The sequence below is a fragment of the Agelaius phoeniceus genome, chromosome 4, assembly GCF_051311805.1.
Source record: "Agelaius phoeniceus isolate bAgePho1 chromosome 4, bAgePho1.hap1, whole genome shotgun sequence".
Lineage (NCBI taxonomy): Eukaryota > Metazoa > Chordata > Aves > Passeriformes > Icteridae > Agelaius > Agelaius phoeniceus.
In genome coordinates this window covers 33412713-33479251 of record NC_135268.1, presented here as the reverse complement: position 1 = coordinate 33479251, position 66539 = coordinate 33412713, and the positions used below count along the sequence as shown (strand labels likewise).

Genomic DNA, 66539 nt, shown 5'->3' with positions numbered 1-66539 from the left:
ATTACACCAGTTTTTGTTTGAAGGACTTTGAGCAGTTGAGAGTGAGTATTTGGAATTACTTGAGTAACTGTAGTTTTCTGTGCCAGAAAAATTCAACACGACAATCCACACTTTGGTGAAATGCAAGTTTTAGTTTTTGATTTCAGTCACAATCACTCCAGAAATATAGAATCAAAACTACATTTCCCCCTCAACTAAAATCTCAGAAATTGTATCTGATCTAGCACAAGCTCCTATAGAAAAGTAATAAAAAATTGCATAAATAGGAGCCTTACAGAAGGTTATCTTAACCCCATTCATCACTGCAGTGAATATTGTTAATGCCAATTATTGAGAGACCACAACAAAACAGCCTTAGATACACAGCTGAGGACTCCATTATAAACTCAGTAAGGTCCCCTCAATTACTAATATCCCAAAGTAGCAGGAATCTGTTCAGATAAGAATTCTCAGTAAAGCACTGTAGAATTGCTATTTAGATCTCTAACCAGAAAATAAGTGTAATGTCCAGAAATTCCTTGAAAAGTGATTCCTGTACAGAGAACAAGAAGCATTGCTTTTTGAAACCTCTCTGCTGCAAACATGTCTTTATGTACTATCATTATTCACAGACTTTACTGGCAAATCTAGAAAAAACAAGATATATTTAATATTGAAGTACTAACACGTTTGCATAGAGAGTTATAAAGAGTAAGTTATCCACAATAATCTGATTTTCTTTCATGATTTCTTCATTACTTGAAGCATCACATATCCTAACTCTTAAAAAAAATCAACCAACCAAAAGCCACAACAAAAAAAAAGCCAAGACAAAGTTTGATTGAATATTGATACACCCTGCATTGTGCCTCTGGTTAACTGTTACCAGAGTTTATTTTTATTTCTGTAATTTTTATGTGTTAATGAAATCTCATACCTCCTCCTTAAAAGGATCTACCTCAAACTCAGAATGATCAGTGCAACTTCACTATACTCTGTGTGTGGAGAGAGTTTATAAGAACATCATGGAGAATTGTATAAACAAGTAGAAAGATTTGCACAAAGTCACTGGATGTGTCTCATCCTAAAGGAAAACAAACAAAAATCCCTAAGATGTTCCATGGGAGCAAGACGGGTTCACATGTGTACCATTATTTAATATTTTATATAATGAAAGAGATGAACATATTGAGAGCAATCTGGCAAGGTTTGTGAAGTAGCTTCAAAGATGTTCAACATGGTGTTGACATCTAGGACAAATTCTGGTGTTATAGTGAACAGAAGACTTCAAAACAGATTATAGATTGTTACTATAGATTGTTGCAAAATTCCCCAAATCTCTATGTGACACTGACGCATATTAATAAGCGTATAAGGAAGGGTTATTCTTTTATTCCAGTTGATACTGGTGGGATCTCACTGGTCCAAAAGACTGGGTGTGTTTGAAACATGTTCTCAAAGGAAATGGCCAATAGAGAGTCCAGAAGAAAAAGAGTGAGAATGATGACAGGTTTATAATGTAAGAAGTCAGCTTATTTTCTTTGGAAAAAAAGACGACAGATTCTTGGAAAAGAAGTATTTAGATGAGAGAAGAAGCATTTGCTGTTAGCTCTTCAGAAATGAAAAGCAGAAAAGGTCAAAATATTAGAGCTGTTAGTGTTCCCAGATCCCAAACAGCAGTGTGGGTAGAGAAGAATCAGCAGCCAGCACCATCCCAAAGGTAAGCATCAGAAAATAATGCCTGATGCCTACTCCACAGCAACACTCAGTATGAACAGACTGGAGCAGATTTTTAGTTGGTGGTTTGGTTTTTTCTACTTTTATAGCAACTGGAGCTGAGACTGTCAGGCAGACACTGCATCCAATGCTGTCAGAGAGGAGGAGCCAGCATTCCACAGATGCCTGCATGGCTCAGGGGCAGGTCCAGCAGCTGCCAGAATTCAGCCAACACAAGGCCTGAGCTACACTTTCATCCTGTTTCTTTCCAGGCTTACAGAGACATTATACTGCTGTAATTTGCTCTTAAAATCTCAAACTGCATGTAACTAATGTCACACCATATCCATACAGAATGCCTCTGCAGAACTCCAAGATGCACCTTCAATTGTGGTGCCAGGAAATTCTGAATCTCAAGATCTCCTCTCAGAGGTGGGAGAAGTGGCTGGAGGAGAGAAAGAGGCAAAAGATTTAGCAACTGATAAGCTCATTTCCGGATACTTGACCCAATTTCTGTTCATTTATTATCTCTTGTGAGGATTGAAAATTTGTCTCCATGAATTCCTTTCAGATTACAGTTCTTTTTTTGCTCCAGGTAACAAAACTTCCCTAGAGTCACTAAGAAGAGCTAAATTAAGATGAAGGCCCAACTATGTCAGTTGCCTTATAAAAGGCCAAGAAAATTCAGTATCATTTCCATGAATGGAGAGTTGTTAATTATGGATTCAGGTCAGTACAGCCAGTTTTTCTTCTTTTTATATCAAGACTTATAAGAATTCTGTCTCCTATTAGGCTGAATAAAAACACAAGTACACAAAGCTGGATTTTGTTTCTGCTAGAACTCCAGATCTCATTTGAAGCAGTCTAGATTCAGTTTACAAGCGGCAGCTCTGACAATTATGAGAGCTAGTTGTTTCTACTACAAATGCTTTGTGGCATTCTTTTCAGAATTATTCTTAAGAAAAGTATTTGCAACATACTTTGGCTTCTTAAAAGAGATGACCAAGCAATTCTTTACATTCAGTTTAAGTTCTCTTCTCCACCAGGCATCCTCTGAGATATCTAGTTTTTTCCCAGGATCACAATTTAGGAGAAAGCTGGATTGCCCTTGTTCAGTTACAGCCTTACAAAAGCAAAGTGCCTTGAAACAACATCTGTTTTTTCCTTACTCAGCTTCTAGAGAGCTGCTCTGTCCCCTCCCCAACCCCTCTCAGGTCCGACCCCTTGCTCAGAGTAACAAGTCTGGTTTAGGATTGCTCCTTCTTTGCCATCCACTTCTCAGTTCACACACCCTACCAAAAATTCACTTACATCATGAACACAAAACAAAAATATTAACCAGAAACTCCATCTGTCTTTCAATCAAATAGTTTTTAAAGCAATGCCAGTTGTAAGTGGGAAGGGCTGCTGCTATGACACCTGTCAGGAGGGATCCACAGTTTGTTTTTATGATAGGACAGAAAAGAAAGTGGTATCATTCAGCATAGAAAAAATGAAGGCCAAGGGACTAAACTTAATTCCTCTAGGTATAGCTGCCAGAGTAAACACTAATGAAGGGAAAGAGCTATAAAACAGGATTGCCTTGAGAATAAATGAACAAATTTTCTACCATGATGGGAAAAAGGAGTGTATTGTATTTGCAGGGAATGCCCCGATGAAGGCAGGAATAATGGATCTGACTCCATGTTCTCAGAAGGCTAATTTATTACTTTATAATATTATATTAAAGAATACTATACTATACTAACTAAAGAATACAGAAAGGATACTTACTCTAAATGCTAAATGATAATAATGCTAAATGCTGAAAAGATAATAATGAAAACTTGTGACCCTTTCCAGAGTCTTGACACAGCTTAGCTCTGATTGGCCAGATTGTCAAAACAACTCACACCAGAATCCAATGAAACAATCACCTGTTGGTAAACAATCTCCAAACACATTCCACGTGAGCAAAATAGAGGAGAAGCAAATAAGATAAGAATTTTTTTCCTTTTCTCTGAGGCTTCTCAGCTTCCCAGGAGAAAAATCCTGGGTGAAGGGATTTTTCAGAGAATGTGAATGCCACAGGAGTGGAACCCTCTATCTTTTAGAAATGGCAGCGGTGAGAAAACTAATTATGGTCAAGATGTAAAATGTACTTGTTACTTCTCTGGATGTACTAATATGGCATTATTGCATGTGACAAGAAGGCAGTGGAAAATGCCTGTCCAAACCTACAAAGCTGCTTTATTGCTAACAGTGTTCAAAAGAGAAATGGAATCTGTTGGGAAGTGCATCCCGCAAACCATACCCAAAAAGTAGTCGATGCACTAAAAATGGGGACAAACTCTCTGCATCTCTGACAAACTGGATCAAAGTTATTTTATCCATCATAAACCTCAGCAGCACATTTGAATTCTTGCACCAAAAAGATTGTGCCCTTTGATCTAAAGAAATTAGTAATTTATGTGTATGTGGATATTTGTAACATTATCCTCACAATAAAATTTAGAAATATTATGCATGTCTCCAAAGCAAGAAGTAGCATTTGCTGGTTTAAAATGAAAGATATTTGGATAGTCTTCATAAGATTGCTATGCATCTTAAATGGAGATTGTTCTTCATTTAAGACCTTCATAAGGTCTTCTTAAAATTCAAGGACATGGCTCTTTCAGTGTGATTTAAACAGACACTTTTCATTGAAGAAATCCTAGAGACTGTATTTGTACTGCTTCAAAAATCTCATGGTCCTCATTGTAGAACCCTTGCCTCAAACTTCTTGACCAACTTATTTGAAGTCAGTTCCCTAAAACTGATTTTACTCGCCCATAGGACAATGAAGGGAATCATCTCCACGATTTCTTATCTGTACAGAAACAAAGTTGTCTGATAAACTTTCACAGCCAGAATAGGTATAAGCATATTCATAGCAAGATGTCCTTAAAACTGATGGCAAGAGGAGAAGATGCTATTCTACATAAGAAAGGTACAAGAAGGACACACATATATATATATATATATGCACACACACATATACATATTTAAGAATATCATGAACAAACCATCATTTCACGGGTGCTAGATTAAGTTAACAAAGAAAAATTGACACTATTACAGTTTATACATTTTCTGCCGTGTGGATAAGTAAAGAAGACTATCATCTCCAGCTCTGCCAATATGAAACATTTTAAATGCGTTTTAATTTTTAACAGGAATAAATTACTGAGAAGTGCCCATATCTGCTCTGAAAGCAGAACATATGCCTTAGGAGGATGAATAACATCTGATGAAAACACCAGCCAAAGTAAGCCACAGAACTTCAAAGCTTAAAATGGTTTTAATATGTTAAATAAAAGAAACAGCTACACAGTGTAGAGAGAAAATAACTTTTGGTTAGCGTAGATAATTTCCTTGGGAGCCAGGATTGGCCTCAGTGCTGTTGTTACATTACACAGCATGTATGTATTTTAATTAACTCTGGCTCTGATACATCTAAAATGTAGGACAGATCATTTAATGTATCCACAGAACACGATGCCCTGGGAGATATAACCCTTCACAAAATTAACCAAATTGTGCCCAACCGTGAAAAAGGTCATTTAAGCAATAGATGTGTTTCAATCACAAAGTGCACTATGTGAAAAATGTTCTGTTTGAATGCCTTCATTGCCAACCAAAGAGAAGTGAGCAGCCAAAGCCCCATTCCCTTTCTGCTTTGGGACTGCCTTGGATGGCAGGAACACCCTTAGCTTGTCTGTAGGGAGCAAGGGAATGAAAGCAGGCTACAACCTGGAGCAGGAACATGCCTTACAAAACTCCAAAACATTGGAGTGTACAATCAGAACATGATTTAGAAGGTGTTTCATTGAAATTGTATTTACCACCAAGGCAATCTCTTCCAATCACTTAATTGTAGATTATAAAGTGATAGAAGTTAGGACAAATTTACACTTCTGCAAACCAGCTTCTACAAATTTGTATGCATTTTTGGGCATGGAGTCATGAAGACAGAGAGCAACACAAAACAAATTAGCAGAAAGAAAATAGTTAGAAAACAAGATGAAAAAATAATAATAATCTCCAGACTTTCAGTACTAAAAGCACTAATTGCAAATCAGGAGGCTTGACTCTAACCTATATACTGATCCCCTGACTCCAGTACTAAGACAAGCTTAAGCAACTACAGTGAACTACTGAAAGGGAAATGAGAGACTATATATCAGGAATTTTATAACCTTGAAAAACTCTTCATTTGCCCCTTGCCACTAAGTTAAAGGTGAAATATTCTATTTTAAATGTTTCTAGCTGATACATTTCAGTGTTCAGATGCTCCCTTCAGAAATAGGGATTTCTGAGCAAGTTTTGAAAGCCACACCTTTTAATGTCTTGAGAAAAACCCAGAAAAACCTGCTATGGAGAAAACCAAGATTTTTTGAAAACCAATTTCTGTGCGCAATGATCCAGTTATTTTTCCTTGCTTGGTGAGATGATTAGGAAAGGCATGGTATAACACCCTTTGAATACACTCTACCATGAACTTCCTGAGTGTCTTTTCCTACAGAACCCAGGCTCACAGCTTGGCTCATAGCTCTGAAGAGAATTCAGCTGGTGCCTGCCTGTTGCTGGGCGTGCATGGGAATGTGCTTTCCAACAGCAGAGCAGTTCCTTGCCTGCTGCACTTATTCACTAAAAAGCTGAATACTGGTCACAGTCCTTCATCACTTCTGAACTGATTTTTCCTTGCATCCATTGACAATTCCCCTTAAGCAGGAGGTAATGTTTTATTTAAAATAATATCCTTCCTTGTGTTAAAAATAAATCACAATAGCTAGTGATTTGAAAAACACAGAAATATTTGCTTTATCCCCAGGCATCTGACATTTTTAGCTCTTATTACTTAGATATTCTTCACATCCTTATTTTTCTGCAAGTGATTAACCTTTCAGAGCTCTAGAGAATAAATTGTTTGCTTCTGCTTAGAAGGAAGAGAATAAATAAAAAATAACCTAAGAAAATCTATTTCTCATTGCTTTATTCCTTTTTTCTTGCCTTATTTCTCGAGAGATGAATATTTGCAATATTGTCAAACTTTCAGACTATTTTTTTTTCAAACTGTTTTGCCATAGCTGCTCAAAAGCATATTTGTTTGCAGATCTATGCCCAAATCACATGCAGCAAAGCAATACTGTTTTAATTGAGGACCAAAACATTTTCTATAGATTTCCCCTTCCCTGCATCACAAAACCTTTCTGTGGAAGCATTCAACAGTTCTTGATTTGTGGAATGCTAACTAATGAAGTTTTAAGTAAAGGACAGCAAATTTAAGCCTACTGTCAAGCAGTTACCTTTCAAATTTGTCTTTGAAGAAGTCTGTAGACTGAAAGCTTTCCTCCACATCATATTGTGATTTCAGATCACAAAACAATATTTTTTTTTCCTCCTAAAATTAATTCTTTATAGACTGGCAGGTGGAAACCAGGAGATTTTTATTCTGTTTGCTGAGTTTTTCCATGGTTTAGAAGACTACTAAAGAAGGTGGCATTCAGCACGGTCAGTGCTATGCCTTGGTCTTTCAGTGTTGCCTTGTGGAGACCCTCTGAAGTGACTGTATCACAGAATTGTAGCTGTCCTCACTTTCAGAGCAGCCTTTCTGAAGCTTGTCACTGAATGAAGTAACTGCAATGGGATCAGAGCAGCCTTAAGCCAGCCTTCATACCAAAGAAATGAAAATAAAATCTGTAATTTCTCTCCTGTGTGAACCTGGCTGGAGGCTATTTATCTACCAAAAATGAAAATTCATTTGCAAAGAATAAAACTAAGTAGTCCCATAAAAAAACCCAAACATCATGCTATTTTCTAGGTACTGCAAGGCTTCCTTCAGGAGATATGGATTTTACTGTTGTGTTTGCAAAAAATAATTTGTCCTCTGCAACCAAGCCCTTGAAATCAATAATGCTGCATGACTTTTTGTTGACATCAACAGAATTTGGGAATCAAAGCCCAGCACAATTTATTTTACAATTCTGATCAAATTAAAAAGCAATTAAAAAACTTTGCAGAAGGATTTCCTCTAATTTTGATGCCTTCTCCTCCTTTACTCATTTAGGCATAACATGTCCTAAGAATTTCAGTCTAAGACAATAACTGTGTTTTCCTTTCATTACATGGTACATATCAAAAGTTGTTTAAAGAAGTCTTAGAAAGCACATTCTGGAAAACTCTGGCCCAACAGGAACCAAAGCTTACTCTCAACCCACCCATGAATTTTAGATTTCATACTATGGGGTGAGCTGGACTAGTCCAGCACCGTTGCAAATAATGAAGACATCAGAATGATAGAATATCCTGAGTTTTGAGGGACTCACACAAGGATCACTAAGTCCAGCTCCTGGTCCTGAACAGGACAGCCCCAAAACCAGACTATGTGCTGAGAGTGTTGTCTAAACACATCTGGAACTCTGCCAGGCTGGTGCTGGGACCGCTTCCCTGGGGAGCTGTTCCAGTGTTCAACCAACCCCTGGGTGAGGAACCTTTTCCTGATATCCCACCTAAACCTCCCCTGACACAGCTTCAGGTCACTCCCTTGGGTCCTGTCACTGGTGACCACAGAGAGAGATCAGTGCCTGCCCCTCCTAAGGAAGCTGTAACTGCAGTGAGGTCTCCCCTCAGTCGCCTCCAGGCTGAACAGCTCAAGTGACCTCAGCCACTCCTCATATGGCTTCTCCTCAAGGCCCTTCACTATGGAGCCCTGAGGAACCTCACTGGTGTGTTTTTTTTCCCATTACATCTTTCTCAGGATTTAAATTCAGCAGAATCATAAAAATCAAGATTTAGAGTAGCTTTATATTTAATGATTATTAGCTGAATTCTCTTTAACTAGAATATAGGTGGTTTTTCATTTGTTTTGTTTCTGGTCTTAAGGAAACATTATACCTGTCTAATAGCACTTCATTTCCCAACTTAAGTAGCTTTCATACTAAAGGCACTCTCAGCTTGTATCCTGAAATATCTGATTTTTTCTTGAAGGAACAGTAGAAAGCCAACAACGGCATTAAAATTTTTTTTGTTTATTGTAGGTGAGCATGAAACAGTTTTCAAATTCTTGGCACTATGTATGTAAAACATAGGAGATTTCTAGCTAAATTTTAGGCATGATGTTACAACTGAAATACCTCAGTCTTCCAATTCAGCAAAAGCAACAGTACACTACAACCCAAATCATTGATATGATACGCTAAATAATACCAATCATTAGGTGGCTCATGAAACCTCCAAGAGCTGAAGCTGAACAACCTGTTTGAAGGGGCATTTGTGAAGAACAACCTAAGTACAGCACCAGTCTACAAAAAATGTCTTGGCAGGGCACAGGTGAGGAGAAGAAGCCTCATATCTGTCAGGTGCTTATTTATAGCTCTTGCCCTAATTGTCACTACATATGACAATGATGAGAATCTAATTAACTGTTTTCCAGCTGACAATGGAGACAAAGTTTTTCTTTCCATATGTTAAAGAAACAGCTGTGTTGAGAAATAATCCATTTAAATAAGCCCATGTCTCCTCAGAATGAACATATCTTCTACCATCTTACATTTGTAATACAATGCCTATTAAAGGAAAACTTCCACACAGAAAAATTTTGCAATAGACTATTTATATTAAAAAATGCTTAGCTATTACTTCACTTTGCTTGTTAGGTTTTCTTATTCATAGTATCTTGCAGTGATCATAATTCAACAGCAATTACATCATACCCTCTTGCTATGGAAAATGTTATGAGGTTATTTCACTAAAATGCAGAGCAGTTTAAAGCTGACTTTTTATAAAGGAGGAGGTCACCAACCTCAAAGTTGAAAATTCGTGTTATTGAGTTAAAAGCGTCAGAGAAAATCATTACTGGAAAAAAATGGTAGAGGGAAGAAAAGTACTTTGTAAGTGACATTTTAAAAGAGTGACATGGTCTTAACCAACTTCAGAGTTCAGAAATTGCTTCTTTTAAAAATAATATACTGACAGCATCTCTTTAAAATAGTTGAGAGATCATAAGAAGCAAGAAAAGAGCAAGCATTAGTAGAAATGTCCCTGTTTAAAGCAAATTAATTTAGGTAATGGGTCTATCTGTAATGGACACCAAATTGAATGTACTTTGCTAAGGGGAATTGAATAGAGATATCTACCTTGAAATTTTCAAAGTTCCTTGGAAAGGTTGCTGTGCAAATTTTCAAAAAAAATCAGAGTTTGTAGCTCTGAAAGAGAAAATGCATCCCAAGGAAAAGCAGCACACATTATCCTACCTGTGTGTCCTGCCCCTCTGCTAGTAGTTAGATCTTTGGCCTGTAGCCCCACTGCCCAGGTAAACTGGGCACTTGTGGCACTTGGTGGTAATTACTACCACCAATTAGTGCTATTACTACCACCAGGTAGTGGTAATTACTACCCAGGGCCTTGCCAGCTGGGTGTGAGCTGTAACCAGTGGCTCAGTGCAGCTGATGCAGAGCAGCTGTCAAGTAAAAATAACGCTCAGCAACACTGATCTGAAACAAACCCAGGCATCTGGAGGTTCAGGATTGTGGACCCCAAACTATATCCTTTTAATGTAGTTTTGATTAAAATTCCTACTTTTCAAATGTTATATGTTCATTTTACCTTTTCTTGAAAAGTAATGTCTCAGTACTTAATGCTTGAGCTATGCTGAAATGCATAGGATGTGTGACTAAATGCATTTGAAGGTTAATTAACTTTCTCTGAGGAATCAAATTGTGATTTAACAGTCTGCAACATTATCTTTAGTACAGTGATAAGGATTTTCAAAGCCAACTTTCTTTCAAAGGACCAAGAAAAAGAAGCATTCCTTCTGTCCTTATCCTTCTGTTGATAAAATGTCTTTCACAGGCATCTCCTTTAGAGAAACAAATTTGTCTTCAAAAACATAAATATCAACAAAACCAATGATAATAATGTTGGAAGGGAACTATCACAAAAAAAAATAAAATTGTAAGCTAAGCTGAGGATAGCAAATAGAAATAGAAAAAATCTATGGGGAAACATGCCTCTTCTTAAATTGCTCATGATGGAACGTATTGTTCTGCACACAGGTTTTTAAGGTTGAGAAATAGTGGTCATTTGTATTCTTAAATGTTTTCAATTCAGTTGTGCTTTACCATGCCAGCAGAGTCAGGTATGGAAGAAGCAAAACATTCTTGGTATAAATGAGGGTGTATTAAAAAGATCACACTGTACCAATGTGGTAAATTAGTTATGTGAGCTCTACTGAGAAAAATGCAGTTTTACTGGTACAGCTTCTCAATTTTAAGGATTTCTGCTGATATAATTCAATTTAGCAAGCACCATAACATTTTGAACCCCACAGTAGTCTAATGCTGCTGTATTGACTTAGCTGTCAGTAAAGGAGAAACTATTAAACTGATGCAGGTTGCAGTGGCTTGGACAAGCACCTCTGCCAACATTTGCTTTTTTCCTCTATTTTGCATTAAAAAAATATCTGTGAATGGACCCATTATAATTCTGAGTTTTGAATTTCCCTCGTATTCTGGAAAAGTAATCCAAAATTGTTGTTTGGTATGCATTTTGTTTTTGGTTCTTGCTTTCTGTATTCCTTTGCACAATTAAATTAAAACGTTCATGAAATACTTATTTCTTCAATTTAATTTTAAACAAATAAAGGAAAGAGGAAACAGAAACTAATGCAATGTGAATAATTGGGATCAAGAACAAGTCACTTTCCCTAGTAAACCACAACAAAACGATGTCACTGTGGTAACCACAGAGAAACATTGAAACCAACCATCAGGAAACACAGGGCCCACTGAGGCTTGACCCTTTCTCAATGGGATTCTCTGAGAAATGTTCAGAGCTGCCCATTCCAGACCAGTCTCTCTGTCCCCTTCCACAGAAATAACCTTATCCTAATTAAATAATGTGAGACCTGCAAAGTCAGGCTTCGATATGTTTCTTTTGCATTTTTCTGGTTTGTTTTTAATTCCCTTGCATAGATTACTGCAGAGAGTGAACATAAAAGGTTTTGGAGGCCCCAGATCTCTCACACAGGAATGTCTGGTAGCACCGGGTGGTACAAAGGCTGGCCAGGGCTTACCTTGGTATTTCAACACCTGCATCCAGAACTCTGCATATGGTTTCCCATGAACTCGAACTTATTTCTCTCATTTTGAAAACATCTAAGATATTTCAGCAGATCAGCCCTACAAGCAAAGTGTGTCAATGGCTTCATTTTTTCCTTGTTGTCAAACACTCCTGTACATGTGCACTGTTCTATTACGTTTTGGCCAAACTGAGCAAATCCAAATTCTGCATTCATGACAGTCCCATGCTCTCATTTTCCTGGTGACTGCAGCAGAAAGCTCACTGAGGAGCATTTAGGGTAATCTAGGTTGGATCTAGAGGGTTAAAAATATGTGTAACATAAGGAAATTGCATAAGGAATTTAGTTTACAAGAGGAAAGTAGGAGAATGGTTTGAGAAGAATGGAGGATTTATGACAAGAAAGAAACTAGAAACAGGGTTGGTCAAGTTGCCAAAACATTTCATTTTAATTTGAGAAGAAAAAAAATCCATGAACATGCAGATTTTCCTACACCTGCCAAAATGCAGAAGTAGTCTGCTAATGTTATTAACTATTTCTGAATTTAATGCTAACACGTTTTTGTTAATTCCCATTTCTAACAACTGAAAAGATTATCACAAATAAAATAATCTGCTGTTACAAAGATATGTGGTAATCCTCCTTCTCTCTGAGAAGGCCTTAGTTTTCAAGATCAATGAACTGATAATTGAAGAACATTGGAGCATAAATTCAATTTAACTCACCTGTTTGTTTAGGATCTTCATGTCAGCCCTCTCTTATATTTAGATTTATTCAGCTTGTTTAGCACTTTATGCCCACATTAAAGGTCTCTGTTCAGTATCTCTGGTTTTGTTCCTCTTCTCCTCTATGGTCCCAAGATGTCTGCTAGAGAGAACCAGAGCTCCTGGTCCTGTTTTGTTTATTCATAGTGCATTAACTTATAGAAATAAATTAGTAATGAATAGACTCATAATCAACATACAGAATTTATACAAAGTTTTCTCTGAAAAAGCTACAATCTCTATCTTTAGACTCAAGCATTAGATTTTCACAGAACTGCAGTAAAATCTTTATTATCTCTTGCAAGTTTACCTTCCCAGCAGGCTACACTTTTTGGTACACTGATTAAATAAAGTATTTTTCTGTCTCACAGAGTGAAATGAAATACTGTGTCCTTTAGTCTAGTAAGTTAAACAAACATTTTATTTAAACCACCAATTCTACCAGCAGCATTTGAAACTAAATCATACATGCTTCCTAACTGCAACATATTTATAAAAATAGTGGAAAATCTCCTCTTTTTTATGCTTGAAAGGGTAGGATGGGTCTACTCGGTCTCCTAAAAATGCACCACGTGGCTACATAGTGGAAAAAGAGATCCCCAAAGGCAGCAATATAGGAATTACCTACTAATTTAAGAATTACCTACTATGGCAATTTGGGCTCCATTCCCCATCATTTCAGTATGAGGTTCTTTGTGGATGGATACATTGAAGAGGGTGAAAGAATAATTATTTTGAGAGGACTGACTTTCACTTCCTGCACATAAAATTTGTAGTTATTTAGAGAGAACAACTCTTAGTAGCTAGAATATTCACCCAGTGAAATAACATTTACAGGCCTAGGTTTTGCCAGTAGAAATAAGCAAGTCAGTAACATGCTGAAGAAAGAAAGTTTTCCAGAAAGGGTGAAATAACTACTGAGAGGGTTTCCCCCATTGCTGGCTCCTGCCAGATGAACCTCAGGGCCCCCTTACAAACCCTGCCCCAGAGATGGAAGAGCTCAGAGCCCATCACACTGCTCTTTGTACATCCTAATGCAGCATCACAAATAACCTTGTCTGCAAATCAGTTTGTGTGACACAATATGGAATTTAAACAGATGGGAATCAGACTTGAAATTTACAATTAAAAACTTAGGCTTGAACTATTTTGTGAACTATTCGTTTTGTAAAGATTTTTTTTCTTTATTATAGCTGCCCTATTTTTTTCATTAGAAATTATTTTAGAGACCTGGCAAAAATAAATAGAAATACATTTGTGTAACACCAGTTTATGAATTTCTTAATATAACTTCAACTTAGCATATAACAGTTTTATCAGAATATCTTTCTATAGAAGACTAAAATCTAAGAAATTCCATCTATGAGAAAGGGAGTTTTAGAAAACTCTCAAAACCAATTAAGAAAATTCTACTGTAGTTAGTCTACTGTAGAGGCAGGAAAAAGAATTTTTTGTTTTTTACGGAAGTAAAAAAATCTAATCTAGTAATAGTTATACCATCTTCCATCTTAAGAAATCTCTATTTTTTATCTTTTTCAGTTTTCCGGTGATCCAAGGTACATCCAGAACAATATTGCAAAACAGGTGCAAACATGTTGGGAGACAGACACATATAATGGTCTGGGAGAACAAGATTATTGGTTCATTACTTACCTAGCATAATGGAGACAAAATTATTTCCCAGTTACCTTCCTGATGATATTAAGCATTTTTTTTTTCTTAATAAATTCAATTGCATATGCATATGAGCATTTCTAATTATTCATGTATTCACATAAATGCCTCCAAACCTCAGCTCCCTGTGTTTGTACTGAAGTAACCTTAAAGTTTCAAGTTTCAAATTGTAATTATCTCAGCAGTTCTACTCACTGCAAGGCACACTTTAACAATATGGAGCCTTCCCAGAAGTAACTGATTCAGAGCTTGTAATGAATCACTCTGTAGATCAACAAACAAATATTGTTCAGATGTTAATTTCCTTGAGCACAAGGTGTAGCAGAATCCCAGTTTGTGAGCTGAACTCAAACAGCCCCAAACAAAAATTCATGGATACAATTTCTGAAATAAATGTCTAAATAAAGTGCAGTTGTGAAATGGATGCATTGTGACAGGTGCTAGGGTAGAATGCTAAAGCTTATGCAGCTGGAAGACCTTAGAGTATATTCAAAGGACTATGCAGCAATGATGCCTGTGAATTAATTTTTAATTTGAAGCCAAAGGTAATAATAATAATAATAATATCTAGCTACATAAATAACTTTGGCCATTTAAGCCCAGCAATCAAACATTGTTAAATGTCACGTCAGAAAAGAATGGGATGTGCCAGGAATTCCTTCTTTGTTTTGGGTATAAGTAATCCTCCCCTCATCATTTCACCTTAATAAATAACCTGTACAAAAGATTTTGGAATTATTCAGCACTTCAAAATAAACACTTTGAAATTATGAAATTGCATAAAAGCAATAAAATACCTGGCTGCCTGGATTTCTGTGTCACTTTATCTTTATGGCCCACAGGTAAGGTAGATTTGCATTAATATAAAAATATTAGAGTTCTATTGTGAGTTCTATTTATCTCAGAGGAGTTGTGACTGTTTAGTTTAGAGGGGTGGTAAAATTAAAAATATTATATTAGATGTTGAATAAGACTAAAATGTGCACAAAGAGCATATCTTTAATTAATCGTTGTCATTGTGTATTGCAGATGATGTCTTATTTACTTTGTATTGGTAGTTTTAGTGACAGCAAAATCACTGAATGTCTTCAGTGTGCCCTCATTATCATGTTTAAGGACATGATGCTCAGCCATCAACAGAGAGAAGATCCTTTTAAAGGTGTATTCAATATCACTAAGTTGTCCTCCCTTTTCTTTTACTTGAATATTACCACTTTTACCATTATTTGCTAATACATAGTGTTATACACCTAGAGCTGAATTTTGAAGTTGTTGTTTAGATTTAAAGACTTGATTTTATTAATTAAATAAGAGAGGGATTAGATAAGAAGTCTGATTCTTAGAGGACTTGTCCCTGATTTGCAGAAATTTAGAATTTTTAATCTATATATGTAATTCTACACTTTTTTCAAGCCTTATAGCACAGCTATTCTATACCACAGTCAAAAATTCAATCATTCCTTTAAAAAGAAAAGAGTGAGACATATAATGTACTTTTCTTTGTAATAATCATTAGATAAATTATTCTAAGTAAATAATATTATGGATACTGATCTTTATTCTCTTACCATAAAGACACAAGTATTTATATATTTTGCAATAAAGGAACTTTTCATGTAAGAGACATCTGAAAAGTATAAGGCAATAAGAAACTTTGGAATTTTGAGTGCTTATATGTCTTCTATGATAGTCTAAAAATGGAACTTGATGTACTGTGTAATTGAGAAAATGAGGTAGGGCCAGAGGTAAAATGAAATCTGAAGGAGTGCCACCTAACAGGATGATTTATTTGAAGTCTTTGAAAGAGACTATGACCATTCATTTTATATCCCTTCATTTAATTGATTTAAACCATGAGAGGAGAGGGAAGTCACTTCTTCTCAAAGATTGCACCCCAAATTGCTTTGGCCTCTGAGCCTGCAACATTTAAAATTTCCCTAGGAAATGTCTCCTTTCTCTTGAATCAAATAAGAAGGCTTATTTCACACATTTCCCTCTTTGTTAAGACTTGCATTATGAGCTTTCATCTTTAAAATGCTGTTTCCTCAACAGATGGTTTTTCAATGCTTTCCTAACAAACAATTAGTTAGAAGCTCAACAAACAACACTGTGTTTTAAAAACCCTATTTGCACCTAAGTCAAATAGGTTCTTTGCACCTAGTCAAACCCCACACACTTCTCCAGTGCATTTTTTTGTCCTCCTAAATGCCTACATCTTCTTAAATTATCTTAATCCAAACTCCATGCCTAGAAACAAAACCAAGCAAACAAAAAGATTAGCTCATGAGATAAGTCAATTTTGGGCAAAGATGAATGCAGGAGAAAATCAGAAATAGGGATGTTTAAGGCAGACTCTCAGCAAGAATGCTGTTGTTCTGATAATTGCTCATGTTCCATTCATGAGAATCTGCTGAAGTCAATGTTTTTCACTGTAAGAGCACTTTTAATTTACACATATTTAAAATTCATGTTTTATATGGAACTAAACAATTTGAAAGCTATTGAACTGGAAAATCCTGCAGAGGAGCACACCTGGGAGTCTATGACTTGAAAAAGTTTAGAAGCAAGAGCCAGCAGCTTAACGTATACATTTCTTGAGATGTTTTGGGGTGAGAAAGGGCACATTAAAACTTAATAGTTAGACATCTTTCTTCTGATGGTATTTTGCATTTTAGCTCATATTTTACCTGGGAATGCATTTTCTTTTGCAGGTGCCTCTCTTTTCTAAAGAAAAAAAATGTAAACAGTGTTCTCTTACATGTGCTAGCTTTCATTTGTTTCAGTTTCTTAGTTAGCCAATAGCAGCAACAACAATAATTTTTTCTATTGATTTTGAGTATATTCTGTCTAAAAAATTTTTTCCTTTTCTTTCCTTCTTCTTCCCCTTGTGTTTCCTAGAAGGAAAATCAATCAAAATCTTAAGATACACTCTCAGTTCTGCCCAGGCAGAAGGGATAAACACATTACCAAGCCAACACTGTGGATCTCCTAGACTCCAAGGTGAATGGCAATTAACAGTTCTTCAGAGTTCTTCTTTTTCCCCCACAAAGTCTTGTCAAGATTTACCTGAAGTACCTCATGGTATATTGCTCAGCTTTCATAATGTCAGACCTATTCCTGTGTGTTCTGACACTTGACCCTTTTGCACTGCTGTGAACCAGTTCTCCTTCAGGAAAAACCTCCCAGAAGCAGAATTACCAGCCAGTGGTGGGAGTCCTACATACCTAAAATAACAAATACATATTATTTATAAATCTGCAATAATATGGAAATATTGTACTCGTCTACAGCCTTTGTTATGCTTTGATGTAAGAATAATATTTGAATCCTCTGTGCTACAGTAACATTTTTTCTCCTATCACCATGACACTTTCCTAGTTGCAGCAGTATTTTGGAATAAGTTAGGCACAAAAATGTTTTATCTCAATAAACTGTTTTTTCTTTTGGAGATATAATGAAAATAACTCTCTATATTTGCATTGAAGTTTAGGCATTTTAGGCGTTTCACGAAATCTTTGTAGCACATGAGTTTCCTCCCTACTTCTTCCTTCATTTTGATTCTTTGCTGTAAGGAGATATGCAAAAAAACCCAAAACAAAACCAGAAAACAAACAAACAAACAAAACCAAACCAACCCCCCACCCCCCAAAAAAAACCCCTAAAAAAAACCCCAAAACCCACATAAGTAACTTAAATTGGAGATTCCTTTATGGGTTAGAAGAGGTTTTATTCATACACACACCCCCACCTCCCCACGATATCAAATACCAAAAACCTCCAACCCAAACCCTTATTACTGTTTTCAAATGGAAGTTTCATAGCATGTTTGTATTTCTTTCCCAATATTTTTCAGATGTCACGAACCCATTACAGCTCAGGGATGCCTTGATTCAATCTGACTGAAAAGCAAAACCATCCATGAACAACACTCCTTTCTCTATTTGTTTGGCTTGCTTATTGATCACACTGCTGAAGAGGAGAAAGTTAAGATTAAACAGGTCTTCTGGTGGGGTACACAAAACTCTTCTGCAGAAACATTTTAAAAAGGCATTCCTACATACATTGCTTTGGACAGTGCTCAAAGTTTTCCTCTTCCTAGCACTGAACAGACCAAGCATAACTTCCTTAGGCTGGTTTTCCATCTTACTAGCAAAGCCAGAATAATTTTTCTTCCTTAGTGTGATAAGGACACCCAGGATGTCAATCTGCAATGTTTGTTTGCCATAAAACATCTTTGATTTTTGCTTTTGTTTTTGAGAAAATTGCATTAGAAATCTCTGCTTAAGAGAACTGACAGTCTTGGATTTGTAATGCTGCTATGCATATTTTCACTGCTGTGAATTTTAATGTAGCAAAATAAGTTCATCTTCTTTATATATACATATTTATGCTTCAAGTCTACATAAATATCTATATTTTTTTCTGAGATTTTATTCCATAAAAAGATTTTCCATAGATAAATAAAAATAGGAAATGTAAAAAAATGCAAAAAATACCAAACCAGAAAAACCCATGCTGATGTTTTGAATCATTCTTTTTAAACAATTTGACAGCTCACCTCAGGTGCTGACAATCTCTCTGAATCTTCAGTATTTGAAATTGATAGGAAAATTTTTATACTAAAAATATAGAGTAAGTGTTGCAGGAGATAATCACATTTACTTGATCTTGCAAAATGTAGAAGTATAGAAGAATTAAAGGGGAGTATAAAAAAGCAATGATGATGACATTGCTATGTAATCAATAGGTTTTTTTCCTATCTATGTTTAGAAGGGAAAAACTGGTTTATTCTGATACCTGCTGCAATATGATAAAAAAAAAATCTCTTTAATATTTACCCCAGAAACAGGCAGTGATTCTAGGACTAGCTCAGATTTTCTCTCTTCTGTACAAGTCATTGCTGCATAAGGGTGTGGTTACAGAGAGAGACAGATCAACCACCCTTTCTGCCCTGCAGCTGCTCGTGTTTACAGACACCAGTGTGGTCAAAATAAGAACATTTTACTGAAATGTTCAAAGCATCCCGGCTACTAAGAGATATTTTTTATCACTTCATGACCAAAGCACATTGTTACTCCTTAAAATTACCTTGCCCTTGCTTCTTGCCAGTGAAGATGCGTTTGAGAATATCCTTTCTTAAGAAATTATTTTTTTTCTCCTTGCACTTCATTTCTGAAGGAACAGGTTGTGCACACACATTTTGTCCACCTGACTCACTCTCCTGTCAAGACTGGCACATCTTAGCTACCTCTACTAAATTCCACCCACTGCTGAGCTCGTTACACAGCTCATCCAGAGCCTCTTGTGAAACTTGTCCAGCTGAAGGACATGGTCTCAAATCTCATTTTAAAGTGGAAGACAAGATAATGGAAAATAAAATAATCCCTTCAAACTGGCATCAATATGGTATACAGATGCATACTTCCTGTTTCCAGGCAGTGGCTCTGGGCCTAGGCTTAAATTTTTAAAAAATATGAAAACCAGCTGAGTTTACATCACAAAACCAGCAGAAATATTGTCCTCCCTGAAGCTATTTTATTTAGAATGATCATGTTAGGAGAACTGAGACACTGTCTTATCAATAAAATGACAGCATGATGCTCAGTTCAAGACTATTTGTTAAGAACTATACTTTAAATTGAAAGATTATTTTCCTGGTACTAGAACATTTATTTCCCTTATGAAACTGACAGAAATATGACCTAATTATGCATTCATATTTTTAGTTACATACAAGGACACTTTTTCTATATTAATTTGTTTCTAATAGTCATTTAAGAAGCCACAAGAGGACTAAACCACTATTTCTCTTTTCTATTATGTCCTTTCTCTAATAGGTTCAAATATTATTAGCCAGCTTTACTGCCTACAGGCTTCAAAATGAAGACAGAATGGAAACTTTTGCCAAGTCATGTTTATTTTGAGAACACACACACAGAGAAATAATGAGATTATTACTCAAGTAACTAGGAAAATAAGTTATACTGCTGACACATTGCAATGGTTGGGGAGAAATACTGAAAGCATTCCCTGATAAAATTGTACAAAGACTGCTCTTTTTAGCCTCCTTTACTTCACTGCGTAAGGCTGGAAGAGACAGATTCCAAGTTTTTATCTGAGCAAAGTTATGCTAAAACATTCCACAGTCCCTAAATTAGAAGCATAATCAGTTCAATATGCCAGAGAGTTGCTGAAAGTCCCTTTAATTCAGATAATCAGAAACTGTTATTGTAACTTCATTGCTTCTTAATTTTATTACTGCAGTGGAAAGACAATCAGCTTCATCTTGGTTTGATCTGTCATCTGTACTTCTTGAATTTCTGCCACATCTTAATTAAAAGCTCATTGTCCTTCTAGTGGAAGTCCTACATCAATGTTCTGCTTATATTTCTCATCACATTCATTTCTACTAGCTTGTTCCTTCTGCTTTTCTCAATTATCTCTCTTTAATATTTTCTGTTTTACTATCTTCTGGAGTTTTGCCTTTTGACTTCCTTGTGCTTGTCATCACAATTAGCACAAACCACGGTGACAAATTTGGACAGAAGTTGAAGAAAAAATACAATCACCCCTAATCAAAAGTAGTCCCCCACCTGTACCAATGATCACACGTTGAGTCCATGGAGAAATTTCTTTGCTGGGCAGTGAGCAACAGGACAGAAGCCACAGCAGATAGAAACCAAACTAACAGTGTAATCTTTCACAGAGCTGCTAGTGTGAATGATACCTGCCAGAAACAGCCTCTGCTTTGTGCAAACTCTGCATTAGAAGGAATATTTCAAAGTTTTTACCGAAGTTCTGAATTTTAATCTAATGGTCTTGGTCAACGTAAAGAGACTTAAATGATAAAATTTAGGTTCTAATTTAAGCATTGGATGTCAGTATTACCCAAAACATTTGCACTGTTTGGGAACATCCCAATAAATGAGAGTTGTTGAAAAATTACACTGAAAAGGGCTTATGTGCCTAACCTTGCCATGGAATTTATATCACCACCTTAATGAAATTATATTGTATGTTCTCTATATGTAGTAGAATAGCTGAAGTCTGCAAATATTGGACTTTGAATGATTATGTCTGGAACCAAAAGGTTTCTCTCATGAAACAGCTCTTTCTGGAAATCAGGTGGCTTAAAGGCTTGAGTCAGAGGTTCCATTCAGATCAGCTGTAGTGACTGATAGTCAGAAATGGCCTTATCTTTCACTAATTGCCTCAGAACCCATTTTTAATACTAATGGGTACTAAATCCTCTGAGAATAACTTTCAAAACACTGATTATGATTTCTTTGAAAAAGTCACTCTTGTCTTCCAAACCTCATTTCTAGTAACTTTATTGTGTGTTCAGTTTTTCTTGCATAACCCACAGTGATTAATCCATCCCTATTAACATGTTTCTTCTTGTTAATGTATGGACATGTTGTTGTCACATTTTGATAATGTTATCACATCCAGGCTGGGTCTTGTGCTACTTAAAGTAGGAATTATTCTGTAAAAGGGAAGATCTATTGTTTCTGCATGACTTTTAAAAATCCATTAAACATGTATTTCAGTGATCAGTGAATTGAAACTATACACTGGCATAGTGATATTTCCCCACTTACTGTTTAATAATTTCAAACATGCTAGCATTTTTCAGCTGCTGTTAATCACTGAATTGACATTTTCAGGTACTTAGTTGCAAAAACTCCCAGATCTTTTTTGAACTAAAAGGACCTAATTTAGAGTGTATCTCTACATGTCTACACACATATATTGATATTTACACTTTTAGGTATTTGTAGATATATATAACTTGGTCACTTGAATCTGTGATATTCCTTGAAATGTTTTGATGGTAGCCCTAAAACTTGATATTCTGACTAATTTTCCATCAGCAAGTTGCCATTAATGTGAAAGCTAAGGTTTCTAGCAACAGATACATAGACATAACTAATGTAAGACAGAGTGGAACAGTTTTACTGAGGTGCTTAATTCTTTTAAATTTTCAGAAGTAATTTCATGGCATGGCAGCTCTTTGGGCCTTCTAGCCACTCAGAAATCCATTTTCTGGAGTCTAACCATGCTCTTTTGGATCTTCCTCATGAAAGAAATGCAAGAGATCTCCAAATCTTGGTCAGGGCATATTTCACGGAGGCCCAGCAAACAAGATAATTCCTTGTGTTTTAAGTTGCAGTTATCACAATGACACTTTATGAAGACTTAAAACTGAAAGAGACTATGAAACTTTGCATATCTCATCCTTAAACAGCCCCAGCCATCAACAGCAGACAATATTTAAGATGCAATGTGCAAGGCATAGCTAATAAATAACATATAATATTAAAAGATCATATTAAAAACTGTGCTTAGAACAGCCAGGATTCTGAATTTCTAGTAAAATCAAGATGTTATCTGTAAAGGCATGGAAATGATACCAAATAGGACAAGCAGCAAATAAATTTGCAAGCCTTGCAGGGCATGGTAAATTTACAGATGTTTGCAAAGTTCTTAGCTTCAGGTAAAAAAAATTAAGCTGAATCTTCTCACTGAAGTAAAACAAAGAGGAAAGCAAAAGGGTTTTGGAAAGAGCAGTTCTGTCACAACAAACAGATAAAAAGTGGCAGGGACATGCTCTTAATGTGCTAGGTTAAAGTGCTGTTTCCCCCCCAGAATTTCCTCAGGAGACCTTGTCACAGTGAAGAAAGTTAATGTAGCTGGTTTTTTGCCAAGAAGTTCACAACCTCCCTCACAATCCTATCCATTGGCTTCCCTGCAAGGTGTCTGTTAGTAGCAAACAGCTGGGTAGTGGCATAATCTTTAATCAACTTGACCCAAATAAAGAGAACAATGAGTGAAATCCAGATTCAATAGCAGAAGTTTATTAATTGGATCAGTCTAACTGGATTATTGCTATTTCCTGTAAAAAAAAGGGAAATGCTGGGGACATGACAATTACCAAATAAAAGTATGAAAAGGTGTGATCTGCTAAAGAATAGCATGGCATGATATCACCAACCCCTTACAGAAATATGTCTACATAGTTCAGCTTTTCCTCCTTTCTGTGAAATTCGCTATTGCTTTATTGAATCGACTGTTGCCCACTAAGTTAAGAAAAAGAATCTATCTGCCTCTGAACTATAATCAATGTAACCAAGGAAGAAAAAAGGACAAGTATTTGCATTTTACTTCAATGTCTGCAAAGTTAGAAGAGCATAAGTAGAATGTGGTGACCAGCCTCTCGAAAGTCAAGGAAACACAATGTATGTTACAACTCACAAGCTGCAAGTGCTTAACCTATTTATAATAAATATCTCGTTGTTCACATAACGTAATGTGTTATGCTGCCAAATTCTAGAAACATCCAAACAAGGCTATTTTTTAATCACATAAAGCTTTGGTTAGATAGAAATGCTAGTTTTTGGATTTATGCACTAAATTTCAACTACTTGAAAATGCTAGACACAAACATCTGAAGCAGAAATTGATGATGAGGTCATGCATGCTCACTGCAAGTACATCTGGAAGTAAGACAAGCCAACAGTCTAAACCATTTCCTTTGAACTTGACAAGCACAGAATGCTTCAAGGAACACAAGCCATGAGATGCTTTTATACAAGTTCCAATCTTTCGATTGCACACAAAATCAACTGGAAAATAACCTGCAGAGTCAGAGCACCACCTGATGTGAAATATTGCCATCCAGTTAAGGAATAGATCAGCCCTTCTCTCGAGATGGATCTGCAAAGAGCCTGTGGCTTTTGTATTATCAGGGCTCTTCCTTGGCTGGGATCAAAGCTCAGGTGTACAAATACAGGTGGGGAACAGTTATCATTCTGCAACTCCTGAACAAATGCTCCTCTCCCCAGCCTCTATCCACAAACAGCAACATTTTTATTCTGATCCCTGAATGGTGTCCATGAACAATATCCTTTGAGGCTTGCCTACAGGCTCAGTGAGACTAGCTCAGAGACCTGTGACAGATTCCCTCACTGCAGCAAACCAAGGGGCACAGAAAAACTGCTGCCACAAGCTCTCTCATTTTATTAAGTAGTAAGATGAAAAATCTCATCCTCTGTACCTCTTCCCTGCTTTGGCCCTGGAAGATGTGTGGTTTGTTTCCCAGTTCTGCAGGAAATGTTTTTAGAAGATCTACAACATGAAAAATGCTAAGACATGGGTAATAACTTTATTATCTCTAGGTATGGTTTATGTCAGTACCAGTGAATTGGTACCTATATGAATACCAAAACCTGAGGTCATGCCAAATTACTTGCCCAAGGACTGCCTGAATCACTGATAGCAGCAGGACTAATGCAGGTCCTGTTTCCTTTATTTCCTCTCTCAGGTTAGACTTTCAAACAGGCCCTTCAGAGCAGCAAGTGACACAAGAACTGTTTGGTATTTACATTAAAAATTAAATATATTTTAGATTTTAAAAAATATTTTATGGTAAGCATGAAGAATGTAAGAATCACCACTTCAGCAATTAAAATAATATACTCCAAAGTCACTATCTATCAGCATTACATATAGCTAAAGGAAAGTATAATCCACTAGTAACTCAGTAATTATGGAATAGGGCATTAAACATCAGTTTTATATTTGAAAACATGGCCAAAATGAAAAGAAAAAAACCAGTAATTGTTAGCATGCATCATCTTAATTTTCATTTTATTTTTAGGCCAGCTGCAAGAAAGCTCAAGGATCAGGTCAGACAGTTGAAATAATATTTAATCAACCTTGAATATCAGTTGAAAAGGAAAATTTTGATGCAAAGAAAATATAAAATGTATCTAGGATTAAAAAAGCACCAGTTTTCATTGTTTACACTTGAAGACAGGAGCAATTGAATTTAAATTATTTTTCCACTTACAATAATTTTTACTAAGAATATGAGGGAATTAAACTCTGGAAGGGCAGTGAGCCTCAAAATATCCATTGATAATTAACATAGGTAAAGGACTAAAGAGGTAAAAAGAAATCTAAAAAAAGATGACACCAAGTTCCCCAGTTCACAAGACTGCACAAAAATCTTCAAAAACTCCCAGTTTCCCTATATTTTACAGGCTACTTTGCCTCTAAGTATTACCAGAGAAAAATTCTTAAAGCAAGCTCAAATATATTCTTAAAAGTTGCTGAACAGGCATAAACAAATATTTGAAAGCTTAGTTTTCTCCAAGAGATGTGATTCTTCCAATTATACAAAAACAAGTTGATATAAACAGAACCAGGATAATTTATATTAGCTGTAGATTTTTCTCTTACTAAACTCAGTTACTTCCAGACCATTTTGTACAAATAACTCTGTAAACATGCTGTTAATCCAGCATCCTCACATGAAAGAAGTAACAGTGTTATTTCTAAATGGAAATGTCAAGACCAAGAAAAATCTCAGAAATGAGTGGAATATTTATACAACATATTCCAAGTGAACATCACAAAAATTATTTTGGAATGCCACAGGGGACTTTTCACAGAAAAGTGCTGGAAGAGGTGGGATTTTTTATCTTGCAGTCAACAAGTCAAATCGAATAGGATAGCTTCTAAAAAAATTTTTAATAAAGGTCATACTTCAGCTGTCATAAGGAAGATTTTTAATTAACATCCTAGCAGTCAGCAATTAAGCCTGCACATCTGATAGCTTTACAACATAGACTGGAGAACTGCATCAGACTACAAACATTTATTTACATGGCAATTGCTATGGACAGGAGCTCAGGTGGTTTTTTTTTTTGTTGTTGTTTTTTTTCTGTGTTTGTTTCCCTTCCCCCCAGAAAAATCAATGATCTTGTACAAAATTTAGGAAATGCAAAGGTGCTCCTGCCCTGGAAGATTTAACTGTTTCCTGTAATCATATCCAGTAGATGAATGCTGTGCCTGTATTCGAAGTTAATTTAACAGCATCCCGCAAGAGAGACAACAGAGGCTGTAAGATCATCTATCCCAGGGCATGTATACAGGATGGGGGAAAGCAGAAAGGGTGGAAGTTCTGTCTCTCATCATCATGGAAATCATGGCAGCCACAGGAGCATGTATCTTCTCCATAGCTGAAATAGGTCTACATCTATTTGTGAAGACAACCCCCCTAGTTACTAGTTTGGTTGGGATTTTTTCCTGTAGTAAATATAATATCCCAAGCCTTTAAAGTCATAGCTGTTATGGAGATGATGAACAGAATGTACAGTTTGTAACATTTCCTGTACAGCTCAGCATGGAATACTGCATCCAAGTTTCTTTTCTTCATCTAAAAGTGACATTTCCTTACCTAAAGTGATCATAATTCTAGACACCACGAAGCCCTTGAGTTCCAAAACTCTGACAGCACGCCTGCATCTGTGTTGCTCCTGAGGTGGAGCAGGCATAGTCTTGTTGGAAGCATGGTTGGAAAACCAGCACCCTCTGGCCATCCTCCATGCAGGGGCACTGGAACAGCCCAGAGCAGCTGCCCGAAGCAGGAGGGACATTTCCAGCAGAGTTCACTGCTGAGAGCATGGCTTCCCCTGGCCAGGAGAGGGTCTGTGCAGGGCAGGCACCTGCCCCTCTGCTGTCACCTGCTTGCCCAAGGCCTTTGCACCTCCCAGGGAGCAGGACTACGGCATTAGTAATTTACTGTACATAAACTAGTGAAGTGTATGCACCTCACCGCCATATTAAAGCCTATCTGTAAATCTGAGGAGCCTGAGGAAATTGTGTTTTGGTTTTTCCAATTCTTTGTCTATCAGCAACTTTCTGGCATGGAATAACTTCTGGAATATTTAAGAAGGGAATCCTTAAGACTGTGAATTTTAAGAAATTAAACAGAACCAAGGAAATTAATAAATGTCCTGTTTAATTCAAGTTATTTCAAAACCACAGTGAATATATTACTTTACCTTGTTTGAGTCAATAGAGTAATGGCTAGGTAAGTAACAGTCAAAGCCTGTCAAGGAGAAATTGTGCCTGACCTGGGTACTGGACAGAAAAAAAATACCAATTTTCAGTTTAATATCAGGTATTAGGGTAGAAAACATCATGTACCTTGACTTTTCTACCTGATATTATGTAAAAGCTCTGAGAATGCAGTCCAAACAAAAGCACTGCAAGACATAGGAAAATTGTACTCAAAGGTTAATCAATTGTTCCCTGAAGAGTAAAAAGAAGTATTAGATACCAAAATATAAGTAAAGGCCAGTAACATGCAGCATTTTCATTAATTATTTATAGTAATTAGAGAGTACATTTATTATATTTGCAGATGACATCTGGCTGAAAAATGCTGCCACCTTGTTGGAGGACAAGTTTAACATACAGACCAAAATTAGAGAAATGCCTTAAAGGGGAAAAAACTGTCAGACAGCAAGTTCTGACACCTAGGTAGGAATAAACAACAGAAAATGGGAGAAAGCAGGTTGAGTAACAGTTCTAAAAATCAAATCTGGTGCAGAGCAGACAAAGAATGTTGGGAGAAAGGAGAAATTATGACTGCAATCTAAACATGTTAACAATATCAAGCCATGATGGCAAAAAACACCCATAGTCTTACTGCTGCTCTTCCTAGTTTTTGACTACAAGACTCTAGCCTGCCATGTTTTGGTATTCTATACAGACCCAGTCCATTTAGTGAGAGATCAGCATGGAGAAAGCTTCAGGGAAACCTCACAGCAGCCTTCCAGAAGTTTAAGGTGCTGTATAAAAGGAGAGAGAGGGACTTTTTATACAGGCAGACAGTGACAAGACAAGAGGCAATGGTTTTACACTGAAAGAGGTTAGGTTTATATTAGATGTTAGCATGAAATTCTTTACTCAGATGGTGGTGAAAGACTTGAACAGGCTTTCCAGAGAAGCTGCTCATGTCTTATCTCTGGAAGTGTTCAAGGTCTGGTTGGATGGGGCTCTCAGCAACCTGGTCTAGTGAACTGCATCCCTGTCCTTAGCAGAGGGGTTGGACCTAGATGATTTTGAAGTCCCTTCCAGCCAAACCATTCTATTATCAGGAAAGATACAGAGAAATTGCAAGCAAGTTACAAGCAAGAGAAGACTGAAGGAGCTGGGGTTGTCCAATGTATTGAAGAAAAGGCTAAGGGGAGATTCAAATAACATGCTCTGCATACATGAAGGTTAGCTGCCACAAGTAAGAAAATAAACAGTTGTCCCTGTTAGTGGTGGTTATGGAAAACATGAAACAAAAGTAGTTTATTTTGCAGCACCCTTTTTACTCAATTTCCTTCACAAATCTGAAGTGACTGGAAGATAATACTTTCATGTAAACTAATGAATGTAAAGAATAATGATTCTAAATAAAAGAAAAGCTTTATTATCTTCATGTGTATCAGTTTCATAAGGAATATTTCAAGATGTATCTCATATTTAAGTAAGAAAAATGTTTCAATAAAACAAATCAGCTTGCAAACACATACAGACAGTATTATAAACTAACATTAAAATCACTATGCACTATCACAACAATTTATCCAAAATTTATGATGACATGAAGTTTAGCACCTGAATGAAAAAAATCAAAAAATTACTAACAATAAAATCATTTAGCTGTGATTAATCAAAGTCCTTTGATTTTCTTACTATTCCAAGAAAAACAGGAACAAATGTTTCCAGATTTTCTTTCATGCCAAATGTTTTCATTTTCCACTTGGCTGAAGTAAGTTACTGTAAATGTTGGACATACATTTTGAAAATTATTATGTATTGTGATCTACCAACATGATCTTTCTATTTGTGTTAAATGCTAGCACCATCTACTGGTCCAGAAGGTCTTTTCAAACTTTAGAAAAAGCTGTGGAAAGTGATCCAGCCAAAATGATGCAAAACGATACTGACAGTAGCATGTAGTTTTTCAGTCCCTGCACAGGCAAAAGAAGAGAAAAAGGAAAATATCTTGTCATTGATACCACTTGAAAAAAAAAAGTAAAACAAAGTACTAAGTTTCATTTAGGTGGAAATTATATGAAAAGAATGAAAGGCTTAGAGAGTTATAAAAGATTTGGGTAATGAACATTATGATCTTCTACATTGGTAGAACACTAATCTGCAGTGGGAGACAGAACTTTTAGTTCTAGATCCAAGTTAGGCACCTATGGATCCTGGATAGATTGGCAAAAAGAATCTGGTGTTACACTGCTATCATTCAGTGCTTCAGATTCCACTAGAAAACTAAGTTCTGCTCTATATGTTAAAATCCAGTAAATTAGCTTGCTGTAGACAACCACTGCTGGATCAATTTAGAATCTTTACATTACACTAATTACGAAGGTCATTACAACAATAACATTTCTAATAATAATAACAACAACATAATAATAATTGTAATTACAATAGCTGTTGCATTTTTACATCCTTTGTAAACCTGACCCTAAAAATGTATCTACTTGCTGATGCGTTATTGGGACAACTGCTCACTCCCCTGCTCCACTGAAAGAACTGGCTCAAATGCAAACTGTCTTCAGGCAGTGCCTAGCATCCTGCCTCCTGGCTACAGTCTTCATTTACATCCACTGCCCCTCATACAGCCATGGAACTAAAATCCTCATTCCTATTAAAAATTGTTCACAGTTCTTCAGGTTTCTTGGAAAACTTAATATGGCACGATATCACTTTCAGTTTAATAATGCAGTACTCTTAAGGAGGAGGAATCTGAGATACAGCTGTATACCAAGTCATGCTGTCTCTACAGATAGAGGCAAGCAAGAGTTATTAGGTGAGAGACCTAATTTCATTACCTTGATTTCCTTAAATACAAGGACTCCCCACATTGCAGCAACAAGGCCAGGACCCTAAAGAATAAGATTAATATGTACATTGCAGCACTTCATTGAAATTTACTCTGTCTCATTACTATTCTCAGGGTGATTGAATTTTGTCTGCATAACACATTTAAGTCTTTCCATTCTGTATAAATAAAGCACTCATGTCAAAAGCATAAACATCACTGAAATATTTACTAAGTAAGATACAATAAAATCTTCAGGAAGGGCTAAAGAGTCAAGAAATTGTTTTTTTTTTTTTTTTTTCAGTAGGCACAACTTCTTTCTACATTACACTGCAGAGTCTGCTCCAGCTGTTACATGTTCTTTCAGTGGACTCCAAATAACATGCCTTACTTTAGTCCAAATTAAGAGTCCACAATGTTTCCTAACATTTCCTTTATTAGCATGACTAACTACTGGACAAAGTTTGATTTTATCACTCAGTAGGTTATCAAGCAACAAACATAGATGTATTTCCTGTATAGCTGGCATCTGGACAAAGCACAAAGCCAGCCAGGGAGACAGCTCAGGGAAACTCCTGATTTTCTGTGATGTTGTTGTAGCCAGGTTTCCTGGCTAACAGCAAACACTGATACACAACAGCAACTTCCAGGCACTCTTGGTAATAGAGTTTTTCCCCTGAGGGACAAAGGATCAGAATTTTCATCTCTCATGAGAAAATATCTGAGCATGAAGCAAAAACTGGCTCTGTTAATGCTTTGCATTAGAGCTGTTCTGAGAAACTTGACAGATGTTTGGCCAGTGACCTTCCTCTCTTCATCCTCAATGTAGCTGATGGGACACAGAAGCAGCAAGCAGTGTCTCATGCTGAATATATGTGTGGGTGCTGTTTCCTAGTGACTTTGCCAACTATTATTTGAGGGGTTATTTCACTTTATAGATAATAAGCGCTGTGAGAGGAATGCACTTTGAAAAAAATGGAACAAAGTGTTAAAGGGATGTGATGAATACCTCTCTAAAAATTTTCTCCAGAGTGAAGTAATGCAGCAGTTCTGAACATGTGGTCCAGATAGGCAGTTTCTCATCAGTGCTTCCTTTTATTTTTCATTTTGTGATTTTACATCCTTGTCCTTCAGGCATACTGATAACTAAATTACTAAAACTGCTTCCCATTAATCCTTCAATTTCTAATTAGAATGATCCCAAGGTTTTTTTTTCTTTGCACACTGCGGAGTGTATTTTGACTTACTGCATCTTAAGGCAAAGCTTAATCCCTATTAAAGCTGTTTCATTAGTTTGCTCCCAAAATACAGCTGTTAGGCAAAACTTTGGCCTTAATATTTATTAACTCCCATTTGCCACCTTTGTATTACCAACTAGGGCAGTGTCAAAAGAGTAAGTGCAAAGTTTACTTTTACCTAGTAATTGGAATTTATGCTTTAAAGGTACATCATGAACAGGAATAAAACAGAGACAGAACAGGCCAAACTATTTTCCACACATTTGCATAAGAACATTATTTTCAATAGTACATAATCTGTTCTGTTTGTTCACGAACTGTAAAAAGAAAAAATTACTTAAGCAAGCAAAACAACTACTAGGGGATAAAATTCACAAATTCAAAAACATCCAGACCAAAATGTACTTCCTGGGACGAAAGCATAAAAATTCTTCTTAAAATCACTTCAATTAATTAATATTGATATAATTCTGTTTACAAAGCTTTGGCTTTTACATAACCTGAAGACTCACACTCTCAATTCATCTAGTTTTTCTTATGCTTGACATTGACCAAGGTGGTGCTTGTCACAGTCATTCATGTTCCTAAAAATCCAAAGACTAGTGCAGACAAGCAGAGTAGGCACTGCATAATTTTGACTAAGAATGCTCTAGACCCATCATAATTTCAACGGAAAGCCAAAGACAGAAGGGTAAAAAAACCCATTCACTTTTAATTCTAGTTAGAGGTTTTATTTTTTATATACTTACTGCAGTAATTATTGGAAAGCTGACGACAGCACTGAGATAGTGATTGGCCAGGAACCAGCAGCAATTGGCTATTGCCCAAAGCACACCAGAAACAAACCCTAGAAAAATAAATCCCAATCAAAAACATGCATAGCAAGGTATGGGCTGCAGTTTGTGGAAGTTTCATACTTGCAGCATAATAAAGCAATTGTATAGAAGTAGTTTAGTACATTAACTACTTTAACAAGCTGGCTCTGCCAAACTAAACCAAAGCTCGAAGGATAAAAATCAGCTACTCAAACTGAAGTAGCAAATCAATTTATTATTTTCTGGGCAATGTGGTCTCCATTCTGGCAATCAGTTTTTGAAAATCTGCAATGTCACTTTGTTCTCTTTTCAGATTAGAACAAAAGTTACGCTGTCTCCTACCCTTAATTAAGTAACCTAATAGTGCTCTTTCAAAAGAGACAAGAAGTCAAATGAAGATACTTGAAACATGAACATAATTTGAACTAATCACTGCAAATTGGTCCAAAAAAGTAGCTGAAGTGAAATGCTGATTTAAAAACAGTCATACCTGGCAATATGGCTTGGGGATAAACGTAAGGTTTATTCTTCCTGACTGCACAATAGATCAAAAAGTAGATGGTACTTGTTAGAAATATTCCACTGAAGTGCGCAAAAACGTAATCTAAATCTGGAAGAGAAATTACAAAATGTTAGTAAAAACACCAGTTATTAATTTTAACAAAATTATATTCACCAATAACATTTATATAGACAAAAATGCATAAAGGTGCTACTCCTAAGAATTCAAATTCAAATCTCATTGTGCTGAACACAGCTGCCAGTCTGTGGATGCATACAATCAGTGACACCTATTAAACATGAACTAAATGCTGAGTTGACTTATTACAGGCTTCTAAACATTTCTATGAGCTGTTATTTTCAGAACTCTATTACATATTCCTGAATAAACTTAATACAACCTTGAGAAAATCCACAGGTGAGGCTACAAAACTGGGTAGGGTATTCTACATAATTGTAGATGGTCAAGAGAAGTTGTAATTATGTTCCTGTATCCTTGTTTTGTTCTATACGTTTAAAGGCAAGACTGTATAGACTATGTAAGCTATATATAGCTCAGTTTTGTCCTTTTTTAATCTTGAAGGATGTATCATAATTTTGATCACTATAATTATGAACAATAAATCCTTTATGGATTTTGTACATGCTAAGAGCGCATTTCCAACTTGGTGAAGCAGAAGCACGTAGCAAGGTGATCCTTGTCTCCTTGGAGCTATAAATTCTCAACAGGAAAGGCAGTTATGGTAATGACAACATCTGTTTTGCCTGGCTGGGGAATACATACATTGCAGTATTCAAGAGAAATTGTATATGACAATGGTGACGTTATGTGTTCTCAGCAGTACTTTGCTCTTAAGGTGCTTCAGGCATTACCTGATAAGAGTATAACCTTAAGGAAAATGTTTCTGGGGGAATGTTGTTTGAAAATGGCAATTAGGCTTATGTTAAACGGTTTCAATTTAAAAACCAACATGGTTTTAATTACTTATGTTGTTACATGTCTGCTCTCCTCATCTGTTCTGATCAATCTTCTCTTCCTTTATTGCTGTTGGCAACTGGCAAGCTCCTGTCCTCATTCTCCACTCATACAAACTCTGTATTTTGAGAATGCTAGTATCTAATGCCTTCAGAAACATACCTGTGAGTTAAGTATGGTAGTCTTTGGGCTGCTTCCCAGTGTTTTTTATGGTGTAATTAACCTCTGAGTAAAAGGGAGTGCTAGGGCTATGATTATGACAACATCTAAAGTAGTGCAGAATGGATAAATTGTCATGGTATATTTTCAGGCATATCAAAAACTTCACCCTATGCCTTCAAAAAAGGAGGAGAACACAATGATGAAATGAAGTAGAAGTGATCTATAAGCCTTTACCAAACTGACTTGCTCCTGTGTATACAGTTTCATTTCTTCTTCCATGGTCCTTGATGTAAAGTACTGGTACAAAACTGGAACCATAGAGTATTCCAGCCACTACAGCCAGGCTACAGCCTCTTTAAAAGAACAAAAATAGGAGAAAAATAGCCTTGCATGAGTTAAGGAAGTAGACAACATGTGTAAGTCCAGTAGTGCACATAAAAACTGTGCATCATAGAAAAATTGCTAGCCATAAAAATAAAACATCTTAGCACATTTTTCTTTTCTGGTCGAGAGGTGGTTCATGTAGTTTCCTCCTACTTTGTAGCCAAACAACACAAACAATGCCTGCTGCAAAAGCCAGCAATCTAGATTAACGACACAGGAAATTAAATAACTAGGATTTCCTAAAAGCAGAGCTAGGGGACAACAAACAAAAATTCAGTTGAAAATGCTCCCACCCTCACCTTTGTTGTTGCCATCTATATACTCTTTATAATTTTCCAGGTTCATTGACTCTTCAGTTTGCTTCTCCATCTCCAGATTGCTGTACTCTTGGCAGTCTCCACTCCCCACACAAGGCTTCTTGTTGGCTTGCTTCCACTTTGAAGCACTTTTACTGTGTCCTTACCATGCTGCCATGCCTTCTCCAGCTGTGTTCACTTGGAAACCACACCTGGAAGCATGTCATTAGCACAGGCTTCTTCTATGCTAGAGTGCTAATCAACTAGGTCCTAAAACCCAGCTCTGTAATTACTGAGTTGATATTGTTATTTCCTTTGCCAAATGATATTTTTCACAGTAGTACCTAATACCTGATTGGTAAGGTTAGACACACTCAACAGTGCCAATGGAATAATCTAAATAGTTGTGCAACTATTCATATACAGATTTGCACACTACACTTGTATGTAAAAACCTGTCATTTATTGTGTGACTTTGCTAGGAAATCACAAATTCTGCTCTTACACTGTATTTAACTACTTTCTCTGGCTACTTTCTATGCATCAGCAAAAGAACTGTGAGCAACTTACGTGAGTCTCCTTTTAGCTGGAGAAAGCTTGCTCACCCATGAGTCCTCAGTGGTCTCTTCAGAAACATTTATAGACTGCAAAAAACCAATGCAAATTTAGTTTATTTTGATTTCTTAAAACGTGCAATTTTTTAAGAGTCTTCTGTGATTCAGTCTGGTGGACCTGAACATCTAGTGAGCACTGAGCACAGCTAGAAAACTCTCAGGGCTCTCTGTTCAGGCAGCCACTGAGCACTGACCTCCAGCAGGAAGGTACATTAATAGAAGGAGCCTGTAGTTCTCCAGCTCTCCTTGCATACTCTGGGCTCCCTAAGGAGCAGACAGCCAGTCTGGTACCCCTCACTGGCCTCCAGCCTGTGCCACAGCTGATGACAGTCAGCAACTCTTGGCAGCCTCCTGGCTCTGCAACAGGGCAAAAACCCGGCCTTTCACCTAAGCACCCTCACAGCTTTACAGCTAATGTTTGAATGAAATTGCTTCCTCTTTTCATGTAAGAAAGTAATACACTCTTCTATATAATCTCCATCATAATGAAGAAGGACTTTCTAAGCCATCTAAAGCTGACAAACAAGAAAGAACAATTGGGAATATTTTTCTTGCTAATATCAAAAATGATGTCCAAGATCCCCAGATTAAGATACAATCAGTACATATTTGTATTGTTTTATGTAGTCTATCAAATCCTAGCAAACTTGACTAACAAACATTTTTTGTTTTAAAATGGATCTGTATTTTCACTGCTGTAAAATAACTGTAGAGTACTTACACTTTCTCTCAGTAAAGGTGTGCTTTCTAATGAAGTTGAAGAACTCTGGACTTCAGTTTTTATAAAAAGAAATATGACAGCACTCAGAAGAGAAAAATACACCAATAAATACCATGTCAGTTATAAGAACATTTAGTGTCCAGAGACAAAAGCTTTATTTTGAGGCATATTCCTTTGTTTTCATTATTACCCTAGAGTCACTGCAGTATATTTAAAAACGCAATTCCTTTAAAGTCATAACTTACTATGATTATATATACATAAAATATGTAAATGTAATAATTTTGAGTTATTAATTTTACTTAGCTAAAAGATAATCTAAGTGAAAGTAAGTAAATCAATTTTTGTTCACTTTATAGATCTTTCTTCTTATGTAATATTATTGAAACATCATCTTTTAACAGTATGTAGTTACAACCATATTAACAACAGATGCTTTAGCTAACAGTGCTCTTTTGTACCATACCCCACACAAATGGAATACATGGTTGAAAATTCTATATGGAACAGCTTAAACCTGCATAGAATTGCCTCTACATTCATGAAAAAATACTAATGTTTAGTCTTCCATCATATGTGAGGAATGGGATACTGCTGCTACAGGGCCTTGTGAGCATACAGAAGGAAAAGGGATATTGCTCAGTGCATTAAGTGAATAAAATGGAGAAAAAAGGGTAATATTACTACTCTTAACCTTGCCTCCAGGAGACCAGGTAAATACCTGCAATCAGAACTGCAAGGATCTGTTCTTTACTTTTATGAAAAAACATTTTAATGCCCTAGGAATTTCTTCTCCTAGCTGTAAACGGAATATTTTCATTTGAAGAACGATTCATTTCTTACTGATGGAATAAGCATAGTTATACAAGGATGTCAGTTTCCTCCAGAGGAAACAAAGATTTCACTCAGGAAGCTAAAATGAAAAGCCTGTTTCTGGGCTCCACAGAGCAACATGCACAGGCTTTGTGCAGTTTGCCAGGGAAACATGTCTGCTCACAATCCCTCTCCCTGCTGGTCACTCCTCCATGATATCTCAGAAACAGGAAGCAGGTGGTGATCTGCATGAATCCATCAGGCAGGAATAGCAGTACTGCTGCTATTTTCTCAGTACCTCCCAAAATCACGTGCCACATATAAGAGGAATGGATACAAAGCTGCAGACTCTTAGAAAAGAAGGAAAGTGGAAGCCAAAATCATGAATCTAAGGCAGAAGCTCTGTCCTACCAGTCAGAAATGGCTTATTTTCATGTTCTTAACACCCTCCTTTTTTGAAAGGCATTCTGTTAATCTTCTGCCAGCATGCTTCCAGTAAGCCTTTGGATTTAGGGCCATCTTCCCAGCCACCCAGCTGGAAAGCAAGAACACTGCTACATAACAAAGATCCTCTTTCCTCTGTGTTTGGACCAAAACAATACGCATTCACACAAAGAGCAAACAAGCAAAAGAGAGAATAAAGTCCTTCCAAAGATCCTGAAGGAAGACAATCTGTGGGATTTGGAAGTGTGGCTTAAGACTTACATGACACAGAGCTATTACAGAGAGGAAAACATGCAAAGCCTCTGGCCTTCCATGGACCTTAAACTACCTGGGAAGGGGTTCTGTGGCATATTCTATTGTTATGAGATTAAGATTTGTACCCCTGACTGAGTGAAGTGAGATCAGAAATCTAAGGTTTTCTCAACAAGATTCTTTTAGTCAGTCTGTCCTCCGACAGGATCTGGGGAAGTCAACCATTAGAATAAGCTAGGAAGAGAGGCAATCCATGCAACTCTGCTTTGCCTTGAACATGCCTACCAGCAAAAAAAATATATTTTTGTGTTAATGGATAACCATTTCACCCCTGTGCTGGATAACATGTCTGTTTCTACATGAACACTGACCAACTAGGTATGGATAGCTCACAAATTTGGAAGTATATGAATTTGCCAAAGATTATTCAATATATTTGTTCCCTTGTTAAAGCATCCTGGTGGTTGGTTATTAAATATGTATTCTACATAACAGATATTAATTATAAGAATCAATTTCTACCTTATAAGTGAAAGTCCAGCTCCAATATAGTTTAAGATTGGTCTTGATACCTCTTCTGGATCAATTCCAAACCAACCAAACCTGGAACATTTAACCAGTTTCACTTAGATGCATGGGCTCTACACAAATAGCTAAATTATAACCTAGTCCTTGAAGTCTTGACTCATGTAAATAAATCTGCCTAAGCAAGTATTTTTAGTATTAGATCAGTGCTTCAGTTGGCTTGCAAAAAACAATGTCTACTTTACAAAAACAACCTTTAATTTAACATGCATTTTTAAAAGATATATATTTAAGAACTGAAGTTATTTTATCAGACCAGATTGCAGAAGAAAAAATACAAATACGTACTAGTTTTACATAAAGAAATTCATTATTTATTGACTCAATCACATCACTGGGCATTTTTCTTTCTATTAAAACAGAGGAAATACAAAAAGCTAAAACAGTTAACGACTACTTTCCACTAAGAAGGAAAAAGTTTAAATATATAGGATAGTGGTAGACTTGGCAGCGCTACATTAATGGTGGAGTTGATCTTAAAGGTCTTTTCCAACCTGAATGGCTATGATTCTACAGGTGAGTTTTCACTTATAAATGCAGACTTGGCAACATTAATGATGTTATTAATTAATTGACTTAAGATTTAAAACATACATACCTTGAACTTGCCCAGCCTGTCAGCAAATTAAAAGAAGCCCATATCAAGAGACCAAGAGCCAAGCCAATAGTTTTAACAATAGGGACAACTGTAACATTGCCTGAAATACAAAAACCAAAACTGAAATCAGTAAAAAATAGAATGTGATATTCTATATGTTCGCTTTCGGTTCTGTGCTTGGTTGGAAGGCAAAGAAATTTAGGAAGCTACAAGGCAGTATGAAACAATGTTTTCAAAAATAAATAAACTGAACATAGACTTTTCCCCCATATAGTTTTAAATGTTATTTTTGGTGTGAATTTGCCTCTTATAAAATAAGCATAGTAAAACAGTATTTACTATAGGGGTACAGTTCCATTAACAGTGAGGCTTTAAAGAACTGAGTAACTATTAAATAACTAATATCTTATATATGGAAAAGTTTCAAGAATTGGAATCTCTTTATCCTCACCTGTAGCCCACACAAAACCTCCAACCATAGCCAGGGGCCAAAACCGGGGGCAATTCTGGATCAAATTGACCACCAAAGAAACTATCCATATGGAGGCACAGAGAATCCACTGGAAAAACATGCCTGTGGAAAAATCAAGTGCACACAATAGGGAATTTGTAGAATACTGCATGTGTGAATATCTTAACAGTTTATGTTTATCTTTGATACACTAGTAGATAAAAAAAACCCCAAGAAGATGGCCACTGCCTTTGTGAATGCTGGGAACCTTGTTATAATTTATTCAAGGGATGTATTTTTAGGGTGGGTTTTAATTTGGTTAACCTTTTCCTTATCATGAATTCTTCCTACAGAATTGCAAAAGACACTTTGCTGGCCAAAGTTCACACAAGCCCTAATTCTTAAACACATGAAAATTTTGATGGACTTTTGACAAAGGCGATATTCAGTTGCTGTAAACTTCTCCCACCACTCCAGTAGCTGCTAACACAGAGGACTGCACAGGATGAGACTTTTTCAAAGCTCAAGCTCTTCTGGTAATCCCAGACACTGAGGATGGTCAGTAACAGATCTCTTCTACCTCTTGAAGGGTATATTCTTGAAAGGTAGTATTCAATTAGGCAGACCAGTTTAACTTTATGCCCAAGCTTGTCTTGTTAGGGTCATATTTGGCATAAAGAGCAGAGGCTATATCCAGCCTGCAATGCAGGTACCATATTACAATAACAAAATGGCAAATTTACTCATTTACAGATCTGATAATTGGTTATGCTTCATGTAAACGTGAAAATTTCCTCTGAACAAGTCAGCAAATAAAATAACTAAAATTTCAGGTTTTGTTTTTATGTTAGGTGCACAATTGAAAGGTAATGCTCCAAAGTCCAATAACTTTTACCTCATGTATAAATAACACTTTATCTATCTGATAATCCCCACAAGGGTAGAACAAAGAACATTGCACCTTCCATTGTGAATTCTCATGAAATGTACATCATCACTGTCAAAGTGTACAACTTATGAAAAGGCCCTTCTCAAGATGTGCCACATCCTGAAGCAGTATTTCTGTTTTATACCCTAGCAACAGCATACAAAATTGAACATACTCTCTGGATTAAGGCTGTGATGATGGCCTCTAGTAATTTGCTGGTAAAATATTATTCTTTTAAGCAAAAATAGCCAAAGAAAATAATATAATTAAGTTTACCATCACCAGTATCAAATTTCTTGACAGGCACAAAGTTTGTCCCAAACAGAAGGACAGCTACTGTGGAAGAGGTAAAGCCAATAGCTAGATCTGTTCCATTGCTGATGTTAGCAGCACTGCAAGCTTTCCCAATATTCATCTTTGTTCTGAAGGTGTTTCTTTTTGTGGAGTCGTTTTGCTGCAGGTCCAGGCAGAATCTGGAATCAAAGAGTGGAATTAAGTACGTCGACTATTAATTAATACCAACCTGGTTTAGAAATCTGAAACTTAAAGGACTCTACTTATCAATCTCTCAAAGCTGCTATGAACTGCAAAGAGGTTAATGCAGAAAAGGTTCATGTAGAACCCCATGAAAACCAGACAAAAAAACATTAAAAAAATGACTTAAGAACAGTTAAACAAAGAAACCCCCAATATTGTATGCTTTATCTGAAGACAAGAATGTAGAGGTGCACTCAAAGGTTATGAATCTGTGAGGGCTATGGGAAGCACTGATGCTTTAGTGAGATGCTATCAGAATATTCCTTATTCACATAGTCAAAGGGGGAGGTCACAATGGGGTGCATCAAAAATGGGGTTAGACAAAATCTCAACTGGCAGAAGCATTTACAGCAGACCCATTGTCAAGAAGTCAGGAACAGGTGCAGAGATTCTATAGGTGCCACAGTGAGATCAGTATGGAATCATAAGGGAACCACAGGGATTGCTCTAGCTAATACTAAATATGAATAAAGGTTCATTTTTCTGTGGGGAAGCAAAGGGAGAAGCTGCCTCTAAAATTTCCTCATTCATTCCACATAAGTTTAGTAAGAAAGGCAAAGATTGTTTTAATCCCAGAATATCTCTGACTTTTTTTAAAGTGAGTCATCTTGAGGTTACACTCAACAGATGAGCCCACACATGCACTTTTGATATGGAGTATCACTTTGACAGAAAAGGTGTCTCTGAGGACAACCATAAGAATGTCAACTTTGTGTACCTAACTTTGCAAAACTTGGGACACTTTGCTCCAAATCTGGCTAAATTTCACACCCAACTTTCAACTCCATTTCAAATCCTTCAAGAGAAAGCTTAAACATGGCCTGAAGGAACCTGCTCTAACTTTGATAACAGCACTGCTTTAAGCAGGGAATTGAACCAATGACCTACAGAGACCCCTTCCATGCTAAATAATTCTAATATTGTATGATCAAATGTCAAGAGCAAATAATAAATTGTTACACAACATTCAGCCAACTATATTTTTTTTCTACATGCTTTCCGCATCAGAGAGCTCCTGGGAGTTCACTAGAAGCCTCTTCTCTTCAATCCTATGTTATTGCCAGATGGACTTGCATATGTCCCTCCAAAGACTTAAGAGGTAACAAATGCCAAAACCAGAACAAATGCCAAATGCTGAAGCTGCTATGCTCTTAAAGCATAATGATTGTATCTGAAACTCAAGCAAAGGTAGCTGCAATTGATACTGTTATTGAAGGCTTTTTTTTCAATAAGTTGTCCTTCCTGAAAGGCACTTCAGGATTCCCAGCAGCAGAAAAAATACAATTTTGCTGTTAGATGTTGAAATATTGTTGGCACACACTGCTCTTTTCCTAAGTTCACTGGTTCACCCCACTGGAGTGCTGTGCTCTGCATTTCCACAATTCCCTTAGAAATATGGCACTCACAACAAACCACGATGCTCACTCACTGGAACAGCAATGCATCACTGTGATCTCTGCAGAGGGACAAAATCAAGAGGCCCTGTCTTTGAGAGCCTTCATCTCAATGGTGAACCAAATTGTTGCTAAGATTCTAAAGAACCTCTTTGCTAATTAAGTGGGGTTTTCTAAATGCTGCGTGTCGTACTGACTGTTCATTTGCATATTTCTCCTACTATCCATTCACCATCAAGGGTGGATACCTTCACCCTCAACTTAGGGCACTCCTATGGGTTCCAAGTTGGCTCAGATCAACGTGCCAAAGCGACACCATAACCCTTACTCTAGCAATGTATCTTCGCTTCCCTGGGGTGAACTCTTTTAAAAGACGTTCTTCGGGCACTGTTTTCTCTAAGTGCTATCACGGAACAAGGAAAACGATCAGCTGAGAGCTCCACCCGGGCCGCTGGGGCTTCACTGACGCCACCGCGCCAGGTTTGCGGCGAGGCAGGCCCGGGCTGCAGGCGGGGCCCGGCCCAGCCCTCGGCCCCGCACCCCAAGAGGATACCCGAGACCCCGCTCCAAGCGGACGCCTTCCTTCCTTCCTTCCCCCAGCGCCCTGTGCTCAGCTCCGCGGCGGGTTTTAGGGCACTCCGCTCCGGGGCGGAAGGCGGCCGGGACGGGCCCATACCGACAGATCCCCGGTCCCGTCCCTCCGTGCGGCCTCGGCTCCGCCGCCCCTCCGCGCCCACGCCCGCCGGGACTCGCGCAGCGCCGCTCACCGCGGCCGCCCGCCCGCGCCGGTACCGCCCCGCGCCTCGGCCCCGCCCGCCTCCATCCGCTTCTGCCCACTGGGCTCTCCTTCCCCGTCCGGGAGCGGGGCGGAGGCGAGCCGGGGATGGTTTTCCACTGCCTTTGTCTCGCCGCTATGGCGGCTTCCCATCTGTCGGGGAAGAATCGCTAAGAGAAAATTTAAATTAATGCACTCATGTCGTGATAAAAGCGCCTTTGGTCTTCCCGGCCGTAAGCGCGCGGATGAGACAGTCCCTCCCGAGTGGGAAGTGCAGCTTGTGGACTCCACAGGCCGGTGGTGCTGTGACCGTAACTGAAGAGTCACAGAATCAATCAGGTTGGGAAAGGCCTCTGGAGATCATCGAGTCCAACCTGTGACCCACGACCACCATGCCAGCTAGACCCTGGAGTGCACTAAGTGCCACATCCTGTCTTAAACACCTCCAGTACCTCCCTGCGTTCATTCCAGTGTTCAGTCACGTGTGTCACATCCAGTCTTCAACACATCCAGGGATGGTGACTCCACCACCTCCCTAGGCGCAAATCCCTATATTGCAATGTTTTCTGTGAAGAAATTCTTCCTTATGTCCGGCCTAAACCTCCCCAAGCTGAGCTTGAGGCTATGCCCACTCATCCTGTTGCTGGTTGCCTGGGAGAAGAGGCCAACCCCCACCAGGCTATAGTATCCATTCAAGTGGTTGTAGAGAGCAGTAAGGTCTCTCCTGAGCCTTCTCTTCTCCAGGCTAAACACCCCCTGTTCCCTCAGCTGCTCCTCACGGGACGTGTGTTCCAGAAGAGGCACCCGAGTTTTGGCAGCATTTGCCCAGGAACACAGACGTGGTTCCAGGATGGGACTGCTCGCAGAGGGGACAGCTCGGCCTCCCCGCAGCTCCTCTCGCTTCTGAGGTCTCCCTGGCTGCTGGAGGCTGCAGGCACCTGCAGAGGGGACAGGCATCTTGGGAGAGGCAGGGACATTTTGAGGCCATGCAACAGCTGCTGGCCCTGTGGTGTTGTCATTATAGTTCAAGAGGTCTATTGCCATTACATTGCAAGGGTTCCATATTGCTAGAGTTTCATACCTCCTTGATGTTTCTTGTAGGCAGCTCCTCTAGGCACTGACTCTGCCTTATCCTCACAGCAGCCAACTAACTCCAGTTCCCCTCAACCAACCAATCCACTCTTTTATAACACTCTTCTTATTGGCTACAGCTGTGCCTGTTAAAATCGGGCCTGCTCCTAATCTTTAATAATCAACCCAGCTGCAACTCTTTAGGGGGTAAGATTACTTTCCATACTACCTTTTATTTTCTTATATTGTATCTCCCTACACTGTGGTGTGCAGCAACGCAAGGAAACCACCAAGCCTGGTCAGGGCATCCAGGTTTTTATTTTTCTTAAGCACAAAAATTACCAGCTGTTGGTCTGGAAGCCCCTGTGTTGTTTGGCAAGCAAAATCAAGTAGGAAAAAAATCTTTTACATGATGTCAAGAAGAGTCTTTGCAGATTTCCCTGTAAGGATTTGATCCGGACCAGTTAAAGCACAGACTATTAGTCAGCATGTTTAGTCACAAAGCAAACATTTCTCTCTGCACTCTTGAAGTACAGTTTCCAGATGGCAGCCCAAATTGATCTCCTTACAAACACAGCACGAGCCTTCTAAAGTAATGATTCATATTCTGCAAATCAAATCTGCATTATCCATAATAAGGGCTTACTTTGTTTCTCTGGAGAATAAGTTGTCAGTCGTATGGATTCAGTAAAGCTAGGAATAAACCACTTATCAATCATTTTAACATAAATGTCTGTTCATGTGTGATTTAGAGATGAATAGCAGAACATCTCTATGGAAACAATATGGCTATAGTGCATCTAAGAGAAATAATATCATAACCACAACAGTAGCATGCAGAAAAAAGAATTCTAAGGGCAGTGCAAGTATATGTGTTGTGTTATTTTATTCTGAAAAGAACTGATGGGAAAAATGTTAACCTATTCCATTGAAGTGCCTGCACATGGAAAGCAAGAGCACACACATCAAGGAGCTTAGTCTGTAGCCACATCCTTTCAGGTGCCCAGGGATAAAGTCAACATGAAGGACCTTGTGACTGCTGGGAATTGGCACACTCCACCTGTCTCTGCAAATTGGCCAGAGGCCTCCTGCTTGGAGCAGTGCAGGCCACCAGCTGCTTCAGATTCTGCAGCTTGTCCACCACCAGCAGAAAACCTCTTCAAATGCAGGTGGAGGTGGAGGTGAATTTCAAAGTTAAACAAAAAACAAAACAAAACAAAACAAAGAGGGGAAAAAATGAAGAAAATAATTGCAAACAGTTAATCCAGCTATTCATTCACATGAAAAAAGTATACCTAGGTCTGTGAAGGACTAGAAAATACTTCTTTAATTCCCCTCTTCCATTCTTTGCTATTTTCCTATATTAGTTTTTATATGTTTTTATTCCTTACCTTAGGAAGATACAACACTGACCATGAAATATATGAAGAAATTACATGTAAAACTGAATTTAGTGGATGCAGATGGCAATATCACAGTTATAGTTTAGAGCAAGGAGCAAATACAAAATCTGACAGATACTACAGGCTTAGCTGTAGGTAGCAAAGTGAAATAATGCAGGCCAGAATTTGGTCAGACAGCAACTGCTGTTCTGAAAGTTTGTCTTAAATATTTTATCACCACAGAGGAAGTACTGTTTCAGCTTGGTAGTGCTCTTTAGTGCTTTGCTGTAGCTTTGGGTTAGAATGATTCCAGAGAGAAGAATAGTACCCACTTGAACAAAAACCATTTTCTTTGTTTCTTGTGAAACACGATGAAATGTTTTTTTTCCAGACAACTCCATAGTTTTTTTTCCAAACAACTTAGCCTTCCTTATTTTATAGTATCTGCTAGGGCACTGGAGCTGTACACCACAGGGGCTGAAAAAAAAAATCACTTGATATTTTGCCTTTTAAGGATCCAAAATTAGAGGCAAACATTTGTTAAACTAACAAGGTACTGTGTTCTATCTAGTTTATTTTCTACCACCATCCATTCCAAAGAACATACCAGTACCTGAGTTCTGTCTTCTGAACATGATAAATAAAGGAACTACCATTGCTATTATCACATAGAAAGCCTCAAAAAACCCCAGCAGTCAACACTGTACATCAGTATGTACACCACATTATGATTTCAAGGCTACAAATGAAATAAGAAGTGAAGAATGACCCTCCATATCCTTTTATAATTTCCTTCAGATAATATTTAAAGACTAGCAGTAGAAAGAATACTTAGATTACAGAGAATTTCAGAGAATTGTTACAGCAGAGGAGTGCTGTTAGTGACTGGAATGTAGAGTGCTTTGGTGCTGCTTGGTTGTAATAGACAGGTGCTGTGTACTTGCAGGAACTGGGTATTTGAAAACAACTGTTGCAGTGTGATGCATTTCCAACTCAAGCAACTTGTCTGAAGATTTTGGAATAAATTCTCGTTATTTGGGGTATGTCCCATCAGTCAAATTTGAACCAAAACAAGAAAGAAGAACTGAAGTGGATGAAGAGATTTGTTACAATCTCAATTCCTCCAAAAACTCAGATTTGGAAAAAATAGGTCACAGGGAGGCTCTTTTACTGTTAATGGGCATGGATACTGCAGTTTTAACTTGACAGTACATATTTAGACAAAAAGTAAGGATAAATGATAAATGATGGCTTGTGAAAAAAAAATACACTCAAAAATTTTTATAAATTAATATTGGACCAACATGAAACATAAACTAATTTCTTAACTATTCTTTAGTAGTAGCTATGGAGAAGAGAATATCTCAATTCTTTGAATTACAGTGAACATATACATTTTATTATTTTATACTTAGACTGGAAAAGGAGTCAGATGTCAGAAGTTTGCCCTTAACTTCTGTCTGCCCCAACTTTTCCAGCTGTACAGGGACTCTGCTATGCCTTGCTCCAGAAAGCGCAAATAGGAGACACTCCTGAGCTGTTTAGTAGCAGATTAAGAGCATTTTAAAAGTGGCTGTTTTTTCACTTCTCACCACATCAATATATGATCTTCTAAAGTTCTAAAATCCAGGGAGTGGGTGGTATTTCACACTCAAAAAAACCCCAAAAAAATAAATGCAGTTAAGGGAGTTTCTTTAGTACATTTGCATGCAGTGCACTAGAGGGCTCTCAGGAGTTAGAAATAGATGGAATGCACTTTTGAAAGGCACATACTTCACAGGACTTTTCATTACAGAATTTAAAATAGAAGTTGCTGTGGTTTTGTGTGTGGGGTTGTTTGGTTTGGTTTGGTTTTTTTTTTTTTATAACATGAGGTTCATGTAAGTTTACAGCCGTTTATATGCAACCATTTCTCAGTAAAGTTAGCTTCTCAACAGTTCCTAGCTTGCAATGAAATACCTAAATGTGAACCATACTTAAAAGTGAAATATGTTCTAGATGCCAGCTTTTACTCAGTTACTTTTATTAACCTAAGGAGTTTACCAGAACAAAGGATGTGTGAAGCTGAATAGGTAAGAAATTTTATTTTTATAGCAATCTGTATGTAATGTGCACCTATTCTTTGTTTCTTGGAAAGGATATATAAGCCACTGTCATTTTATTTTTAAAACTTTAGCTAGATTCTTTTTTTGGCTTCAGAAGAGTGAAGAGAATTAACCATCTTTCAATTTTAATGTGTATTTATGAATTATGGGAACTATATTCATAGTCAGCTAGGGAAATTTGGCACTGCTAATACATTTTTATATCAGTGAATATGTGCATATTTAACTACTAGTGACTGGTTCATATTTGGATCATTTACAGCATTTCCATAACATGAGGTTTAGTGAAGACTTTGTCTTGTAAGAAAAAGATAATGATCTGGATATGACAAGCATTTCTTCTAATGCTGAACTACATCTAGCTAGATTGAAAATTGAGCCTGTATTTAATGGTTTTGGTGTTTGATTTATACTGTAATGAGAAAGTAAAAGATTTATCCTGACAAATTTCTACATGCATACTGTCTCATCTAGAACTTCTTTTCTCTGAAAAATATATAGCCACAGATGCTATGTGTGAGTAATGAAAGGAAATGCTACTATTTTCTTTTTGCAGTTTGCAGAGAAGATACATAGATCTTTTAGACTACAAGTCAGTAAACTTTGCTTACGCAGCTGGCTCCATTCATTCTCTGAAGCCAATCACTTCCTCTGTGGTGGCTGATAAGAATTTACAGTTTGAGAAGGTGGAGTGTCAGCATCCTTAGTGCTGACCACTTTCCCAGGCATATCAGTAGCCTCTGTCCATCACCCATGCTGGAAGCTACTTGGAAAAGGAGAAATAGAAATTGGGGAAGAGAAATAATGCATCATCATCCTGGCTGGGATGTACAGAAGACTTTATGCTGTTTTCATCATGTGGATTCACTAGAGAAATGACCCCTTTTGATCAGCCAAGTAAAATCAAAAACTTGTTTATTTGCTGCCTGTGGCACTCACGGCTGCTGAGGCTCTGGACTTGCAGGCGCCCGAGGACAAGGAGGAATCTGCTCGTGGGCACTGCCTGTGTGATCTACCTGGGATTCCTTGTCAGCCAAGTGGGTCATGTTTTACCGCAGCACAAAGGAGGACATCAAAAGATCAGTTCCAGGAGTCTCCAAGATGCAGCTCAAACTCCTTTTCTGGGCATCCCACTGGATGGCACCCTGTCACCACCCAATTTCCAGGAACCCCAGCTTGGTAGCAATGGGACCTTGCTGCCACCCAATGTAGTTTATATCACCCTGCGGTCCAAGCGCAGCAAGCCCGCCAACATCAGAGGCACAGTGAAGCCAAAACGCAGGAAGAAAAATGCAATCCCTTTGTCCTATGGGCAGCACTTTCCAAAAGCCACTTTTATGGGCTGGGAAGAGGCCCTTGCCCAACAGCCAGGGCGGGCCACACGTGCCACCGGCACCAAGGGAGCAGCGATCCCTCTGGAGGCAAGAAAGTACCAACTGGATGAACACGGGCATAAAGGAATGGCTATCAGGGAGAGAGGTCACCAGAGACCTGGGAAGATTTCTGGAGCTGTAAAGGCACAGCTCCAGCCTGAGGAAAGCAATATCAGGATTTATAGTGAGAGCCCTCCCTCATGGATGAGCAAAGATGACATCCTAAACATGCGCATGCTGGCAGACTCTCCCATAGAGAGCATTCAAGAAGTTCCTTCACAAAAAGCAGTCCTGGCAGTATTTGCAAGAGGTCCCAGCACTACAGGAACTGCTTGTAATCAGGGACACTGTGGAATTGTCAAAAGACCTCTGGACATGAGTGAGGTATTTGCCTTTCATTTGGACAGGATCTTGGGGCTAAACAGGAGCTTACCTTCTGTAAGCAGGAGATCAGAGTTCTTCCAAGGTAACACATTTGTGTGGTTTTCAGCATCTGCAGGTGGGGTGCAGAGGTTTCCTTCTTGCTTGGTGTTAGCCATGGGGCAGCAGCAGCCACCCCCTTTAACTCCTGTGAGCCTGAGCACTAACCCCATTGTTACAGGGAAATAAAGCCAGTGTATGGGTGTAACTTCTGCAGTGCAGTTATTCTGTCCAGAGGATGAATTCCCCAAAGTTTGCTTCAAATATGATAGAGTTGCTGAGGGCAGCAAGAGTTTCCTAACACGAGTCTGGAACAAGAAAAAAGAGAAGGAGCAATCAGTAGATTGCATGACATTGTACAGACTGCCTGAAGTGAAACTGGTGAGATTCCAGAATCTCTGTGATTCAATGGGTATTTCTTATTTTTAAAAATATACTTCTCATCTTTTAGAATAGACTTTAATAAAATACTGTTGGAACTTTTCACAAAAGTTCATCTCTCAGGTGGTAGGAATGGGGTCAGATAATCTACGCAGAGATGTAGGGAACCTGCCTGCAGAAGCTTGAATCTTCTTTCATGGCACTAATCCTCTTGGGAACTGAAAATTTTTAAAAAGTGGTTCCCTTTCTTCAGTTAAAACCCAAACAAACTACATTTCAGTGAATTCGGCTGTACCTTTTGAGGTTCAGTGCCCACATATATACAGATATATATTATCTAAAGAAACACACATAGTAAATACCTGAATATGCCTATTACATGATTAGTATAGAGTTTCCAATTAAAAAGTTGATTTTTAGCCTTTAGTGAAATTAAAGGTAGAATTCAGACATGTAATGTGAGCTAGAAGTCTGCTTTAAAATTGCTACCTTCTTAAATATGTCTTCAGCATAAGCCCTATTTTTGTACGCTCACAAATCCAAAAGGACTATATTGCATTTTGGTGAATCATTGCAAAAGTAGCTAGCTATGTTTTTGCTGTTCATTTCTTGCTTTGAAATCAGCTTATACTAAATAGTTTTAGATCAGTCTGCATTTCTTAAAAAGAAAAGTAATGCTAGAAAGATTTTTTAAAATCTGTCAGCAGGAAGACAACCTCGTGATTTCCAGTGTCTTCCTTCTTTGTAAACCTTCCCTTTGGCAGCCTGTACAACAATGGGAATGAAGCTCTAGGAACAACAGTTTGGAGGCTTCTGAATATTATTCATACTTGCAGAGCATGGAAGATACATTATGCCCATTTTATTTTTAGGAACAAGATCTATTGCTATAGAGCTGTCATAAGGCATTAAGGCAGTTCGGATGGGGGAACTCTGCACAGTGTGGCTGCAGAGATGACAGACTGCAAACCTCAGAAAACTGCTATTAGGCTAATTGTGCATTGTGCTGCTCAGTGTCTGTCACCTTACAGTATGTTTTGGACTGTCTGGGACAGAGTGTGTCATTCTGCTCTCTAATTTTCTTTTCCTCATAACTGGCTAAGTTCCTATTGCAAGAGGAGTGTTGCTAGGTGATGAGAAGAGAAATAACTCTATTTTGGTCTCACTTCATTTTTTCCAGCTAAAGGCTGAACAGAGCATTTGGAACAGTGACTGTACCTTGTCTCTCATGATTTCTTTAGCCTGGAAATATGCTGGAACTCAGATGCCTTATAACTACTTAAGCTCTTTACTATTTATGTGCTTGTGTCTGGCATAATGTGAAAATATTTGTGGTAGGAAAATGAGCAAAAATATAATTCCTAAAAATAATATTAGTGATTAGGTCACTGAAATGACCTAGATATGTTAAGATAGGTGAGCACTGTAAAGTTTTTTACAGAGTGGCTTGTGTGAATCAATTATTCACATGGGAAAGCAAGCAATGCAGGATTAGAGACTGCATGTGTGTATGAATATACACTATTTCTATACACATTTCTCTCTCCCTGACACATCCCTTTAGCTTGCCTCAGTTGTGATGTGATCCAACAAGACATGTTTGATGTAGCATTAAAATCTTAAAAAATGGGCTTTTCAAAACTGTCATTCATTTTGTCAAAAGCAGTTTCAAAGAACTGCTTAGTAAATCCCTGTACAGTTTCTATTTCCCTTATTCCCACAGATCTGACACTGACTTTTTTTAAAGTCTAGCAAAATACTGTATTTAAGTTCCCTGTCTGCTGCCCTCACCTTCCCTTGTTAACTGTAAACCCTTTTAAGTGTTAACTGAATTTTTTTGCGGCTTGTCTAATTTTTCCACCATCCATCCTGGATGGAAAAATCAGGTATGGTAACTCTTTCTCTCATACTTTTACAATGAATTGACTGAATATAAAAAGCCTGAGTAGTATAGGTATCTGAGCTGGGCATAGAAGTCTAAAAGAGCATGATTTTGTGCATACACAGGCAGTCATTCATTATTCCATTGCTACCTACAAGATGTGAAAAATATCTCCTATTAAAAAGGAAGGACAATCCTGTAAAACACCAGGAAATAATAATAAAATTTTGTCTATTGTGGAATAAATGAAGGCTCACCCTTATGAGTCTGAGTTATAGCATGGTCACATTAATACTCCAGCACTAAGGTACTTCATTATTTCATAACCTTAACCTGAGGAATATGAGACATAAGTGACCTTGCTTGGTGTTGCAGCCCTACCTTAATGACCCTTGCACAGGAGCTAAGTCAAATGCATGTGTGGCCTCCAGCTCAGTAACTGCATTTGCAGGCTGGGAGAGTGGCAGTATTTTTTAGGCTTGAGCTACAGCTGGAGTTTGTGGGCTGGGGCAGGCTGGCTTCTCTGTCTGAGCTGACAGCTGTAAGGATAGTGCTCTGGCTCCTTGGATAGTAGCAGTGAGGCTTCGATGGCTTTTGGTACAATAGCTGTTGCTATGCAGTTTTGTTGCAGCTCTTGCTGAGGAACTGAACTACTGTGTGCTGAGGGCTGCTTCTCCTCCCCTCTGGTTTTCTGATATTCTGAGTCTGACTAAACTGAGAATAATAAGCATTGGTGTACTCAATCCACTATTTGTCCAGAGCCTCCTTTTTTCCTCAAACTTGCAAGAAACTCTTCCTTTGAGTAACACCTTTTGTGGTTGGTTTAGTTCAAATAGATGAATGAGATGATAGCTCCACTGGTTGCATTTGTTTTGCTTTACTGGCCTCTGCATGACTCTAAAACGTGTCCCAGTTTTTTCTGTTATATCCTCTCCTATCAGCCTGCTCTTGCCATCCCATCTTAAATTATGCAATATTAATCATCAATGTCAGGGCAAAGAATAAAAACCTAACACTGCTTTATGCATTCAGAGTGCTCTAAAATACTTTCACATAGTGCTGTACCTCTCAAAGGGGTGTGAGAGGCATATTTCCAGTATTCTGTTGGGTAGAGAAGTTAATGTACAAGCAATAATGCAGTCCATAGTCTACAGAGCAACTAATGCACATTTCATGCATTCCTTAATGCTGACATCCATATGAGCACAGGACAGAACATTGCAATAAGGTGCATAGGGAAGAAAGAAAAATAAATGTCCCAACTTCTCTCTGCTTTCTGCTTCTGTTCCCTATATTTTCCCTAAAAACTTAAACCCTCAAAATTATTCTCTGTATGCTGGTCCCTCTCATTTTCCACACTAAATTATCCTTTCTTGCTAATACATGGAAAACTGAACTCTTCTTGTAAATGTGGCAGTGGTGAGATGTACTGCCTTAGAGTGAACAATGGTGAGTTTGAGAAAGGGCTTGAACTAGCTCATGAAAGATTTTCTGGTTTTACCGTTGATCTTCTGGGCATGTTTGAAAATATTTTCTTTTGAGGAAGTTAGAAAAAGTGCTGTAGCTATAAGTCAGAGCACATGAGGAGAGAAATGTTTGCAAGAGCAAAATGTGGTTCCTAACCACGTGAAGTTCAGAAGCATGCAGTTTATTTTCAAAGTGATGTGGGGTGTGGAAATCTAAGGTGATGCCTGTGTTGAAGAAGCCATGCAGTGGTACGTCAGCGAGCGGCACATGAAGCAGTTGGAGTTCCTTGAGGTGGTCCAGACTCAGCAGCCTGAGGTTTCATCTGTGTTAGCTTTTTCAACTTAGCCAAGACATTTTTAGAAATGTTCAAAATGTTTAGAAATGTTTAAAAATATGTATGAATTACTAGGAAGATGGTTTCAGCATAAGTTTTGAAAAATCTTTCCCATACAATTTTGAAGATTGCCTTTGGGCAGTTAAGTAGGTATATAGATCTAAAATGGCAGATAAAAATAAAATTAACCCAATCAGCTCTGGATGAGATTCAGTGCAGTGCAGCTGCAGCAACAGAAAAGCAGTACCCCTCTGAGTTAATATGTAAAGCTGACTAGGAAAGAAGCACATACAGAATACACTGGACTTTTTCTGAAATGTGCTTCACCCTTCCAGATGTGGCTGTAGGTCTCTTCACTGTTGAGGCAACTTCAGCCCAATCCTAATGAGGTTTGAATCAGAAAAACTCCACTGATTTGATTGGGGTCGTGTCAATTCATGCAGCTGTGAATCAGACCCCTTATCTGCTTTAATTCAGCATCTTCATGTTTTTCCTGTAAGTGTCAAAAATTTGAGTCACAGCTCTTTACTGAAGCTGCTGTTTCATATTCCTGTAATCCAATTTATATTACAGAGCTGAAAGATTTTTTTTTGGATCATCTTTTCTGCTCCCATTTCCTTTGAAATGCAAACATTTCCTGTATTTAACCTTAGTCTTTTAAAAATGTTTTTGTATCTTAATGGAAACTGGCATGATATTATTCATAGTTTTCAAGTATTTATATTACTATTGTTTATCATGTCCTTTTTGGGTAGACAGGAGATGTTTATGAAAACTGTTTATGTATTTGATTTGTGGAAGAATTCATGAATAGTTACATAAGTTGTTACTGGAGATACAAAAATAATAGATCAGATGATCAGATTTGGTCCTGATGAAAGCTGTCCTTCTGTCTTTTATTTTTTTTTTTTTGGTGAGAATTCCCAGTGCTTAGATAGACTGTCTCCAAACTTTCTTGGAAAAGAAACTATCTCATAGCTGATCTAACCTGGGTAAAGTCATCTACAGTGTATGTGATAGAGCCAGAGAGAGAGAGAGATGGAGAAATGGGTAGGATTTCCCGAACAGGTTACCTAAATACTCATTCAGACACCTCAGTAGAGGAGAAGCCTGATTTTCAGGAGTGTTCAGCTCATTTTTTCAGTGGAGGAGAGTGTGGAACATGGTGCTGATAAAGGTAATACTGATCATAAATAAAGAGTGATTGATGTTCCTAATGGAAAGACACATCCTGTGTTTCTAAGGAAACACTGGGCAACTAGAAGGGAAGTCAAAGAGCTGGTGGTTGGGTTGGCTTGGCTTTGGAAGGACAACCTTGTATGTGCAAGCCATGGCAGAGAGAAGATCAGGTACATTCTGGTTTGGAAAGGAGCTGGATTTTCTATTGGGCTGTATTGCATGCGGGGCCGGTCTGTCATGCTTGTTTGGTGAATGGGAGATGGAACTTTGCACATGTTTCAGAGCTAGGTACAGGCAAAGATCATTTCTTATCTGTTGTTTTACAACAGTCAGCATCCTCTGGACAAGTTGCTTTTTGATTCAGCTGTGTGGAGATTGTTTTTCACAGTCCTGGCTGCTTACAAATGGAGCATTGACATTGGCAGCTTTTACCCTGCTGTTGGCACTGACACCTGTTTTCCATGGGCTATTTTCTGTCTGGTTTGCTTCTGAAGAAGGTGGCCTGGACCTCTTGCCTTCATGTGTTTCTAAAAGCTTTTTTGCAAATCTATCTCTGTCTTCCTGGGCATGTGGAAGACAAAGAGACAATTTAGGCTGCACTTAAATATGCAATAAATTGTGCAATAGTGTAGACTAAGTTCAATGAACTTCAAGATAAATATGAATAATTTTAAAGCTTTATATGTGTTTCAACACTTTTTAGTAAACAGCACTTAAGCTTTGCAGTTAAATGGTTCTTCCTCTCTGTACTAATACATATTTTGATCTTCTGTCTACTCACCCTAAAATATAAAGGATTTCTTTGTTTTAATATGTACAAGCCGCGGTCAGTCCTGGGTCCTTAGCAGTTCAGCAGCAGTAGCATTGCATCAGGAATAAAAGGAGAATTTTGTAATAAAATAGATCTATCTGTTCCTTGATGCTGTGTGAAATAAATTTATCAGTTTTATACTGGAGAAGCTAATTTTAAATTCTTTGATGAGGTTTATTCTCACAGTGAAGCTGAACACTAGAAGTCACCAAAGAGAAGTCCTCTGTATTTGTTTCAGGGAAGAGAAGAATATTCTTTACACAGAAGAACTAAAGAATTTGGCTAAAATGTCTGCTATACAAAACAGATCTCATATCTAGGTAAAAAGCCCAAATTTGTGAAGTTGTTTATTCATGCTATGCTTACATTCACTAGTATTCTCATATATCCTTTCAGAGCTGTGGAGTAATACATTATAGGTTTAAAATACTAAAATAACAAAATAAATCCACTTTGAGTATGGGATTTGTGGTGTCTCTATGTCCATTATGCAAAGAAAACCCCCTTTGACATAAGATTCCAGCTCTTGAAAATCAGCAGTTCACTGCAATCAGAAGGAAATTACATTGTTGATTCACAGTGGCATTGGAGGCTTTTAACCTACCTAGACACTTTTTAATACTTTGGTTTAGTATATGATTTTGTACATTAGTCTCTTGCTTCAAACAAAGAAAGTCTTCCATACACTGAAGACATTTATGCCTATGTTTCCAGTCCTGCAGTGGCTGGTTATGGATGTAGGATAAGACTACATTAACCAAAGAATGTCAAGATATTTGTCCTTGGCTGGTTCTCCTTCCAGATCTGTAAAATGGTACAATTACTAATGCTTAGGCAATGTCTAAAGAAGAATCAAATAAAACTGATAGTATTGCACTTAATAATGGTATTTTGTTTCCCTTTTTTCAGGTGGTCAGGCCTGTCCTGTTATTCTCTGGGATTCCTCACTGAGTCCAACAGATAATAGTACCCATTCTTCAGTGAGGTTAACCTGGGGACAATATCAGCAGCTATTGAAGAAGAAATGCTGGCAGAATGGTAAAGTTCCCAAAGCTGAGTGGGGCTGTACTGAAATTCATCACCATGAATGGTCCAAGATGGCACTCTTTGATTTTCTGTTGCAGGTAAAATATTTACTGAACACAACTATTCGCCTCATAAGTCATGTGATCAAACATAGGACTTTGAGAAATAGTAATTTTAGTATGTTTAATTTTTTTTTAATAGGAAAGAGAGGTATTTGCATAGTTTGAAATTATTTCTGGTCATTTCTTATGATTAAAATATCCAAAATGCAGCCTATAATTAGGCAGGAAACATAACTGACTCATTTCTTTTTAAAGAGGAAGCAAAGGCTTTTGCCTTGATTTATTTCGTATTGAGTCAGGTATACTGTTTCTCCTTCACTCCTTGTTTCTCCAAACAGAGATCTTGACTGTGTTCACAACTGTAAATCTCTGTTTACTCTGTGGTCCTTCCTGCACCTCCCCAGCCCCAAGAGGTGACTGAAGTGGTTTTGGTGAGCTGCAATCTGGAGCAAGGTAACAGTTGTAGTGGATAATTTTTCCTTTTTAAAAAAAAAAAAAAACCCTAGACAGTGACTTAGTAAAGAAGGACTAGAACAGTGACTGATGAATGATAAATCTGCTGTTCTATTATTCAGAAGGAGGGGTTGGTTAAAATAAGATACAACAGGATTGCACTTCACATGACAGGAGACAAATTACTCTTGTACTAATAGCTGGTATCAGAGGGATTTATATCTCCTGTTGCCTACCAGACAAGAACATGCATTCCAGAAAGTGAGTGAAACTGACTCTCATAGTTCTTAAAGATTACAGTTTTATCTGTGTGCTCTCAAAGTTTATCAGCAGCAGAATATGAAAATTTGAAAAGAAAAAAAAGCCAAGAAATGTTTTAGTATCAAGAAAAATAATAGCTGTGCTTCATGAGTCATTCAGAAATAAAGAATAATGGTGAAGAGTATTCTCTGTTAAGCATAATTCCTTCAGAAGAATAGGTTTGGCACTTCTAATAGATCTTCCTAATCTCTGGTTTCAAATGTTATACAACATAGGAGCAGGATATAAAATGCTTATAGTTGACCTTTACTTGCCTCCTGCAAGAACTCAAGCAAAATGGATTCTTTAATTTTGGGGGTTTGGACCTCTTATGTGCATAAAATATGACAGAAGATTCTGCCAAACTATATGCATCAGTTCCAGAGTGTTCCATCATTATATCTTAGCACTGAAATGTGCAAGAAATTGTGAAGAGGCTGGCTGTAAGAACAAGATTTCCTTGTCTATTTAATGCATGCAGAGAAGTGCAAAGGAATGGGGTCTATACATCAAAGCAGTCTTTCTAGAAGGACTCTGCTTTATTTTTTTACCTTTGGATGGATTGAATAAGAGATCCCAGGAGAGAGAACACTGGAAGAAAGGGGGGTTCTATAGCCTTCAGATAATGAATGCTGCTCATGAAAGGAGAAAGAGGAAGAGAAGTCTGTTCCTTTCCTCAGGATTTTGGTGTTTGGAAACAAACACTGTCAACAATACAACTAGAAATAGAACTACGTATAAAAAAACCCAAACAAAATCAAAACAAACCCAATTCTCAGACTTTCATTTGATTAAAGAGGTGACCTTTTTATTTCAACATGCAACAAAATTCTGCATAGGATGAGGTCCTAATTTTGCTGGGAAGTTACAACAATAAAATTGTAATTTTAGAAGGCTTATGTGAACAGTAATGCTTTTATGCTTAGAGCATTTTGAAGAATTAACAGTAAACAACAAAGGACAGAACAAATGATTGAACTTTGATGAGCCACTCATCAAGTCTTATATGCACCAGACCAGTGCATAGAAGTGCACTGTGCACAGACCAGTGCACAGACCACAGACTGCTCTCCAAACTCCTGTTAGCAGGAGCAGGTCTGCTGTCTGGGAAGATGAGCTGGAGCCAAATGCAGCTCCAGGACAGGCAGGGTCAGCAGCAGGAGAGGCAGGCCAGCAGGAAGTATGGTGAAAGCCAAAGGCCCTATTTGTAGCCCTGTGAGCATCAGGCATAGACAAGACAGCTCCAGGACTGACAGGCAGGAATCTCAACCAACAACCCAGGAACAAGCAGCACAAAACACCCCCCACATCCCCTCCTCTACAGGACTCAGAGGGGGAGTTAAAGGGGGCCTGAGCTTAAAGGGGGCTCCTGTGCCCAGGGGCAAAGTCCAAGGTGAAGGCTTTTAAGGGCAATCCAGGCAAATTTGTGTGATCAGAGCTGTAGCAATGTTGAATATTTACTCTCATCTACTCTCAAGGGGTAGCAGCACTTTCAAGGAGTGATTTATCCTTCCTATATTAGATGGTTATCCTAAAATGGGCATTCATTGCTCTGAATGTGCCTTGTTCTTGTCACTGTTCATGAAAGGGAACAGAAACGACCAAGTCAAAAGAGATGCCTAACATTTACACCACCAAAATTAGTCCAGATTTATGTATTCTTTCCAGCTAAGTGCTGTGTGATGAATAATTGAGGTTTTGCATGGGAAAAAATAGTTTAGACCATCATGTCATCAAAGTGTATACCACAGGGAGGCTGCTCTGTGGTTATAAATACACTGTTCTTACAGTGTAAGACCAATTTTATAGCTTTTGATGGGTTTTTGTGCCCCTCACTGATCTTTTCAGTTATTTTGCATACTGTTGGCCTAATAGATCTCACAAAATGAAGATCATCCTCTATGTGTGTCAGACTCTGCTATTTTTATTGTTCTCCAGCACAGAAAATGTAAAAAAATAAGAAAGCTTCTGACAAAGAAAATAGAATTGTATTCACCATCTTGTTATTCCAGTTACACAGTGGTATTGTTCCATTATTTTCAAAGAATTTCTACTGACGTAATAGATCATGGCTATAAAATGGATAAAATACACAGTATGAGAAATGGCTTTTAGCAGTACCTGAGGTGTGAGGACCAGGTCTTCAATGCTGTTTCACTGTTTTTAATTACATTTGCTTGTCCTGAGCTTGCTTTCCTGTCAGCTGGGTTAGAGAGCAATGTCTTACAGTGACACTTTGCCCCAAGTACTTTGGTATTGTTTTCACTTGGCACTCTGCTCTACTTTGTTTTAGATCTATAATCGACTAGACAGAAATTGTTGTGGATTCAAACCTCTCAAGGAGGATTCCTGTATGCAGCAAGGACTGAAGCTGAAATGCAATGATCAGGATGCTGTTGACCTGACACACATCGTTCAGAGAAGGCATGACCAAAGGCACTTGGCCTTCATAGACAATAAGGGTTTCTTTGACAGAAATGAGGACAATCTTGACTTCAAAATACTACAAGGAATCAATGAGTAAGTTTTAAATTATCAATTTTGTAAAAGGATTAATAATTTCTTCCCAGTTTGAGTTTGAGAAACTAAGCTACTGGAATAGATATCATTTCCCCAAGACATTGACAGGATGTATCTAAAAATGTATGAGTAATCCCACAGCTGTAAAAGATACAATTAACATACATATGATTAGGCATGCATAGACTTCCTTTGCTGAGTTGCAGCCTATATTCTTAGAATTGATTGCTAAACCACAACATAAATACTGCAATTCAGAGTAATGGCAAAACCTGATGAATTTCTTTGTGCTTTTCCAGATTCCCTGCATCTGCAGTTTCAGTGCTGAGGAGCCAGCGTTTACGTGAGAAGTTGCTCCAGTCTTTGTTCCTTGACAAAATATACTGGGAGAGCCAAGGAGGCAGAAAAGGAATTGAAAAGCTTATTGATGTAATAGAAAGGAGGTCCAAAATTCTTCTTACTTATATAAATGCACATGGAGCCAAAGTATTGCCCATGAATGAATGAATGAAACAGTCTTGTTTCCATCTGAAAGAAAGTCTTTAAAAATGTTTTATGGGGCAGAAACTGACAGTAAAATTGATTTAATTCATAGCATTATTTTTTTCCCAAACTTTCAAGTTTACTTTTAAATAAGAAATTTTTCATGGTTTAAAAGCAACATTTAAGTGTCAGCTGCACCTTAACACAGTGTAGTCTCTTCTATGTCACCAGTGAAATGAAAATAACCAAATGATAATATGCAGTAATATGGAGGTACCATGAACACTCTTTCTATTGAAGTGTTTGGAAATTAGCAGCAGGATTTTCAGTACATTACGCTGGATTGCTCTTATTTCCCTCATTGAAGTCAGTAGATTTTATTGCAAGTTTAAATGGGAAAAGAGATGTGTAAGCACCTGATACATTGATGACACTAGCTGAAACATATATAGTACAGGAATTTGTTCATTTATTAAGTATTCTAAAATGCCAACATTTCCAAGGGCTTCTTTTACTTTATTTCATTTTGATCTTTTGGAATACGAGAACTAAATTCAACTCTTTTAGATGCAGGAGTGTTTGCACTGGACATGAGGGAATTTTAAAACAGAGTGAGGAGAACATGGCTTTAGCAGTAATGCTTATTCTGACAAATACAGTTTTTACTTGTCCAGTATGGAGTACAATTCATCATGAGTCACTCATTGCAATGTATTTTTTTTCAATGCAATTTCTTCTGATGTGGGGGTGGATGATCTGATATTTTCTGTTTAATGATTAACTGTGTATTTAAAACAAAAAAGCTTTATCTTTGTATGAATATGCTGCTAACTAAGTACATGTTTTATTTTTGCAAAAACCTTGACAGTAGTTTTTGAGAATATTATCAAAAAGCAGAACTCCTAACTAGACTGTTGTTAAACCCAGCAGAGAAAATGTTTATTCTGTGCGCTCAGCTCTAGCCAGCAATTCAAGCTTGGGTTTCCATTAAGATTGACCACTGTGGGGTGATGATTGTAACTGAGAACTTGCCCCAAGTATTCTCACAAGTGTGGTTGTTAGGGGAGGTTGGATAAGTGCTTGAGATTTTTACCCTTGAAAAGCTCCAAAAAGTAAATATCAATTGACACAGCCTATCATCACATCCATCTTCTACCTGACTGTCTAGAAACACTCTTACCATCTTTCTAGAGAAATATCATCTTTTTGCCATGAGGTAATGGTAGAAGTTGGATGCTTTCACAGCTACTCTTGTCTTTATGTGTTGTAAAAATATATAGGGTGTGAAAGAATATTGAAAGTGCATGTGTAATGTTATTAATGACAAATTAAAATGTCTCATGTCGCTGTTAATGTGGATGGGTGAATTTAATGTTTTAAATAACTACAGTTCCACTGAAGCTAAAATCAGTTTTCTTTCTTAGTATCAGAAAACCAATTAACAATAATTGCATTACTAGAAGAAATAGATCTCATTATAGGCAGTGTTAGTAAAATTTTAAGACCTTAGTCAGCCAAATAATCTTTTATTTTATTTTGTCAGCAAAGGACAGTTCAATTTATTAAAACTTCCTAGAACTTAACTATCGCCTCAAGAGAATGTGTTTTAGAGTGCCTTGGACTTTTTAACACCAAGGTAGAATTTTACAGGATTTTGAATTCATCCCTTTCTTTAAAGTGTTGTTACTTATTAGCCAGATAACTTTCATCACAGAAACAAAAATATTGCTTTGGCTTGTACTGTGAGCAGAGTCTAGAGAAATAAATAATCATCAGGATACATTTCACATGGAATTCCTGTTGCAATGGATTTCACTCTGTGGTAGCCATCACAATCAGTTTGTCTCATTTTCTAGCCTGTCTCACAGGTTTCTCCCTGCTAGATACCTGTTCTAGCAATCAAATTTATAATCCCTCACTGCTGGGAGTGAGAGAAAGGCATGACTCTCAGCTGCACTGAACTTAGGAGAGGGCCCAGCAGAGTTGTGAATGTAGCTGATTATGACAAGGTCCCATGAGAACTTTTTCTTCTATCTTTAGAATGCACATCCTGATGCTGAGTCATTGCCCAGTTGTAATTTTTTTCCAGAATTGGCTCATTGCTGAAGAAGACAAGAAAATCCATTATCTTTCCAGGCTGGATAATTTATTTTTTATGCTCATAACTTGATGCATTCTTCTCCATTTCTTCTGGACGTGGACTAGTGTTTCCTTGAGCATCATACATGCTTTTTTATTTGCCTGGCAGTTCAGTGCCAGCTCTTAAAGCAGCAATATAATTGCCTTTGAAATTGCCCTGAAGCTGACTTGAACCAATGCCTTTCAGTAGTCCTGGACTCAAGAGAACTGAGTAGTCACAATGCTGTGCATTACTTAAAAATCTGACCAAGTATGAAAAGCGTAACTGTAAAAAGAAAAATTTCTGGAGACTTTCCAAGGGCAAAGAAATACTCCCTATGCTGTGTTAGCATGCCATATTTCATGTACAAACACTCTTGTAGTCTTCAGGTAAGCCAGGAGACTCTTTGTGAAATTGGACAGTGCGACAGGATTGCAGGTTGCTTCTAGTTCTCTCATGTTGGTAACAAACTCTAGAAAGTGCTTTTTATCTTGCTTCTGTGGAGCTTGGTATGTAATTCAGTAATGTTAATAATGCAAAATACGATTGCAATAGCTCTTATGAATGCATACTAGCCAAGTTCTAGCATTTTTAAAAATAAAAATGAAGAATTCTGTATTTTTTGAGTGCATTTGCATAAATGATATAGTGAAAAATACAAAAGAAGCACTTTAAGTTTGTTTATTCTCTGCTACTACATTTAAGATACCTGCCTCAGTAACAGGGGTAAAGTTTATTGGAAAATTGGTTCACATCCTTTGGAAGTACCATGACTTTGGACTGACAGGAACTGCACTATAGCTAAAGTAATATCAACTCAGAGGAAAAATCCAGAAGAAGCCTTATTCAACCTATAATGATTGATAGAAAGCCACGAAACTGTGCTTCAGTCCTCTTTGCTGGGCTGTCTTCCATTTCTGGGCATTTGGGATCAGACAAGGATTCGTGTTGCACATTACGTGGAAGGGTATAACCAACAGCAACAGTGAAAACCTGTGGGTGGGAAAAGGCGATTATGTCATTCTTGAATCTGCCTGAAAGCCAGAACCACATGAAGTGGAATTACTAAGAAAGTCAGAAGAGTTTGCTCTCAAAAGAGTTTGAGATTTCATAACACTGGAAGACAGAGCTTAAAATAAGTAGCGCAGGCACAGATGCCTTAAAATTCCTTGGGAGCCTGCCAGCAAGTTAATAGTCTTAAATGTTCCAGAAGCTGAGGACATGAAAACTGGGGAGCACTGTGAGAGCAGTTTCTTTCTTTTCTTGTGTGGGTATTCTATATAACACCATATTAAAATAAATAAATAAAAAACCAGATTAATTCTGTGGTTTCAAACTTACAAATGCAGATTCAGGGTACATTAAGGGACAAGGCTCCCACAGCAAACCTGGGAACACTTTCATGCATATATGTGTATGCAGACACAAAAATACTTGTACATGTATTTATACTTTGGCTTTTTCTATAAAATGGTCAATTTGGCTAATAAAGAGTGAGCTGTTTATATAATTTACTGTTTACATGAAGAATTGTATTTGTGAGCCTAAGTCCAATTTTTGGTATACACAAGTTGAAGTTTAAACAAAATAATAGATGAAACTTTTGTCCTCAAAGGATTAACTCTTCCTTTGCTAGCACATTTATATTATCTTAAAAGTTTTTTACTGACAGTTGTAGAGTAAAACAGCAGTATGTATCTGTGCTAAACTTCCAGAGTGATATCAACTCAGATTTTTAAAAATGTTTTATACTAGATATTGAATTTACATTTTAGTTTGGAATTTGTGAATTTTTAAAGTCTATTTGTACTTTAATCAGTAACAATAACAGTATTTTCACAGGTAATGACTCATTTGAATCTCTGCTGCTATTGTCATGTAATATGTAGACATATCCAAAATAAAGAAATATCTGTATCAGATTTTCAGTTCAGATCTCTAAGTTCCAATAAAAGAACCCTAATACATATTATTGTAATATGTGGATCATTAGTTACTATTTAGAAAGAACTATGGCCTTGAAACTGCTTCTTCATAGAAACAATCCACAACAGATCATAGGAATCTTTCTGTAGAAATATTTTCTAGCTATTTACTCATGAGACTTGCAACTCTTTCTCACTAAGCTGTTCAGTGTAGCTGTGAATCTTCTGGTTACTACAGCGTGGGTATTTGCTACCTTCTTTAGCCATTCTGACAATAGCCACTTACACAAACATTGAGCAGAAAAGGCCATGCTCATTTATAATGCCAGGACAGAAGCATTGGTCAATGACTTGTAAACTTTCCAACATGCCATGAGCAAACACAGGAATAGCAGAGAGACACTGGACTCCATGTGGTATAGAGACTCACACAGAGTTAAAGTAGCCTAAAAACTTTTGGCCTCTGAAGTTTTTAGTTTTTGTCACGATCCAAGAGAGACTAATGGGAAACACAAAAATGCAGAAACATTTAAAACATTCTCTTTCCCACAAAAAGTAGTTCGTTTTATTGAAAGTATTATTTATTTTTGCACATTACTGCATGCTTCAGGTAAAATTCTGTCAGATACATTTGTGTAAATTAATTTCCATTTCACTGAATTATCCCATTTCCAGATAAAACAATTTAAGTCAGTTAGATTAATCTGTATTCTCAGAGGTTGGAGAACTGAACCATCAGGTCAAAGTGAGGCCTTGGGAGAGTGACATATTAATATGGACAGTTTCCTGAAATATAGCATGAATATAGAACTTAGAATGTAAGTTCTCTAAACAATATCTGTGGTATCCAAGAAGGATCTACAAGTGTACTTTGAAGACTTTCAGCCTGTTCCACTTGTATTTCTGTGTGTCAGGACATTCAAAGAGGATTAGATAAATTCAAGGACAACAAGTTTATATATGGACTTTGTAAGAATTAGGTAAGGTTTTATCCTCTAACATTCCTGGTACAACAATTCTGGGTGCTGGAGAATATAAGGGAAAGGGGCCACAGCCAATGCCCCAAGCTCATGTTCTCAGCTCACAGTCTGAGCTGTACTGTTGGGCTGAGTGGCACCAAGCAGGAAATTCCACATATCTTTGTATTTGAAGGCTATTCAGCCAGATGCAATATTGTAAGTTCTTCAGGCTTCCCCTTATAAATAAGAATATATAGAATTATCTTTGTGTGCAATTATGGGGATGCTTGGGGTATTGTGAATCTGCTTTGTGTTTGATGAAAGAAGAGAAGGAAAACAGAGGGCAAACTTCTAATGCCTAAAGATAATTTTCCAAAAGCATTTCCATGGATTTTGTTCTTTTGGAAAAAACAAAATGAACAAAAATGCAGAAACTTTTTTTTTTCCTTACTGTGATGCATTGTCCTTTCTATATTTGGCACTGGGTATACCAGTACCATTATGTGACTGAAATAAGTGGCTTTCTCTAAAAATTAGTTCAGTTTCAATAGTTATTTCCTTTTTAGTCTTCTGCAGTACATTTAATTCTTATTTAATCATTTTGTTTCAGCATTCACTGTTCAGGAACATTATCTCTGTTTCCTTCCATGGAAAAGCTGGCATGGCATTCCATGGAGGTCTGTTAAGCTGTCCAAGCACGCCTTATCAGAGGTATTCTTCAGCTGGCTATGTGAAACACTTTGAGATTTGGATGGAATTTATTAACTGTGTGAAGTCCAGCCTTCTGAAGTGTGAGGATTATGCCAGATGGATGGTACAAGCTAGCAGTCCAATGTGCTCCTACGCTCTGGGAATTCTGAAACAGCTGCAGGTCACACAACTTAATTTTCAGATGTAAGTGGACATATCTCATGCTTAAGACAGGGTCTTTCTGGTCATCTGGCATTTTTTTTTCCTACCTCAGGTCTCCCAAGATAGAAATATGCAGTCAAAAAGTAAAAGTGAGAACTGGCTGAAGCATACTCTGAATACAGCTGTGGCATAGTTGCAGTACAGCGGTGAAACCCAAATGAAAGCTAGATCTGCCTGATAAAAACATGGTCCTGAAGGAAGATGAAAGGATTCCTCCTGTTATATATGACAAGACTTAACTTTAGAAACCCTCATTATGTGAGGGATATCCCTCGAGGGATATCTGGGGCTTTTGATCTGAGATATGATCAGGCCCAAAAGACTGTAGCAGCTCACTCCCCAAACTCCCATTCACTCATTCTACTACTGCTTTTCTTGATCACATGAACAATTCTTCCATCACAATTCACTGGCTTATAACATGAAGGTTTTTGAAATTAGATAGAAATTGAATTAGAATGTGTTAGAATACCCAGTATATGCCTAAATTTTGTTGGTTCTTTCAATGTAATAGGCTTAACTTTTTCTCCCTCTGGGACTGAATCACTTACATGAAAAACTCTGAACACTACACCTGCACTTTTTATGTTACATCTGATCCCTACAAAATACAGATCTCTTTTGCAGCTGATCATTAACCAGGAATTTTTCTCTTGGTGATCTCTAACAATGCTAAGCATTGATACCAATAATTTCTCAGATTTCAACTACAAATGTGACATCTTTTTCCCTTACCAGATCTTTTTCTTCCATATAATGTTCCTGTTATTGCAGATATCACTGCTACTATCCAGAATTTCAGTTGCAGCTTGGATAGAAAAATGCTTGGAAGAACTTCCCAATTCATTTCTTTTGTATCATTATTAGACTGTACCCAGTTGAATTTTTGAAAAGCGGGCTCAGGTAAGAGAAGGATTGTTATGAGAAATGTCAGAAGCCTAGTCATTGGGTTTTTTTCTTCTCTTTAATAGTTTAGT

The 66539-nt window shown here is 37.5% G+C and overlaps 2 protein-coding genes across 4 annotated transcripts; one reads left to right on the top strand and one right to left on the bottom strand.

The window, feature by feature from the left end:
* Nucleotides 1–28379: 28379 nt before the first annotated feature.
* Nucleotides 28380–42571, bottom strand: TMEM144 (transmembrane protein 144). 3 transcript variants are annotated; one of them, XM_054633522.2, is made up of 12 exons: nucleotides 42391–42571; nucleotides 39969–40165; nucleotides 38765–38887; nucleotides 38314–38413; nucleotides 37653–37733; nucleotides 35622–35703; nucleotides 34857–34930; nucleotides 33841–33959; nucleotides 32458–32577; nucleotides 31902–31999; nucleotides 29925–29978; nucleotides 28380–29048 (listed from the first exon to the last, which is right to left on the bottom strand). In XM_054633522.2, exons 1-12 carry the CDS (start codon nucleotides 42549–42551, stop codon nucleotides 28965–28967), a joined length of 1293 nt encoding a protein of 430 aa, XP_054489497.2. In that variant the 5' UTR covers nucleotides 42552–42571; the 3' UTR covers nucleotides 28380–28964. The 3 variants fall into 3 exon arrangements, with proteins under 3 accessions (XP_054489497.2, XP_077033358.1, XP_077033357.1); XM_077177243.1 differs by having other exon boundaries at nucleotides 42300–42445; XM_077177242.1 differs by lacking the exon at nucleotides 42391–42571 and adding an exon at nucleotides 41952–42164.
* A 4052-nt stretch (nucleotides 42572–46623) lies between these two features.
* GASK1B (golgi associated kinase 1B) lies at nucleotides 46624–63679 on the top strand. Its single transcript, XM_054633810.2, has 5 exons — nucleotides 46624–46923; nucleotides 47513–48795; nucleotides 55713–55927; nucleotides 58938–59164; nucleotides 59464–63679. Exons 2-5 carry the CDS (start codon nucleotides 47799–47801, stop codon nucleotides 59669–59671), a joined length of 1647 nt encoding a protein of 548 aa, XP_054489785.2. The 5' UTR covers nucleotides 46624–46923; nucleotides 47513–47798; the 3' UTR covers nucleotides 59672–63679.
* Nucleotides 63680–66539: the final 2860 nt, after the last annotated feature.

Coding starts and splice junctions, on each gene's coding strand:
- TMEM144 (XM_054633522.2), bottom strand. CDS start 42,551: ATGGGAAGCCGCCATAGCGGCGAGACAAAGGCAGTGGAAAACCATCCC. Junction 32,578..33,840: donor CACAGGAGCAAGTCAGTTTG/GTAAAGGCTTAT, acceptor TTTCTCTTCCAG/ATTTAGATTACGTTTTTGCG. Junction 32,000..32,457: donor TCCCCAAGCCATATTGCCAG/GTATGACTGTTT, acceptor TTATTTTTCTAG/GGTTTGTTTCTGGTGTGCTT.
- GASK1B (XM_054633810.2), top strand. CDS start 47,799: ATGCTGTTTTCATCATGTGGATTCACTAGAGAAATGACCCCTTTTGAT. Junction 55,928..58,937: donor TCTTTGATTTTCTGTTGCAG/GTAAAATATTTA, acceptor ACTTTGTTTTAG/ATCTATAATCGACTAGACAG. Junction 59,165..59,463: donor ATACTACAAGGAATCAATGA/GTAAGTTTTAAA, acceptor GTGCTTTTCCAG/ATTCCCTGCATCTGCAGTTT.